A 71124-nucleotide genomic window follows, 5' to 3' on the forward strand; every position below is an offset into this window, starting at 1 on the left:
AAACAATTTCAGGGGTAATATATATCATCAAAATCAAGAATGAAAAGTTTGGCTTTAAGAATGAGATATTTAGGATGTGAGCCAGAAGTGATCTCTAAATGTAGATTCCAAATATAGTTTTCAAATCAAGTGTAGATGGAATCTTTTTCAAGTTATTTCAAAGAGTATCAAGAATAATATTCAAAGAAAGCACGAATGAAAATCCAACACCCTTTTTTTTTAATATATTAAGTATATAGCAACATGAGAGCAATCTAATTAATTTTCAGATTATAGTATAAGAGCAGATAAAGATCAAAACTTATATACTCGAAAAACATAAGATTATGTTGAATCCTTAATTCTTAATAACTTCAAAGTTCTTTCATGATATAAAAGTATTGGGGCATAGATACCAAAACATGAATTTATGCAATGTAGGATAAATAAAATTCAAGACTTTAAAAGTTCTTTTAGAGCTCTTTTAAAGATTTTATTTTACTCCTTTAAAGATCATAGCATCAAAATCAATTAAAATGAATTGGTTCAGGATTGAAACACTAAGGTGCAACCCAATAAGAACTCATAAGTAGATTCCAAGATAAATTTTCGATACTAAGACAGATGGAATTCTTTTTAATTAATTTTTAGAAATAAATGATTTACCGATGAATATAGATGGAAATCCAACTTTCAAAAGATATTCAATGAAGCACAAAGTTTAATACCACTTTATATTTAGTATTCTTTGTCTCATCTTTAGATGCGAATTTATATGATTAAGTTCTATATGATCTCTCCCTCTGAAATTTTCTTTCTCCCCCTTAATTAATCATTCCATTTGAGAGTTTAGAGTTTGAAGATAATTTTCAATAAAGAGATTGAGTATTTAAAGCTCCCTCTCAAAAGATGCATTTTCTTTCAAACTCTTTTTTTTTTGTTCTTCTATAATATCAAGAATGTAGAGTGATCCAGAATTTTTCAAAATTTATAGCAATCACTCTTTTTAATCTTTCAAGAATAAATTATATTTTCTCTTATTTTTTTTGAATATGTATGGAAATATTAATCAGAAAATAATTCTTTTGAAGCTTAAATTTCTTTCAAAAGTAATTACATTTTCTTTCCTATAAGAATTATTGAAGTGAGTTGAAATATTTTAAGCTTTAGGATCATTAACTCTCTTCTTAAAAATAGCTTTTATTTTTAATGATAGAAGCATTTAATTATGCAGGAGTGTATATTCAAAATATTAATTTCTTAGTCATAGTTTTTCAGCAATGTATATATGAAGCACCATAAATCTTTTTAATATCAAAATAACATCATATGTTTAGAACCATTTGTTTGCAATCAAGATCATTGAAAAACACATCACTTAGACCAATTTCAGTACACTTATAAGATAAAAAATGATATGTTTCAGATGCGTATCGGAGCAAACAACCAAGGTATCAAAATTAATTCTATTTTTTTTAAGCTGTAGTTTTTATCTAAGAATCATAGTAAATTATTCTCCAGCATGATGCAATCTTTGAAGCATATAATAAAAATTACAAAAATGTAAAGATATAAGCATTTTATATGGAGTTTAAACTTTTTCACTAGGCCATATTATGAATTTCATAAGAGTTTTCAAGGAGGCTTTCAAAATTTATAATTTGAGATATGTATCTTCTATATTGTAGCTCATCTTAAGTTATTAAGATTGAAAATATATATTTCAAGCGCATCAGAGCACATTCAGAATCTTTGTAGTTAATATTGAATTTTGGTACAAATTGGAGCAATTTATTATGTACCAATGTTAGGCAAGATAAAGGATAACTCAGAAATAATTCATCCTACCTAATTTGCAAATTTAGATTATTATTTTCTTTTATTTTTCAGAATATATTCACTAAAACAAAATGATTTTATTGTTGATAACAACATATTTCAATCAAATTATCTAGGCATGAAGCATTACAAATTATATTTAGAAAAGATCTTTGTTATTTGAATATTGAAAACACATAATTCAAAACATCATGTCACATGCAAAACATAATATGCATTAAGTCATAATATCATATATTAAAACATTAAGAGCAAGCATGTCAAGGATTAAAATCAATTCTTTTCAATATAAAGTTCCTCCTATTTAAATACAATTTAGCACTAATTTTATCTTTTCCAAAAGAATACTCACACAAGTCTCACAAATATGCCGAATATATTATCTTTGTTTTGCCTTTCCTTAAAATTAGAGTATTTGCTTTTACTTAGCTTATACTTTTCTTAAATAATGTTCATTTTTTTTCTTTATCTCTCTTTCTTTTTATTATTTCAAGTAATTTATATGAAAGAGTAGAATAAGAAAAATAATCTAACTATGCTCAAGCATTCATTGCTTCTCACAAGTTATTTTAAGTCAAAATTTTAAGCATAAACTTGTGTATTTCATGGTTATGATATAGGCAAAGATATATTTTAGTTTGGACAGATCATGAAACAATTTCTAAAAGCATAAGTCAATCAATACATATATAGACATGATATCAAAAAATTAATAATTAAATACTTTAATCATGCCACAATAAGATTTAAGTTATTGACTTTGCTCAGCTAATTTATGATAGAGGTATTTAAAATTATCGATCATTCTGCATTCTTCAAGTCAAATACCTACTAGATTTCTTATGTGTAAACTTTTGGCTGAAAAATGTCCCCTTTTTTGTTTGCATGTGAATGTTTATTGTATCTTACATGAAGGTGTGCTTCAAGTTGACATCTCTCATTTTCTTGCTCAAGGATCCTGCATTATTAACAAAATCCTTTTCTTTCTTGAAGGAAAATCATTAGTTTCTTCAAGATACAAAACATTCATACAATATATTTCTTAACTAGATGACTCAATATAAGATATGACAATAATTGAATATTGAGCCACTTTACTCAAGAGATTGCCTAAATATAAGTAAGCACATATCACTTGAACTAAAGAGATAGTTTCATGAACCAAAATGGTTCAAGGACAAGCATGTGAGGCAATAGGAAGATTCATCAAGATCAAATCAATTTTTTTGTTTTCAGAATCAATTTAGCTTAGATTCTATTTGCTTAAGATAATTATCAATGAGACATGCTAGCTAAGTTTTAATCAAATTATCTTAAACAATTGTTTCTATCAAAATTCAGATTGTTACATAGAATCAAAATGATAAACTATACTCTCAATAAAAGATCTAGTTTTAATAAGAATAATATAAATTGATATTTCTACAACTAGTATCTTTTCATTGAATATTCTATATGCATTGCTTAAAGAGTAATATCCAAAGAAACACTTGTTTTATCAGATTTGGCATATATTTCATTCTTGAGAACATAATATGTATAACTGAAAAACATGAAGGTATGCACCATTTGATTTTTAGTTTTTCATGAGTTCACATGGGGTTTTCTTTAAAAATAGATTTAATAGAAACCTTATAATATGACAAGCTGTGATGATAGTATTAATCAACTGCTATCACAAAGCATTGTCCTTACACAACAAAGGTTCTATTTTTATATTTTTATAACCCCTATATGCAATAGTGTTCTTGGTGCAAAAATAATTGTATTCAATATCATTTTTCTGTGCAAACCTTATTGACAAATTGGTTTTCAAAACTGTGCCGTAATACTTTCACAGTTTGCAAACCTTTTTTTTTTCATTTGAAACCTTTTGTAAGTTTGTGCTAATGCAGAAAATATTTCAATTTAAGTGCCAAGAACCAAACCAATGTTAGCTTCGAGAAATTATCCATAATTACAATATCAAAAAGCTTATCTCCTAAGTTCATAATCCTAGAGATCCAAATAAGTTCTTATGAAGAATTTTCAAAGGCTAAAAGGTGAAAACAATATTTTCAGATTTAGAAATGATTCTAGTTTGTTTTTCTAGATGACATACATAGCAAACTTTAACCTTGCAAAAAATAATCTAAGTGAACTAATGACAAGGTCTTTTAAGATTAAGTCCATACTAGTATGAGTTGATTTTATATGCCAGAACTAGTCTCTTTAATCTTGGTATTCTTAATGCATATATTTAAAAATATACCAAGTAGACATTCTTATGTTTATAATTAATAGAAGATAATGCCATGGATAAAAACTCTCAATCAAGCATATAGAGAATTCATAGAGTTATTCTTAATAAATTGATTAATCATTTAGCAACTTATCCAACAGTAAGTAAAGCATACTATAAAATGAAGTGATTTGATTATATTTTTAAAAATATTACCTATATCACAAAATTGATTAATACCTGCAATTCATATTTTAATCAGATACTAAGGCAAAGAGAATGATGAGATGCAAGGATTACTAATTTCATTATTCTTTTCATTTTAATTACTTTTCTTAAGTATATTTTAAGTTTCATTCTTTAATATATATCTAGAGCACCCAATGTCTAAATTAACATCTTTTGTTGGAGCCTTGAGTGCTAGACACACTTGCAGAAAATATTCAGATTTTCAACTTAGGAACCCAAGCTCTTTTGGGTCCTTGTAGGTTAGCTATTATTGTTCCTTTTGGAACCCATATTTTCTTAATAGCTATTTTGTCCATAGGCTTGCAGATTTTAGGATTACAAGGAGTGAATTTCTGCATCATCTTGTTAAATTTAACAAACATAGATTTAACATGAGTAGTAGATAAACTTACAATTTTCTGTTTTTGCCTATTAGGTTCATCAGATAAATTAGAATCTGTTTTAGGATAGATAGTGGAGGATTTAACACACATATCATTAAGAAATTTTTGTGTGTACCAAGATTGATATCCTAATCCATCCTTTTCAAATTCAGCTCTTTGATTATTTATCATTAAGTTCAGCTTTTCAGAGCTGATAGTAAATTTTTCAACTATAGGCTTAAATTTGTTAACTTCTTTAGTTAACCTTTCATTGTCTTCTGAAAGCAATTTATTATTTTTCTGAATTATATCATAGCTTTCAGCAAGAGATAGATTTTTCTGATTTAGCTTTTTATTCTTTAAACTAAGCTTCTTATATTCTAAGTATAGATCAGAAAAAGCATCATGAAGTTCATCAAATGTAAAATCAGATTGAGTTTCAGCATGTACTTTATCTTGGAATGAGAAATCACTTTGTGTTCCAATACATACCTTATCTTTATGTGCCATAAAGCAAGGATTTTTAATTTCAGTTTGCTGCTCTTCTTCTTCAGAGCTAGTTTCAGATTCACTAAAAATGTTAGTGCATTCATATTTACCTTCAAGCATATTCCAGATTTCTTTAGCAGTTATGCAAAAAGATATGCTATTAAGTTCACTATTATCTAATGCACAATATAGAATATTCATGGCTTTTGCATTTTGCTGAGCCATTTTCTTATCATGATTAGTGTTTGTGTGTAGCCCGTTGACTATGATACTCCATAAATCATAGTCATGTGCTTGAATGAAAATGCGCATGCGTGCTTTCCAATGTGTGTAGTTTATGCCATTAAATAGTGGAGGTCGATCAATTAACTGTCCCTCTCCTAGAAAACTATCTATTTGAGTTGTCATGATCTTTGGCTCTTTGACGGTTAGGTCAAAATCAAAAAGGCAAAGAATTATAGAGCACCTGCTCTGATATCACTTGTTGCCCAAGGTGACAAGCTAAGAGGGGGGGTGAATTGGTTTTTCTAACTTTTTGATTCCTTAATCGAGTTAATTGATGAGTAAGTAATTGTAGTAAAGTAAGACAAAACACAATGCAAACACACAAGAAATATAGTGGTTCGGTGCTTTCCTAAGCACCTACGTCCACTCCCCAAGCGACCCCTTGGGCATTCACTATAATCCCACGGATTACAGTTGGATTATTTTTCGGGCTCACAATCCAAAAACCTTTACACTTTGGTTTTTCGGGATCACCAAAAACCTATGTTGGTTTTACGGGCTCACCAACGAACCTTCACAATTGGTTTTACGGGTTTACCAACAACCTACGTTGGTTTTACGGGCTTACCAACAACCTACGTTGGTTTTACGAGCTTACCAACAACCTACAATGTTGGTTTTACGGGCTTACCAACAAACCTTACAACAAGAATAAAGAACAAGGAACTAAAGCTCCTAAATGAGCAAATAAAATAATTATGAGCTACAAAGAAGAGTTTAGAATATGGTTATCGCTTTAATAAGGCTCTTCTCTTCTTTGTCAAGATTGCTTCACTCTTCAAGGGTTGGTGGAGCTCTTAATGTCTCTTGGAATCTGCTCAACCACTTCCTTTTGGCTCTTTGAATGAAGCAATTGAATGAAGCTTGCCTTGCTAGGGTTCTCTCTTGAATGCACTTGATGTCTTTTCCAAAGCTTGCTTTCTCTGATGAATACTCCCTCTTAAATACTTCTCCAACCTCCAAATAATCCTTCCTGACCGTTGGATTGAAGAAACTAGCCGTTTATAGCCGTTGGAAGTCCAAAAACCACTTCTGCACAACTAGCCGTTATGCTTCTGCCCATGCTTGGGTCGACCCAAACTTTTCTTGGGTCGACCCAAACCACTGTTCATCAAACTTGGGTCAGCTCAAGCTTTTCTTGGGTCGGCCCTCTCAGAAAATACAGAACCTTGTATTTCAGCCTTCCTTCACTTGGGTCGACTCAACTCTTTTTGGATCGACTCAAGGTTGGGTCGACTCAAGGTTGGGTCGACTCAAGGTTGGGTCTACTCAAGTTCAGTTAGGGTCGACCCTCTCAGGGATTCCAGAGACTTGTTTTCTTGAGGCTTGAGAATGGGGTCGACTCAACTTTCACTTGGGTCGACCCAAGTACTGTTCATCCGTGCCATAAGTGCTAGAATGTGCCAGAATGTTTTTTGATGTGCCGGGATCGACTCCATCTCTTCTAGGGTCGACTCCTACTTTGTGCCAAGTGTTCCAAAGGCGTGCCAAACGTATCGGGGTCGACTCCAAACTAATTGGGGTCGACTCTAACCATGTTTTTCTGCACTTTAAAGGTTAGTTATGCACATTGAAACAACAATATGATATTCCAAGCAAATTATGATGCATGGCACAATAAAGTTTCATACCCTTAATAGTAGAAATTACCGAATTGCCCTTTGAAGTATTTTTAACGTGAAACTTTGTCAAAATGAATTCTTGAGCTTTCTACCATTCTCTATTACAAATTTTATGTCGTTTATCAATCTTGAGAGTGGTTTTGACCATATAATCCTAATGTATCATGAGTGTATCGAGGGTGTGCCATTTATCAATGATGTATCAAGTTAATTTGCATTTCTAATTTGATATGGCCTCAATGGTTGTGTTAATCATCAAAATAACATTATCATCCTCAAAATTTATAATATCTCTTTCTAGCCAAATTCGTGTAGCATCATGTATGTTCCAGAAAACATGGCATCCCTCGCAAGTAGAACATAACTCAATCAACAACATTGAGCATTACTTAACAGTGCAAGCTCCAGTGGTCAAGATGCATAATCCAAGAGATGATCTCCATGAGAAAGGTTACTTAAATTAAGATATAGGATAGTATGACCAACTTTATGTCCATGAGTAATGTATTGTAAATCTTCTTAGTGAGAGAGGTTGTGATCCAAGGGATGTTTTTCATAGAGAAATTATATAGTATCATTAAAGTGGCACCTCTCCCAAGCAATATGAAACTTGACCATAAACAATGAGTATTGGTTACCTATGCAAGCTCCCACAATCAAAATGCATCCATTGTCATCTTAGATTAGAAACTTCCCTCACACTCTAGTAGAGCCATCCGCATTAAACATAATTTAATAACCTTCTTAGTTAGGGGGTTGCCAACAAGCATTGTAAAATCCTAGGAAAATAGGCTCAAAGAATCAAGGCATCCCGAGAGCACGTATATTGGTGACAATATAGCAAGGTAGAAGCTTTGAATGTGAATATTAAGCAAATTGTCTTGGAGGTACCTAGATTTAATCTAAAATTTTGCTGCCCCCTGCATTCTAAAGATCTCAATGTTGCTAATGTTGATTAGGCACTTGATTATTAGCAATCACTTTTAGGTTCAACAAAATGATGAAACCTCATTTCAAAATGACTATATACCTTGATAATCTTCAACATTTGTTGTAAATAATTAATTGGCTTGTTGCAAATGAGTGAATCAATTTGCATATGGACATTCATTGGTTCCATTTTTTTTCCCTTTCTAGTGGAGTAAGGGGGAAAGGTCTAGGACCTCGTCTCCCAAGAATTACAATCTTCTAAAAATACAATATTTTTTTTGAACGAGATAAAAGAGACCCGAGAGATAGTTCTGCAAGATCAAGATAGTACCTAGATGTTGCCACTCAACAGTGGAAACTTAAAGTTAAGCCCAGTAGGATAATGGAGAAGAATGCCAGGGGGTGAAAACACAAATGAGAGATAATTAGGTGGTACATGAAGGCCATTACCTACCCATTGATGCTCGAGGTTGAAGAATGGGCACTGAAAATAGAGTAGTAGAAGGAACTTTTCATATTCATGAATGAGACTCTTCATTCTTTAGGAAAAGCCCTATCCACTTGATTGAGCACCCTTATTTCAATAGATCGCTTATATAAGAAGAGTAGCTGATTAACATATGTCATCATGATTAATCTAGTCTTGAAGTATGGATATTTAGTTATTTTCTTGTAAATTACTATAGAATAAAATATGGTTTGTTTTCAATTTTATTTATAAAGATTTCTCAATTTTTAATTGAAGATGCATTTATTCATTGCCTCTTTCTAAACAAAAAGGCATAGTTGTTACTTTTAGAAGGCATACATTCACTTCTTTCTCTCACTTATAGTAAGAACTGAATTGATGGAGTATAGTTTTAGAAATAGTTTGGCTCGTCATGAATAATAAGAAGAACCATGCATAGAAGGTCAAGCAAGGCCCGCACACATGATACCATTCATCGCATTCATCCATACATAGACACTACGGGCCTGTATCACACAGAGGGCACAACATCTCCATCATAGTGCTCGCCATTGGTGGCAAGCTAAACACATATGTATATTTTTTTTGGCTATAGAGTAGTTATTGTAGTGTCACATGTAGAGTAAAAAATGTAGAGCCATAATAAGGAATTGAAATAGATGAACATGAAAAGTTTTATGGCCATATATGTAAGTAAACCTCACACCCTTCATACATTCACACAGTAGTGTACGATTGGGCACATGAGAATGAAGAATGTTTGCGTTGATAATTATATAGTACCATACTATATGAATGATATGCAAAAGAGCCACTCATAAAGATATCAATGGGTTGGGTCTAGTAGCCTAACCATATTTCTCTCAATATAAATTTTAGGAACACAAATTAACCGATTGATATCTCCAGTTATGTGCATAACAGAGGCTTTCCCAAGCTTTCTGTTAATTGTTGTTCAGCCTATTTGGTCTTTTTCAAAAAAATTTCTCATCCAATTCTCAGTTTTGCAACCACCTCACTTATTGTTTACGTATTTTATCTCTTTCTATCCTTGCCACAAAGGAGAGAAAAATGTCAATCCTTATTACTAGGAAGAGATTAAAAATCAAACACTATAGCTCTTCATGGAAGGATCATGCCTAATAAGGAAAGAAGAACTTCCACCTAACCCTTTCTCCTTTCTACCCTTTGTATGCTTCTCTTAAGATTACTATATTTCTTGACATTTTTAGGATATTTCCCTTTTCTTGATTCACCTACCACTTTGATGTTAGAGATGCTAGGGTTATCAAAGGCTGATGATTCAAAAGAGATAGTGTTAACTATTGTACTTCGGAAAAGAAATATTTTCTCAAAAAGGGTAACATCTACACTTCTTTGATAGCATTTACAAAAATCTCATTAACATCTAAGTTGATTACTTAGAACTCGTTGATTACTAACTAGTTGATGTTGCAAGTAAAGCCTTCCCTACAACTATAGCATATGCATTCTAAGGTCCTAATTTTCTTTTCTTGAGTTCAAGGATTTCTACCTTAGCTGGAAACTTTCATACTTTGAAGCAATCTAGTCTAGATAAATGTACCTTTTTTTTGTATATTTAAAGGATATTGTATGACAACGTAAAGTAAGTCTCGTACATCTCAAGAGAATCAATTAGATTTTGAAGAATCAACTAGATTAGAGAAGAAATTACAATTAAATATTAAATATATTAGGAAAGAAAGCAAAAACCATGACATATTAGGAAAGAAGATTTAATTAATTATCTCAGCACAATAGGAAAGGCGATGTAATTAAATATGAAAAATGAACATCTAGTATTTTTTAGTATCATTTTATGATTGCAAAATTAGGATTTTAGAGTAAGTGCCCCTCCACAATTAGTTTTGTTTTTGTACTAAAGTTAAGCTTGTTCTATACATGATTTCTAGATACTTCCACACAAGCTAAGAGTTAATATTAAATGGACATCAAAACCTAGGACCATGTATAAAATTCTTAGTTAGTAGGGATTAAACATGAAATGGATGTTCGTCTAGAGGAGGGACCTCAATTCCCTAATGTCACAATAGGGAAGAAGATGTAATTAGACATTATAGTATATTACGAAAAAAGATGTAAACAAATATCACAATCAATTTCTTATTAGTATCCTAATATTTGATTTTTTGGTGGTGTAAGAAACACCTATAATTATCTTTATTGACATTTATACAAAACCTATCAAGATATAGATATAACGACTTTCAATATAGGGACAATTTCAAAGCATCGCCTAAAACCAAATTGTTATAACATTTAGGAAAAAAACTTAGAACATTAGTATTTTAATGACATCTAATAAACTGACATTTATCCAATGTTATCTTAAACAAATTTTTTACTCCCTCCCATTTTTTTTCCAATTCTTTTTTAGCTTCGATTAAAAAATAAAAAAAGAAATAGCTTGCCCTAAAAAGAAGGATATAGGATATCTGACCATGTATACCCTCCTCTTCTCGTTCTCTACCTCCTTTTCTTCTCTCCACCTTTGCCACCGTAAATCTCGACACTCTTTTTCCAACAGTTGATCTCTTGTCTGACACCATTACCCTATTACTACGAATCGTTGGAGCTACACCACTACTAGGGCTCTCATTTTGGAGGAGGAATCTGCATCATCAGAGCTTTCTTCACCACTCCAGTGATGTCATTTCTAGTGGTATCACCATCTCTCTAGTTTTTCTCTATGCTACAAGTATCCATGACCAGGAACAATAACATCTGGTTCTTTCTTTTGTTGGAGTTTCAACCTATTTTTGTTGTTGAAAGGTGTTTAAAGAGCTTGAGATTTGGTTGAGATTGAGGTCTAAAGAGAGAGCAAAGCTGGAGGTGATCAGCTAAGAAAGTTTGCATTTTTATTGAATTTTACTTTTCAAAGACCATGGTCATTCTAAATAAATTGGGTCACCAAAGATAGATGAGTGTTCTTTACAAACTTGGCTAGAAGTAAAGTTAGTTAGACCTAGCTGCAGCCAAATAGTTAATAATTATCTTCTCTTTTCTATATATTCAGCTTGATTTGCATTCAGATGGGCTTGCCTATTTAAAGGATAGGGTTGGTTGGTTACTATTGGCATGTAGTCCTTATGAACACAATAGAAAACCCCAACAATATCATATTTGTTTTGAACTCTTATCTTGTTTATTTTGGATAGTACTAAACCTTTTTTACAAAAAAAATTTGTAGATTATCGATGCTCTGCGTAGGCTTGAGGATTTATCTCTACACTATGTGCATTGTATCTCTTCGAATGATATGCCTCCATGTATATATCATAAGTTAAATTTATTTATGTTAATCTCCTTTAATATATAGTGTCAACAAATAGAAAGTAGCAGTCAAAAGTTATTTCGATCTCGCTCAAATTGCTATATTATTTTCAGTTATGTATTATTTGATTCATAGTAGATTTATGTTTCACAAGAAAAGGTGACTTTGATTAAACTTGGCATCTATTGATTTAACATTTATAATTTGGAATATACAAACATTTAGAGTTGGCCATTGCTTTTGGTGTTGTTTCGATGGATGTTGCCTATAAACTATGTAGATAGTTTAAAAGTTGGCATATTGTATATATAACTTCCATATTTTAATCAGTTAATTTTGATATTATTACATTATATACATACAGATTTGTATGGTGGCGTCTATAAACATAGGCAAAGAAATTCAAGTACAAATGATAAGAATCATTTCACCCACTTGACCCCACCTGCGGTGCTATTAATCACATGCACATGTCCATCGTTGCCAAATTACCATCAAAGAATCTTCACATATTTACATTATATCAAATTTAAAACGACAACTAAAATCGGAGTATATTCATATTCATATATGTTTTATTTGTCGAATATTGATACAGATATGGATATTAGTCGGATGCAAAAATTCACATCCATATTTATTTTAAATAGATACAGATACAAATCAAATATTGAATGTATAAAAATAAATACAAATATAAGTTTGATAATTAAACTTGATGACCATAAAATCAAAGATATTACTAAGTCGATGGTACATGAAGTTAATAGTTTTGTTATATATATTTTTAAAAAATATAAATACTACATAAAATTAAATAGAGTTATAAATAAATATAGATATTTAGATACTAATTGAATAATTATCTCTCTATATCCATATCCATTTTTTTTACAAATATAGCGGATGTTCAAATTTCTATCCATATTCGGATAGATTTGGATATAAAAATAGATCAAGATATTAAATGGTTTATCTTCATCCCTACCAAAAACTCATTTAAGATTTCCAGATTCATGCATGGTCCAAGAAAACACCATTTGGGGGCAGCTAAGAGAGTTCTCAGATTTATTCAGGAAACTACGGATTACGGCATCAGGTATACTAATGGAAACCCAAATAATCTTATTGGTTATACTGACAATGATTGGGCTGGATATGCAGATGATAGCAGGAGTACAACAGGTTATGCCTTTAGTCTTGGTTCTGGTGTCATCTCTTAGTCATCAAAGAAACAAGACCGTGTGACCTTGTCGAGCACTGAAGCCGAGTATATTGCAGCGACAAGCACTACATGTCATGCTGTGTGGCTGAGAAGAATTTTAAAAGATTTGAGGCAAAAGCAAGATGGACCAACAGTGATATTCTGCGATAATAAGTCAGCAATCGCATTGTCTAAGAATCTAATTCATCAAGGGAGAACCAAGCATAGTAATACAAATTACCATTATATTCGAGACTTAGTTGCTAAAGATAAAGTGGAGGCACAACATTGTAGTACTGAAGACCAACTTGCAGATATTCTCACAAAGGCACTAACTGAGAAGAAGTACAAGAAGCTTCAAAGCATGCTTGGAGTACAACCCCTCGCTTGAATTAAGCGGGAGAATGTTAGATAATTCAGCGTGGGTTTTTTGGGTGCTAAAAAAAATAAAACGTGAACTAAAGGCTTAGTCTCCTAGTAGTTTATTAGTTCCTAATTTTTAGTCACTTAATATTGAGTTGTTATTTGTTACAAGTAGTTGGAACTATCTAGGAGTTTGTTTAGCAAATTTAGGGATTTGTTTAACGTTCTTGTAACAGCCAGCTTGCAGCAGCCTATATAAACCGTGCTGTGTAAGCCGAAAAAGTTGAGCTTCATTATCTATCAAAATTTTTTATCCAACAAATATTTCTTTAAGGCTCCGTTTGAAAACTTGGAATTGAGGGGAAAGGAATGGAATGGAAGGGAAAGTTAAAAATTTTGATGTTTGTGAGTTTTTTAGTGGAGAAAAAAGAAAAGAAAAGGAGAAAATAGGAGGGAATAGGAGGAAAAATTTTAGGCTCCAATTCTCTTATTTCTTTCCTCCCATAAGTGGGAGGATTTGGAAAGAAAGGAATTAGAACTTAATAAATTTTTTATAATACCTATTTTACCCTCAAATTAAAGAAGTACCAAATTAAAAGTATAAATATATCCTAGGGCATCTTTTGTTTTAACCTTTCATGTGTCATCTCCATCTCCATATACCCATAGGCGGCCGAAATTTGTGGGTGTTGCTGGGATGGGTGCCTCAGCTGGTCGCCTCGCCTGATGTGTTGCCATGTAGCATCGTCTGGCTACCATCTGGTCCCCACGAACTTCGCCAACTCCTTGGCTGGTGGGGAATCGCACGAGCAAGTGGCGAGTCGAAACCACTGCTCGGAGGGCATTGAGACCTGGTCTTCCGAGGATGGCATTGTAGGCTGAAGGCAGGCGTATCACAAGAAAGGTCATCCTCACGGTACTTTCACGAGGTGCGAGCCCGACCGAGACCAGAAGGTCGACCTCGCTCTCTACTGGGACTGAGTCCCCAGTAAATCCGACTAGCGGAGCATTCATTCTCCGTAGTTGCTCTGTTGTCATCCCCATTTTACAGTAGGCATCAAAATACAACACATTCGCCGAGCTTCCATTATCGATCAAGATGCGTTTTACATCAAATCTGTTTATAATCATAGAGATGACAACGACATCATCGTGGGGAGTTTCGACTCCCGCCAGATCATCATCCGAGAAGGAGATGGCTTCCGAGGTTCGTAGGCGTTTCGAGGAGGTTCCTTCCCCTGAAGCTTCTCCAACAGGGGCCCCGCCTTGGATGGTGTTGATGATGCCGGCGATGGGCCTGTTGGCATTTGAACTTTCAGGCTGGGCGGCTTCTTCGGCTCTCTTCTTTTCTTCACGCCGGCCCCGCACAAATCGATCGAGCATCCCTCGGCGAATGAGTGCTTCGATCTCGTTCCGGAGCTGGTAGCAGTCCTCAGTATCATGACCGTGATCTCGATGAAAACGGCAATATTTTCGAGGATCGCGCCGAGCTCTGAAATCTCGTTTCGGAGGTGGGAGTCGGATACAATCTTGACCCTCAATCTCCATGAGAATTTCGGCTCGAGGAGCGGTGAGGGGAGTATAGTTCTCGTACCTCCCTTCGAGTGCATGGGCCCGTGGTGAGAACCTCGGGCGGGGTGATAGCCTCTGCTGAGGCGGTCCCCATAGTCGGGGTGGACTCTTTGGGCGGGGCAAATTCTTGGCTCGGCGCGGGGACGGACTTCTGGGCTGGCTGCGCTCCTCGCGGCGCCTTTTCTGTCTCTTGGAGGCCTGTTCGGCCCCGCTCCGCCTGGTAGCCACGGCTTCCTCAGCCTTAGCATACTTCCGCGCCCGAACAAGCATTTCGGTGAGGTTCGCAGGGAAGTTCTTCTCAATAGAGAAGAGGAACCTGTAAGACCGGGCTCTAGTCTTTAGTGCTGACATGGCAATCGACTGGTCGAGCTCCCGGACTTCCCATGTTGCGGCAGTAAACCGATCCAAGTACTCTCTGAAGGATTCTCCCTCCTTTTGTTTGATATCGAAGAGGGAGTCTGATGTCCGCCGCTGAGGCTGGCTAGCGGCAAAATTGCTGGCGAACTGCCGGCCGAGCTGCTCAAAAGAGGAGACAGTACTCGGCTTTAGCCCGGTAAACCAAAGCCGGGCCGGTCCTCGGAGTGTCGTGGGGAAAGCTTTGCACATCATGGCCTCCGAGGCCCCCTGTAGGGCCATTAAGACCCGATAATTTTCCAAGTGGTCTAGGGGATCAGCCCTGCCGTTGTAAGGCTCCACCTGGGGCATCTTGAACCGGGAGGGGACCGGCTCGTCTTCAATCTCCGGGGAGAAAGGGGACTTCGTAGTGAACTCGAAGTCACCATCACGTCCTGATTTCTTCCCGTGGAGCGCCTGAATTTGGCGCTCCAGCTCCTCGACCTTCTTGTCGAGCTCATGCCTCCGGGGGATCGCTGCAGCGGTCCATTCCGGTGCGAGTTGCCCCGGAACTGACTCGACCTCCGAGGGTTGTGGCCAGCCACCAGGGCCTCTGGCTGGATGTTCTCTCCAGAGGGAGGCCTGGACTTGAGAGTCCTGACCTTGAAGGGGAAGTCCGCTTGTGGGGGGCTCCGGTTGAACTGGGGCCGGAGGGGGTGGTACCGTCGAGACACCCCTGGGTTGCAAGCTTTGGACAGCAGTAGCCAAGGCCTGCACCTGCTGTACCAGGGCATCAAACTGCTCCGGCCGAACTTGAGGAGTTGACTCGGCCTGGGGTGGTGAGTTCTGGACAGAGTGCCCAGGACTAGGTGGAGGACGTCGGGAGGCATTGGATGCCCCTTTACTTCTTAGTTTCATGGCAGCAACTCGGGCCCTTCCTCTAGCGCCATCTGTTGCTGGAAATTGGACCCGGGGGCTGCCGCAAACCGAGAAGGGAGGAGCTCCGCTGCCTGGGGCGGTGGATGGCGGTGCGTCGACAGGCGGCGTCCTCCTGGAAGATCCTGCAAAAAAGCCGGTGGCCGGATTTTCCGGCGCCGGCCCTCCGAAGCTTAAGTCAGAGGGGGCTAATTTGTGGGTGGAGTGGTGGAAGAGAGCCTTTTTTTTTCCTGTGTTTGTGTGTATCTATCCCTCCCCCTTTTTGTGTTTGAATGTCCTCCTTTTATAGAGGGATATGTGTTACCTGGGAGGTGACAGGGGAGTTTGTCTCCTTTTGCAATAATTGGGCACGATCGCGCTCATTAATGGCGTTGGGGAGAATAAGGCCGGATCAGGCCGGAGTCAGGGAGCTGTCACGGTCGGTCAGGCCCGTTGAGGTGGTTGAATCGCCGGTCGTGGTAGGCCTGGGGTCCGTAGATGGTAAGTGCATTAATTGTTGAATGAACTGGTGGTCTGGATGAGCCATACGCTTTGATGGTTCAGTGATCCGGAGATCGTCTTGGGCCGTGTTCATTTAATGACTGAGTGCATCGGAGGCCCGAGGGGGTCTTATGCATTAATGACAGGTCATGCCGAGTTCCTGTGGAGATCCCGTGCCTTGATGACTTAAGGATGGCGGCAGATTGTAGTGGAGTCACGTACTTGGTTGTCAGACCTGTTGGAGGATTAAGCGGAGATTGGATATTCGGCTAAGGCATGGGCTCAGCAGAGGTGCCGAGCCAATAGGTCGCCTAGCGGAGTGTCCTGTGGCGGGGTTGCTCCTGGTCGGTGCTTTCTAATCGAGCGCCTCCCTGGTCGGCGCCCTTCGGTCGAGCGCCTCTCTGGTCGGCGCCCTTCGGTCGAGCGCCTCTCTGGCCAGCGCCCTTCGGTCGAGCGCCTCTCTGGCCGGCGCCCTTCGGTCGAGCGCCTCTGAGGTGTCATGACTTGGGTAATCTCCCAACACTACCCCCCGACTTCCTAGTTCTAGCTGGCTATCAGCTTGAGCGCGGGAAGTAGTTTTGGTTGGGTTATTATGGATTTAGAAATTTTAAAGTTATTGCGCGTTTTTGAATTACCGGGCGCTTCGAGATGCCTTTAATAGGCGGCGTTTCTCCTTTCCTGAAAAGGCCTCATTATTGGGACGCCTTCTCCGAAGCGTCCTCGCGTCGTGGGCTCATGATGGGGCCGTATGATTCGATAAGGCGCTTCTGTGTTCGAAGCGTTAGCCCGGAATAAATGTGACGCTTTATCTTTTGGGTTGAGACGCGTCGTAATCCGAATAGGGAGCAGCATTTTTTCTCGCTGATCTGGGCCGTTGGGGGGATTTATATAAACCCTCACCTGGCTTTCTCCTCCTCTCTTATCGTCTTCTTCCTTCAGCTTTTCTCAGTCCGAAGTTTTTTATTCCCGGTGTTTCACAGGTCCCTTCCCCCCTTCTTCTTTTCCTTCCAGAATCCCTTTTCCTTCTTCCTAATGGGTTCTGGTCCAAATGAAGTCGAGTCCACCATGAGCGTACTGGAGGTGGAAATGACCGAGGAGTGGTTTTTTCCTCTCCAAGGGTTCTGGTTGGAACCCACCAGGCAGGGGGATCGGGTGACCGACCCTCCGGTAGGCCGGGTTGGAGTGTATTTAGAATCACTCTGGGCCGGCCTACATTTTCCTCTTCACGGCTTCGTGAATGAGTTGCTGACGAAATACCAGTTGGTTCCGGCGCAACTTGCTCCGAACGCCTGGAGAACAGTGATCGGTTTTCTGTCGCTGTGCTTACTGCACGGGATTCCGACCTCTGTTAACGTCTTCCGGCGACTTTTTGTGCTAAAGTCGAATCCGGGAGACGGAGAGTGGCTTTATATCGCCCTTCGGGCGGGTCGGCCACTCTTCCATGGTGCCCCCTCGTCCATCCACGACTGGAAGAAGAAGTTCTTCTTCCTGGGGTCTGAGCGGTCGTGGGGGTTTGACCCTAGGTGGGGGCCAACCCATCTCAAATCTATCAACAAAGTCCCCAGGCTTTCTTCGCGCGAGCAGGGGGTCCTCGACGCCATCCGTAGCCTCGGGGGCGGCATCTTACTGAACGGCCTCATCAGTGAGGACGCTCTAGTAAATGTTGGGCTGAGCTCGGCGCGTCCCCATGGTAAGAGTAGCCTTAAGGTGTTTTTTTTATTTTATTACAGTTTCTAAGTTTTAATCCTGTTCGTCCTCGCAAATATCGCAAAGATGGTGACCAAGAGCGAGGTCCTATACGTCCGGTTCCAAAAGAGAGTGGCCGAGCTCTCGGGAGAACCGACCGAGCCGAGGAAGAAAGCGAAGACCTCGGTGAAGACCTCGGCGACCACCTCAGTTGAGGCGCGCGCTCCTCGCCCCGCGCGCTCTGAGGCTAGTCGGGGAGAGGGCGCAGGCTCTGGCGGAGCCACGATGGCACTTCCATGCCCGGTGCCCATTTCGCAAGTCCCTGGTCGGCAGGAAGATCCAAATTCCGACCAGGGAGGGAGGACTTCGACAGATTTGGCGCTCGCGCGCCCCTCTTCTACCATGCGGCGGTCAGGTCGGCCGCCAAACCGACCCCAACTCTCCAGTTCCGAGCCGGGGAATAGCCAGGAAGCGACGGGGTCGGCTGCACCCAGGCCGGACGAGGCCGGCCTAGCGGGGTCATCGGGCCCCCAGGAGCGGGTGCCATACGCTCCTGGATGGGCCGTCTTCGAGGGCGACTCGGCCCTCGACAGCGTACAAGTGGCGCGCGAAGTTCTCCGGGTCGCGCTGCTCCCGGCCGACCAGGTCAAGATCCGGTCCATGAACTATGGCGAGTTCATGGATTCCACTATTTGCTCCTCCATTCGAGTAAGTTAGCTTTTATTTCTGTGCAAATTTGTGTTTCGGCTTAAAACTATTTCTTATGTGTCCCTCTTGCAGCGCCTCCATGAGACCGAAACGATGATTCACATCATCCAAGACTATCGGGACCGGGCCCGAAGGCATCAAAGGGGCGTGAGGAGGCCGAAGCGAAGTTCCTCGCGTCCGAGGCCGAGCAGAAAGTGCTTCAAGCGAAGCTAGGGGCGGCCGAGGACGAGGTTCGGGCTCTGGTCACCGAACTTAAAGAGGAGAAGGGCGCGCACACTTTGACCAAGTCTGAAGTGCGCGCCGTGGAGGCCCGCCGGACGGAGGCCGAATCGTCGCTCGCTATACGCGAGCAGGAGGTGGGGGAGGCTCGAATAAAGGTCCAAGATCTCGAGATCCGTCTAATTGACGTGCAATCTCTGCTCGCGGACCGCGAAAGAGAAATAAAGACTTTGGAGCGGAAGGCCGCCTACCATGAGGCTCGGGAGAAGGAGGCCCGGGAGCAGGCCCAGGACGCCGTCAAGCTCTTCCGTGAATCGGAAGAGTTTCGCGACTTGATGGAAGAGGAAGGCATCAACGGGCTCATCCAGGGCTTCAAGGACTTCCGCAACCAGTTGCGGCGACTTCTCCCAGACTTCGACCTCAGCCTGCTCCAACCAGGCGCTGGGGTCGAAGATCCAGAAGCGGAGGCGGAGGCAGAGGTTCCAACCTCTGGCGAGGCCAACCAGGAGGGTCAAGCTGAAGAAGGCGAGATCGCTCCCGAGGTCATCGAGGCGGCTCCCGAAGCTACCGTGGAGGCCTCGACCGCAGAGGAGCCAACCGCTCCTGAAGTCGCCGGGCCTGAGCCCTTGGTGTAGTCTTCCCCTTTTTTCTCTCTTTTTTTTTTTTTTGTAAGCCGGAGCGGCCTCTATACTTGTTAAGGCCGAGTCCGAGCTCTTGTACTTAGCCTCCGGGCTTTTTGAAATGAATATACATTTGTTATGACTTGTGACTTGTGCTTTGGTTTCATTTTTGGCTGGCTAAAGATCTTTCGTTCGAATCCGCTTTTATATCAAGGAATTAGGCTCTACGGCTCCAACTTCGTCCGCCATATAACCGGACTTGCGTTAAGACTCGGCACAGCCGAGCCTAGGTCCTAAGACCAGCACTATAACGATAATTATGTCTAGGATACGCTCGGGCTCGGAGGGATCTTTTCGAGCTTAGCTCAGAATTCGACCGAGCCCTAGGACTTGCTAACCAAAGATTCTTCAGCGAACTTTGAGCCCGAGCGTCAGGTCGCCGAGGCGGGTGATTAAATTAATTAACCAAAAACGGAGATTAATGAGAACGAAAATGAATCAAGTAATGTAGAGATATTAATTGAACGGGTACCTGGTACCATGAGCGCTCTTATGCCGAGGCTATGAACTCCGCCTGGCTACTGAAGACGCTCTTCTGCTCGGGGTCCGTTCTTTTGGGGATGCCGATAGAAAAATTCGATTGTCAGTCACGGACTTTTCGCTGATCACGAATAGGAAGTTGAATCAGGTTCCGTGATCGATGGAGAACGAGCCGAGCTCATTGGCCGATGGAGAACGCATCACGATCTCACGGACATCATCCCGAAATATCGGGGCATCCCGACCGTGGTCGGGGTAGGAGAACGAGCCGAGCTCGTTGAATACATCCCGTTGTATGGGGGCATCCTGACCATGGTCGGGGTAGGAGAATGAGCCGAGCTCGTTGGTCGGTGGTGGATGCATTCCGTTGTATGGGGGCATCCCGACCGTGGTCAGGGTAGGAGAACGAGCCGAGCTCGTTGGCCGATGGAGAACGCGTCACGATCTCACGGACATCATCCCGAAATATCGGGGCATCCCGACCGTGGTTGGGGTAGGAGAACGAGCCAAGCTCGTTGAATACATCCCGTTGTATGGGGGCATCCTGACCATGGTCGGGGTAGGAGAACGAGCCGAGCTCGTTGGTCGGTGGTGGACGCATCCCGTTGTATGGGGGCATCCCGACCGTGGTCAGGGTAGGAGAATGAGCCGAGCTCGTTGGCCGATGGAGAACGCGTCATGATCTCACGGACATCATCCCGAAATATCGGGGCATCTCGACCGTGGTCGGAATAGGAGAACGAGCCGAGCTCGTTGAATACATCCCGTTGTATGGGGGTACCCTGACCACGGTCGGGATGCCCCCATACAACGGGATGCGTCCACCACCGACCAACGAGCTCGGCTCGTTCTCCTACCCCGACCACGGTCGGGATGCCCCGATATTTCGGGATGATGTCCGTGAGATCGTGACGCGTTCTCCATCGGCCAACGAGCTCGGCTCGTTCTCCTACCCTGACCACGGTCGGGATGCCCCCATACAACGGGATGCGCGGAGGCCATGATGTGCAAAGCTTTCCCCGCAACACTCCGAGGACCGGCCCGGCTTTGGTTTACCGGGCTAAAGCCGAGTACTGTCTCCTCTTTTGAGCAGCTCGGCCGGCAGTTCGCCAGCAATTTTGCCGCTAGCCAGCCTCAGCGGCGGACATTAGACTCCCTCCTCGATATCAAACAAAAGGAGGGAGAATCCTTCAGGGAGTACTTGGATCGGTTTACTGCCGCAACATGGGAAGTCCGGGAGCTCGACCAGTCGATTGCCATGTTAGCACTAAAGACTGGAGCCCGGTCTTACAGGTTCCTCTTCTCTATTGAGAAGAACTTCCCTGCGAACCTCACCGAAATGCTTGTTCGGGCGCGGAAGTATGCCAAGGCTGAGGAAGCCGTGGCTACCAGGCGGAGCGGGGCCGAACAGGCCTCCAAGAGACAGAAAAGGCGCCGCGAGGAGCGCAGCCAGCCCAGAAGTCCGTCCCCGCGCCGAGCCAAGAATTTGCCCCGCCCAAAGAGTCCACCCCGACTATGGGGACCGCCTCAGCAGAGGCTATCACCCCGCCCGAGGTTCCCACCACGAGCCCATGCACTCGAAGGGAGGTACGAGAACTATACTCCCCTCACCGCTCCTCGAGCCGAAATCCTCATGGAGATTGAGGGTCAAGATTGTATCCGACTCCCACCTCCGAAACGAGATTTCAGAGCTCGGCGCGATCCTCGGAAATATTGCCGTTTTCATCGAGATCACGGTCATGATACCGAGGACTGCTACCAGCTCCGGAACGAGATCGAAGCACTCATTTGCCGAGGGATGCTCGATCGATTTGTGCGGGGCCGGCGTGAAGAAAAGAAGAGAGCCGAAGAAGCCGCCCAGCCTGAAAGTTCAAATGCCAACAGGTCCATCGCCGGCATCATCAACACCATCCAAGGCGGGGCCCCTGTTGGAGAAGCTTCAGGGGAAGGAACCTCCTCGAAACGCCTACGAACCTCGGAAGCCATCTCCTTCTCGGATGATGATCTGGCGGGAGTCGAAACTCCCCACGATGATGCCGTTGTCATCTCTATGATTATAAACAGATTTGATGTAAAACGCATCTTGATCGATAATGGAAGCTCGGCGAATGTGTTGTATTTTGATGCCTACTGTAAAATGGGGATGACAACAGAGCAACTACGGAGAATGAATGCTCCGCTAGTCGGATTTACTGGGGACTCAGTCCCAGTAGAAAGCGAGGTCGACCTCCTGGTCTCGGTCGGGCTCGCACCCCGTGAAAGTACCGTGAGGATGACCTTCCTTGTGATACGCCTGCCTTCAGCCTACAATGCCATCCTCGGAAGACCAGGTCTCAATGCCCTCCGAGCAGTGGTTTCGACTCGCCACTTGCTCGTGCGATTCCCCACCAGCCAAGGAGTTGGCGAAGTTCGTGGGGACTAGATGGTAGCCAGACGATGCTACATGGCAACACATCAGGCGAGGCGACCAGTTGAGGCACCCATCCCAGCAACAGATGGCGCTAGAGGAAGGGGCGCCTCCTCCCTCCATTGACTACCCTTCAGGACTGTGGGGGCCCGGTGGGCAAAAACCTGCCCGGAACCTTCCCGTTGGAGGGGCTATGTTGTGGGGAGGGGAGGGGGCCTTGAATTTAGTCCCACATCGGCTAGTAGCAGAAAGGTTCCGTGTCTTAAATGGGGGGGTGGAAACCCTTTCCTCTCGAGGCGACTTTTGTGGGACAAAACCGTGAGGAGGGCTCCGGGTACGCTCGACCCCCAAAACGGACAATATCTCGGGAGGAACGCGGTCCTCTTTCTCTGCTAGCTTAATGTGGGCTATGCTGTTGCGCGAGGCTCCGGCCGAAGGTCGTCCCCGCAACAGTGGGAATAGCTACTGGTGCTTACCATAGTCTCGCCTTGGAAGGTTTGATCTCTTCTCCCTTTCTTTTTGCGATTCCATTGAATTGATTCTGTAAATATCTTGATCTTTCTTTTGGATTTTTCATCAAATAGGATACGGGGCTTTTGTTTTTAGTTAAAGATCTAAACTTTGAAGGGAAAATCTGAAGAAGTAGTTGTTATTATTCATAGGGAATAAAGGGGGATCATGAGCTGTTATTATCTTTAAAATGATATCTGACTCCACTCTCCCATGAACCAAATAGTTGTTAAACTATTCCATTTCTGAGCTGTCAATTTAGCTCTAACAAGGCGGTTAAGCAAGTTCAACTTTCCACCAATTCAAATAAAGTATTGTAATCTAGAGTTTTTCTTCTTTTTTTTTTCGAAAAAAATGCTTGGCTGAGAGGTGAGACTGAAGTAATACACTTTGTGCATGCCTTTTCTTGCTGTGCCTGTAAAATTCTTTTGTCCCCCTGTCAGAGTAGTTCTGGATTTTTGCTTAAAATTCTTCAAGGTTTCATTTCTCCATTCTTTCCATCTCATATGAAGAGCCATCAAACATAACATTGACTTATTGTTGAATTTTGATCTCACTCATGTAGCAAACAGATTTCGTATTTTTTCCCCATTTATTTCTGGTTCTTCACCCTGCAAGAAACCGACTGTTAGGATCTTCAGATGGAAAATTGCGTAGAGGAGATCCTTGGTGTTCATCTTTGCTATTCTTTCAATATGCTGAAATAAAAGTCTACCATGTTCCAATTGTATAGGCAATTTGCTTCGTCATGTTGATACCACAAATTTTCATAGCAGTTGTCTTTGGCTTCTATTGATGTCCCCAGGAACTATTTGATGCAACATTAGCTTAAGAGATCCTTTAGCATTATTTATTTGATGAAATTCCCATGCCAAGGCAGCCTTGTTTCTTTGGTTCAGAGAACCAAATTTTAGTCATCTCATACCTCCAATATCAACCAGGTTAATTCTTCCATTGAGTTTTCTGAAGCATTGATGATTGATTCAGGAGACCTTTTTTTCTCATGTAAAAAGAGTAGTTTTAAAAAACCGCTTATCCATACAGCAGCAGTTAAGAGGGAAGAAGCAAATGTTACCTTATGCTATTGATAAAAAGTTCTGGAAATGCAGCTTATCTGAGCTGATGGACTGCATACAGGAACATACGATCATTGGCAGATCTCTCTCTCTTTTTTAGGAAAATATTGAATGAATGTGCCTTGTATTTACCATCAATGCAAGTCTTCTAGATAATATCGTTCAATTTCGAATATGATTTGGAAGATGTGTTGCACATTATTAGACATCATGGATGTTCCCATTTGGACTATCTTGGAAGTAATAAAGAGGGTTTTCTATTCTCCATTTTCTGTTCGCTTATCCATTTGCATTTCTACTCATAAGCATGCCTTTTTATAATAAAGATATTTTAGTAAAAATATTAAAAAAGTATGCCTTTTTTTTTTTTTTTTTCTTTCCAAACTTTCAAACCAGAGGAAGAATAGAGAACTTGGGATTTCTATCCATATAATTTTTTTTTTTCTTCAAATTAACTTTTAGGATGTAATAATTATGATTAATTTTGAATTTTAGAATGTTTTCGGGAGAACATACTATTTCCAATCTCCCGAGGTGTACAGTTTTACCTCACCCATTTTCTTCCCCCCTCCACCCCTCCTTCCCCTCTCTCTCTTTCTCTGCCATCGTCCTTCTCTCTCTTCCTGATGATTGCCGGTCCTGACATTCGTCTCCTGCGCTCTCACCGTCGCTCGATCCCCTTCTCCGATCTCTCGCCGTCTCTCCTCTCCGCCGCTCGATCCTCCTCTCGCCGTCGCCAGCGATCTCCCGTCTCGACGCGCCTTTTGAGGTTTGATCTCTTTCCCTGCTATTCCTCTGTCCTCTCAGGTCTTGTCCCAACCCTCGACTGGAACCCTAATCCTACCCTATGCCAACGCGCCCCCTAAGTTACCTCTCTTTCTATCTCGTTCTGATGCCCAGTTCCGTCCTTCTCAGCCTTAAGTTCTTGGCTTCCTCCCTTCCCCCCGCCTGGGATCATCTTGGACTTCTCTTCTGCTGAGTTCTTCCAAGTCTTCTCATCCGTTGCCATTTCTAGGGTTTCCTTGCATCCCATTAAATCATGCTGTGATCTCTCGGATTTTATCCTATCTATTCCTTGAATGCATTTGTTTTTTGCTTGCAGCAAATTCGATCGTAATATATCTTGCTTGTATTAGATTAAGTGAAATAGCTGGAGTTCCATGCGGTTCTTGATGCCTTATTTTAGTTTTTTTTCTTTTTCTTTTTCCCATTACTGCTTATGATTATTGGGTTCTTAACTTGTGTTTATTTTGATTCTTTGGTTAATATTTGATGTTAATAGTGCCCTGCTTATAGTTTTTGCGAGGTTTCAATATCTAGTCTCGAATTTAATCATTTTTTTTTCTGTTTATTGTATGGTGATGAATTAGGAACGGGAATCTATCTTGGGATGTATCAATTGAGTTGTTTGCTGCATTCTTGATGCTGATAAATGAACTGATCCTACAATTGGGTAACAAGTGGTTAAGACATGCATGACCTTCAAAGTAGTGGAATTTGATAACTAACATTGTGTGAGAGCAATAGAGACCATTGCTTCATTACATTTTTTACCCTTGCATGTCTAGGTTACTTGTTTTCTTTCTAAACACCAAAAGTTTGCAAAGTTTAAAAGGGGCTTTTGCAGAAGAAAAAGCGCCACTTTATTTTATATTTGCAAAAAGGGGCCATATTTATTTATCTATTTATTTATTTTCTTTCTTGGTGGAACAGTCCATTTTGGCTTTACTGCACCATTTGCATCCACTCTTGAATGATTGCACTTGTGCATTCTGGTAGATGCACACATTTTGCCTATGGATGCACTCATAATACAACTCAATTCACACATCCATAATGGATATACACATAATACAAGCCAATTCACATATAAAAATGTGCTTATAAGAAATAAAAAATGAAGGGATATGATGGCTCGTTAAAGTTTTTTTTTTAAAAAAGAATGTTTTCACAAATATGAAACTAAACTGATATGCCCTTGCAAAATTCCCTAAATGGGGATTTTGCAATAGGAAAAAAAAACTGCTTTCATGTATCATTGCCAGTGTACTGGTGTATTAATCATTTGAAATCAGCTGCTTTCCTATATCATTGACAATATACTGTAAAAAAGGATTAAAAAGTCCTCTACAACATTTACAGGCAGCCATGAAAGGATTACGGATGCTTTAGAATTCATAATTTCATAGATGAATTTACTTTATTAATATATGATTCATAAACTTTATTTGGTGTTTTGGGCATGTGAATGTTAATGTATGCACTTAATGTTAACATAAACAACAATTGAACCTTGATGAGACAGCGTATCTTGGCTTTGCTTATGAATTTATTGCCCTTAATACCCTATTATGATTTCCATATTAGAATTCTTTATTCGAATTGTGCTCTTCTCTTGTATTTCCAACACAATCAATCATTTTCATGGATTTTGTTTTCATCCCTTTATGCACCTAATAATAGAGCAATGCACCAATTATGTTTTTTTTGCTTAGTTTGGATGTTGTGTATAGAAAGGTTTTGCACTATATTCGATGTCTCGATAGCAGACCTCGTAATGGTATCATTCTATTATAGTGTTTGTACGTCCGATACAGTATTCGGTTTGGCATACCGAGTGTCGGTACGTGCCCCAAACCGTATACCAGCTTGGTACCTGTACGATGTGGTATGGTTGGTATGCACCGATACCGATGGGTATGTTAAACCTTTTGCATATTTTTCCAATTTTGCCACTCCAAATTCTTGCAAACACTATGTCTAAATTTCTTATTTTTGCAGGTGCTTCCACTGTTACTGAATAATTCAATGAGGTGGTTAGAGAAATGGTTAGGCTTTCCCAAAGCTATGAAGATTACTAGGGTGACCTCTAAGTTTGGTTCCTTGTTAAATCAGAGTGCAGATAAGTATCAAGTAGGTATTTATAATGACAAAAAGGCTATGAGCAACATTTATTTTGATGAACTCAATCAAAAGGGGCGGCTCTATTGCTCCCTTTCACAACAGTATGGCTTAGGAAATGCAAATATACATCTTCCCACTAACCTGATTTCTTTTGACAACTTGTCTAAGCTACAATATGATATGGGAAACCACCACAACATGCTACAAATTCCATTGTCTCGTAGATTTGGAAACTCTGTTGGGAAAGAATATTCTATGAGTAGAGAATGGCTAACACAGCTTTGGCTGGAAGAAAAAAGAAAAAGGATCGCCGTAAGAAGTAGAAGAAAACAAGGTATCACTCCACATGACCAAAATGGGAATTTCTTGTTTGATACTCTTATCTTCTTTTTCAACTGCCATCCATGAATTCGGTCTTTTGCGAACCAGTTCCAGCTGAGCAAGAAATCCAATTTAAAATTATGGAGCAACCACCAATTAGTCAATATGATGAAGGTCTTTACCCAAGTTCTCCTGAGGAGGCAAGTAGTAGTTTATTATTCTTTCATCCATTTTGTCTTGCTGAGTTATGCATTTAGTTGGGAAATTGTAGCATCATTGGAGCTGGTAGTTTATTTTATGTTTCATTAAACACTTATATTTTTTCTATAGATGCATGCTTGTGTGTTTGTGTATCTCTAAGAATAATTGTGGGAGCTCCATCAGTTAGAATTACTTAAGTCAAACACTTGCGTCCGGAGGTTCTAACTTAAATGTACACCCAGATGGAGGAGTGCCACCATTGAGTTAGCCCAGTATGCACAACATTGGTTATCTTAATATTTATTGAATGTTATTGGAAAATGATTTCCTTATTTGCACGCATGTAATAATGAACAATATCCTTTAGAAAAGTAAAATTCAATAATGATATCCATGAACTTGTCTCAAAAACGGAATTTATCTAGAGTGACATTATCTTTCACAAATTTTTATGAGAATCCAATAGGGAGCCTCCATTTGCCTCTGTAGCACTTGGGAGTAGAGGGGGATAGGCTACAGTTCTTATAAATGCCACATGAGCTGCACTCTACAGATAGCCAGATGAATTAGACACATTTAAGACTAGTGAGTAGAAGGTAAAATTCAATTAGTTTATTGTGACTTGATTTTTATTTAAATTCTAGTAAATATAGGTAAGTCTAACCAGTAAGTCATGTCCCAAGTATTTTGCTTGGCTTTATGAATCTTCCTTTGCAACTATTTCTATTTTGGACAGCTTTTGGTTATTAGAAAAACATTATACAGAAAATAGAAGATGAAAATTTTGGATAAAACTTTATGAATTTGACACCCTGGATTCATTAAAAAGTAAAAGGTGTAACCCTTTGGATCTAACACAGACCAAAGCATTCAATCCAATGCTCCATCCATGAAGATTACATCTGTGTTAAACCCATTAGAGCCCCTCCAAGCCCTGCTTGAAATTCACTTGGCCCTTGATTTTCAGGCCCAAGCCTGACCAGAACATTCTTGGTGCGGGCCCAAAGCCTGACCCCATGTGACCCGGGCTTACGGGCCTCGTGCTGGCTCGGGCCCATTTCCAGCCCTACATAGATCACACTGATTAAAGCTAAGTTGACTAGGATTATCACAAATCACATGTAGGTCTGTCAATTTGCATGTTGATCACTGTGTTTAAAAGCATCGGCCTGCACTCATCTCTTTGTAAACATGTGAGTTGACTGCAGATTAGAGGGGGGCGAGTTCCTATACTTGCATAGAAGAGATGCAGGTTTGAAAGGGGATGTGAGGCATGCGAGGCTGCACAAACAGCAGATAGCAGGCTTGATGCACTCACGCGCCCCCCCACCACCCCCAATGCTGATAAAATACACATAGGTATATATTGAATTCTGCAAATCCTTTCTATTGAATTTAATGATTGGAGAATAGTTTTGCTGATTTTGACTGTTTTTAAGCTCCTTGAGTGGCCGTATTGATCTGATGTGGTGTATATTTGGTTTTAATTGAAAGGATTAAGGTGGTCATGCAAAGTTGTAACACCAAATAGAAGACACCCATGTGGTCTAGAAACTGTATTTTTTGATTATGCTATTCTGAAACTCATATGCACTCAACATTATACTTATTGAGGCAATAAATTTAAAGTAGTGGAGGTGGAACTCAAACCTAGGTTATTAATAGCCAAACTCTAGTGATTTTACCAATTGAACTAATTGGCACCTGCGAGTTAACACTAAATTTGATATATGACAATTTATGGTTTGCTGCAAGAAAGAAGAGGTCATTGAGAGCTCCCTTATTGGTGAGGCTGTCCAAAATTTCATGCATCCAAATATTGATGACTTAAAATCTCATAGATTTGATGAAGAGGGAGGAACGTTTTTTTTGTCATAATGATTAAAGGGAAGAAGGCAAAATTTAATAAGCACAATGTGCAAATGTGGAGACAATGGAATACTCTAGAATATGAATGTAGAGGCATGTGTTTTTTTGTTGGGAGTTTGCAAAGTTGATGGGTATTGTATAACTATTAGTAGAAAGTGTAAGGATATGTATCTTATCGTCATTTTGAAAAGTTCTAAACTGCTGGCTTGTAAGTTATAACTTGGATGGTTTCTCAGGATATTTGCAATTTTTAGGTTGTGTGGTTGAGTGTAGTTTGTCCATAAAGAAAGAATAACTATTGTCAGAAGTACTTCTATTTAGAGAAACAAAAAAAATGCTTTACTAGAGTCAACATTTTTGTAGCTTACAGAGACGAAATTGGCCCTTCTGTCAAGTGGCTGATTATTGATAGCGTTGATGAGTTTCTATTCGACATAATAGATTTTATTTCATTCTTGCTAAAGCTAAACACTATACAATTGGTCCAAAAAATAAAGATAAAATTTATCTGAGCATCCTATCTTCCAGATTGATTCACAAGAAGTATTGGATGTTACCTTTTAGATAAATCCTGAAACCATGAATAATATGAGGCTGCTAACTAATTTATTCTAATTCTCTTGCATGACATTACTGTTATCTGGAAATGGATAGTCTTGAAGAACTGCTATGCCAAGGCCTGCCCTCAAGGCACCTGGAGTTGTATGAATATGAAATATTTGGAGAGCATTGTCATGGATTTATAGAATTTACCCTATCCAAAGCCTGTGCGGTGCTCAGACTACCTTCACGTAGCCGCGTAAGCCCTTTAGCCCCCTTTGGCAGAGCTTTCAAATGAAGCTGCAAGAGAGTGGAAGAGAAAGTGGGTGAAGAGTAGAAGAAAACTTCTGCTACGAATAAGAAGAATACAAGGTAATTGAGGAGTAGTTTCCTCTCTTAGGGGAGCTCTCTTCTCTTAGGAGTTGGGTTGCAAATAAGGACTCCTCCCCTTTATATAGACCTAAGCTAGGATCCAGGGTGGCTAGGATTCTGCCACTTGTACTACATTTATTAAGTTAGAACCTTCTAGATACAAGATATTTACAAGCCACCAAAATATTTGGGGAAACATCTAGAATATAAGTGAAACATCTCTAGAGTCCTAGAACTCTAGAAGCTTCTGTAGTCCACTAGGGTTTTTAGTGAAATCTTGGTCTCCTTTGCTGAGGTCATGACAGTGTGCTGTGTTATTTTGGTCATGTTTGACAAAGGCTAGAGATTCTGTGGGTAGGAGAACACAGAAAATTAATAAAACTGACTTCTAAATTGACTGGACAACTGTTGTAGACTATGACTTGAACTAATAAATGTGGTTATGTATCTCTTATTATTTAAAATTATTTATTTATTTTTGTGAGACTTTTTTCCACTCATTCCTTTAGACGCTTAATGATTCAGTAGAATGGGACAATGGCTTGTTTTCTTGGTTTGTTAAATTTTCTCCTGTAAATATTTTTTTAATAAGAAGTATGATAGTGATGATAATATTTATCTTTTTCTATGGAATCTTTAAAGCATCAAACATGGTCCATATATTCCCTTGTGCTATATATAAACCTATAACTCAACCAGGTTCTATAGGTAGTCAGATGTATGCATGTATATATAGTAGTCTCAAGATGTATTGGCATAGCCTTGACTGCTGAAGAAATTTATTGCACATGTTTTTCCATGTGTGACAGGTCAGATTGGCACCTCTTCTTGCCAGAGCCAACTTGCTTATCACGAGAGACATAGAATGGGCAAATATTATGTTTGCCTTTGAACAGGTGATATAGTTGAAAATTTACATTAGGTAAACTGTGTGAGCAACTTCTAGTTAGAAAACATCAATATAATGTTTGGATGTGATTGTAACTCAGTTTATAACTTATTTATATTTGTTGAAGTTGCGTACTTTATCTGTCTTTCTGTTTGTCGTTCTGTCTATTCTCAATGAATCGTATCTGCACCAGTTGGGTTTTTTTATGCCTTTTACATTGTCTTTTGCTATACCTATTTATTGCAACTGGCGACTCGTTGAACCTACATTCATGTCTTTCTTTATAGTTAATTTTATTTTGAAAGCTGAAGTTAACTTCTAGTGGAAGCAATCTAGTGATGATGGTTTGTTTGTGGTTCTATTTTGAGCTCATACACTAACTAGAAACTGATTTTTATCAGTGGCAAGCTGGCAGCAGTCATTTGAACCACAGTGATCATTTTGTCAATGAAAATCTCTGTAAAAGAGGAAAATAGAAGTTTAGAAGAGATAAAACAGAGATACATTAGCAGAAAATAGAGCTGATAGAAGAGAATAATAAAGGAATTAGATAGAAAAGGGACACATGAGAAGAAGGGATAAGATGGGTGAAATTGGCTGATGGAATCTTGTAGTTTTTCACCAAAATAATCACCCATAGCATATTTCTGGTCAAACATCTATAAGATAGCTCCTACATGTGGCCTCTATGACATCCTTGGATAGGTCCTTCTAGGAGTCTACAGCTGCATGTGTTTCAGAGTTAGAGCAAGGTTAAGTGAACTAAATGTCCGTTAATCCATTTATTCCACTTTTACCCCCCAAGCTCTAGGAAAGTGACCATTTTATTCTGATGGCAAGGTGGACATTTTAAAAGGTTGGTGAAGCTACTTTTTTGACCTGAACTGGGGTAAGCTATTCCACCCCACAGGGTGGAGTTAGCCCATTTACTCCAGGTTAACTTATTCCACAACCAAACACGGTCTACATTCAGCAACTAAATCCAGGTTATTTTCCAACAATTGGCTAACACATTTTGCCCATAGAGTATTAACAGGGCTCTTAACTAGGAGACTGAATCCTTTCACTGTTCAAGGTACTCTTTATTGAACAGTGTTGTGAACATGGCCACTTCCATAGAAAGGCATCTAAACATTCTAATATCTCCCTAAAGTTCAGGTCTCAAACTTGACTATAAAAAAGCTTTTTCTGATAAATAAATTTTGATCCTTGGTGTTTTTAATTTTCTGATTTGCTCCTGTGACACTCTATATAGCTTGTTGTGGATTGGGATCTTCATGAAATCTTGTGTGTTGCACAATTCCATTCATTTATTGCATCACTTTGTGCTCGCTTTTCTTGTTCAAATTGTTGAACGAGAAGCGTACATGCCATATGTGCAAAATAGACAATTTCTAGGAACGGATAGACTAAAAAACCTAGAAGCCATTATTTTAGCATCTAAGAAAGGTCCAACATCACATAGTTGGCCATTAACATTAATCATGAAGGGTGCGGTCACAATACTAGTTAGTCAAGCAAGCACAAGAAACAATAGTGCCATGTGCTCCTTATTGACATGTAACATACCAAGTAGGAACTAATTGGAACCTTGCCGGAGAAGCATGGTCCCATTGGGCCTTAGCCAACAAGAATTCTATAAGGCTTAAAAAAATGGCTAAAATGGAGTGAAGGCAGGGTTGGCAAAAGCGTGTCAAACCGGACCCGTTGGTTACCGGCACAATTTGAGGGCTCGATTTGAGACATCCACAAATCCCCCCAAATCTGACATGACGATGCGAGAGAGAAATAAAATGAAGCGTCAATAGCTTCTCTTCAGCCCTCAAAGGGGAAATAAGAAGATAAGGTCTCGGAATCGGCTCCAATAGTTTCACTTTGGTGGAAGACGATGACAAAATTGGCTTCGGCTTCTCTCTCTCTCGTCCTCTGTATGCGGCCTTTCTCCCTCATCGTGAAGCCATCTAAGGCCATCCAAACTCGCCAAAGCCTATCAGTCCTCTCTATCTCTCTCCCTCTTTCTCACTCTCCCTCCCTTCCTCTCCCCCCTCTCCTCCCTTTCCCTCTCCCTCTTTCTCACTCTCCCTCCCTTCCTCTCCCCCCTCTCCTCCCTCTCCCTCTCCCTCTCTTCCTTATGGTTGTGGTACATTGCAGTTTGGCATGATACAGACGGGTACCGTACTGTATTAGTCATTGGCCGGCGTGCTTATTGGTACTGATTCTGCAATCCTTGAGTGAAGGTGCTTCAAACCAGAGATACTGGATTGATTGTTCATGGAGTGAATCTGGCTGGTACCTTGTCCATAATCATGGTTTACTATATCACATAGAAGTGAATGTTGATCATATCAACATGGTAAGTATTTGACTATTATCATGTGCTGACATATCAAACCACATAGATCTGCGAAATTTAAGGTTCTAAAATTGGCATGTTTGCTAAGAGCATGTTTGCTATTGCTTAAAAAAAGTCCTTTTATCACTTCTAAAAGAAAAGCCCTTCCTTAAAAAAAAAGTGTTTAGTAACATTATCTAAAAAGTGCTTTTGCAATAAGAAAAAATCAAAATAAATGCTCTTAGGAGAAGCTACAAAACCGAGCTTCTAGCTCTTATCCTTTTCTTATAAAGCACAAGCAACACCAATTGTGCCCCGAGTTGGAATGTGAAGAACTTCTTAATGTATTTGCTAACAATTTACATCTTTGTTTACTTTTTTTTCAACCATAGTTTTAAATAATGCCAACAAAATGCCATAATGCCTATTAGATATCCTTTTCACTTTGTACATAATAGCAAGACATGTACAATGAGTTTTATGCATGCATCATGAATCATTTCTTTTAACTCTAGGAATCTCTACTCTGGTTGTTATTCATCTACTTGGACTAGTTAATTTACATACAATACAAATTAGCTATCATAAAATAAATTAACTAAGTTGTAAATAATAAAAAGAAGCTTTTTATTGGCGAAAATTGAACATAGATAAACAAAATATATGATAAAAAGATTAACTTGTAATGAGATCACACTTGTTGACCCAAAAGATTTATATTATGTATTCTGAAAACTTGATTCAGTTGACTACTACATATTTTGTTTCATAACAATAACCATTTCCTCCTTTATTGGATAATATTTTCAATATGGAAATAAAATTGTTCCACCATGTTTTGCATATTTAGTGGCTTAGATGCTTGCACGAATGTGTTGACACTTGCTAATCCAGTATCCTACACACGATCCATGCAATGTACTATGGTCTATGACATTAGTAATTCAACAACCTAGGATCTCAACCACAAAGTGCTAGCCAAAAGTTTACTAATTGGGTTCCTTGGTCCTAACTAAGTGCCCAAAATTTCAAGAACGCACAACCGCTGTGGATTAAATACAAGCTCTCATGAATCCTCACTCACTCTTCCTATTTAAGCCTTGTGTCCTTACTCTATGAGTGGTCCAATTACAAACACCTTGACAAGCTCGTGGTCATTCCCTAATGGGCCTGTTTTGTAGTGTCCACTGGCCACATAGGCCATGAACTACGTTAGCTTTGATGCCATTTATAATAACCCAAGAACTAACCCAAAAAGGGATTGGGTGGCCTCATATGTGGCCAATCACTCTGGGGGTGCACTGTGAATTGGGGAGAGGGAGCTGCCTAGAGTGCTCTGTGATTTGTTGTTTTTTGACTTTCTTGGATGTGTTCGTACTAGAACTGTATGAATCATTTGTTTTAGCAAAAAAGAAAGAGCTAGTCAATTATAAACGAGTCCCTCCTAGTGGAGGAGGGTATCGATGAAAGAAGCAATACTTATTATATTCCATTTTATTAATGGGTCCTTGGCCTTGCTTAAATACCTAGGACCTCTCCAGTGCACACTTAATGTGGGACTAAGCACATGCCCATGTGGATTCTTAGGCTTAAATGGGGGAGTATGTAAGGATCCATGCAGGTATGTTTAGTCCCACATTGACTGTGGGTTGGAGAGCTCTTGGGTACTTCGATAAGGCTGACCCAAATAATAACCTCCTGACTAGTGCTTTTTGGGTAAGGTCTTGGGTCATTACATATGACAGTACGACCTTGTGGTGATGACTTAGCTATACTTTTAGGGCTAGGAGCTTTTAGTTAATTATTATGGTGGAGTGAACCATATAATTTTGTTATTGCTTTAAAAATTTTAGACTATGCTTTTCTTATTGGTAGCCGATCATCTATGGCTTTTTGTCGCATCATGTTGGAATGTCATGCTTTTTCATTTGTGTCACATATATGCTAACACAAAAAGTTGTTAATCAACGAGTTTTTTTCTTGCCGTGCTGACTAGCAACATTTCTAACTAGCAAGGCCACAGGTATTGCCCAATGATAAAATGTTTGGAAGCAAGCCCCTTATACTATCCTGTAGAGTCACCACTAAAAGTGAAGAAAGTAGGGCGCACCAACAACGTCATCGAATGGTCCAATCCAAACTGAACTCCACATCGAGCCTGTTGTTTTCCTTGCACCTTCTTGGCCTTTTCCAGCACTTATCTGAGTTTCTGCTGGAAAACATTAACTATGATTTTTTATGGGTTTTTAGACTTCCCAAAAAAAGAACAAAATTTAGACATCTTTAGTTACAGATTTTGTGAATTCATTTAAATGGGGTTTTTGATGGATTTTGGAGGCTTTCCAAGAAAGAATGAAATTTAGATATTTTTCTTAGCACATGATGCTTTTGAGAATAACTTTAAGTTATCATCGGACACAAGCTGTGGCAAGCTGGGGCAGTAATGGAATGGGGATTCTAGCGTTGGGTCCATTTGGGTGCATGGTTGGTGCAACAAGTAAAGAAACTACATTTCCTTTGGAATTATCATTTGCTTAATAGGGAAACTCTTAATCCCTCTTAGATGGGAGGAATGGTCATTCCCATTCCCACGAGAATAGGTGAATGATATTTTTGGTATGAAATAGTTACTACTGTTTATTCTATAAAATGGGTTTGAATTATATTTTTGCTTTCAGTTGGCAGCATTTATGGTATAAATGGGAACATCTAATTGATTAAGATTTGCATTAAAAAAACATTGAACTTTGGTTCTATTCATTAGTTATGGGGATCTTTTAAAAAATTAATATTAAATTCATTCCAAATGTTAGAAACAAATTACCTTTCATTTCTTGTGCATTCCTTCATTTTGTGCCCCAGACAATGGTACGAATGTTGATTCTCATTCAATATTTTCCATTCCGTTTGAATATCTTATGATTCCTGTGTACTAAAATACATAATCTGTGAGTAGAATGGAGATGAGTTTGCAGCAACTGTATTGACTCATCATGCTCCAGTAATCCAAACTACAATGAACAATATGGATCAATCTGGAAGAAAAAACTCTAAGATACAAAACTATAAGACAAATGGTATAACAAGCTGAGATGAGAGCTGCACCTACTAAAAGCTTGGATTCAATAAACTGAGAATTGGTGCCCCAATCCCTTCACCTTGGACTCGATGAACCAAGAACAAGATGACTAGTACATGCCAGTCCTGAAGTTTTCTAGGCTCCCCTTCCTGCTTGTATTCAATAAGCTGATCTGATGGTGATCTTAAGAGGGGAGAGGTGCAAACCATAGAAGTAAAAATTTGAGTGCTGGTATGTTTCTCAAAGATTGTCCTTAGAGTGGGTGTAGACTCAGTTTTTGGTGTGATGACAAGGATCATTGAACCGATACTAGGGGCCGTACTAGTTAGTAACATATATGATATAGTACCGGTACGTAGTGTACCAACACGCAGTTCGTGTTGGTTTAGGCCGGTTCGAGGTTTGTACCGACTTGACTGCTCAAGTCAATCCGCTAGTCAATTGATAGAGGTCATTACTCCCCCAAAGGGGTTGTTTGGATTGGTTCAACCAACCTCGTGCGACACACTAGGGGTTCAGGTGTTAAATCGGGGGCACATATTTTTCTCTGGTTCCGAAAGGACTATCGTTCCTGGCATTGTTGCAGACCTTTTTGAGGAGAGACAACATTTCCAAAATTCATTTTTTTAATAAACGGCATGAAAAAAGGAAGATACATGATGTTTGAAAGTGATTTTTAACTGGCCAAAAGATTGGAAAAGAATGTAATTAGGATTTTGAAAAAAAAAAACAATTTAAGGGTTTCATATGTAATGTGATTATTTACATATTTGATTATTTGACTATTACAGGCACATTATGGGCTGCAAATCACTCCTGGATATGCATTGTATTTTTTGATAAGCATTGAAAATTCTTTTAATATTCGGTATTACTAAACTCCAAACCACTAAAATCAATAATGTAAGAAAACTGGGTCTACCACTCCTCAAAACCAATTAAAAGAGAAGTTTTCAATCTTTTCAATCTGTATCAATTAATACAGTACATAATACTTGTCCATTATCATCATATTATAGCATAAATGGGATATGGTATCTACGAACCAAATAAGTACTAATGAACATGACAAAATGACATGTTTCTTCTGATGGTAGACAAATTATATGTGACTTTACATAAACTTTATGAATGTATGTCATATGTGATATTGTTTGTGATAAGGCTATAGTCTGTTGTAAGTGTGCATGTTCTAGCCTATGTCTTCCCAATACTCATTCATTTATTATCTGTAAGCAATTCAATTTACAATACAAATAAGATTTGCTTTCTGCTATTATGATGCTTTGCAAATTCTTTCTGGCCATTAAATTTAAAGTATTACCAAGCCTTGCTTTAACTTCTATGTGCTTATTACTGCATTGTTATTACAGGAGAGCCGATATGTCATAATGGATGCTAGCTATCCGCAATCTGTGTGTAACTGATCTTCTTTGTTAGGCTTCATGAAGTTTTAGTATTTTTAATGGTCCTTCAATTATTTTTGACCATGGGGAGCTTGGAATATTAATTTCTGCTATTTCTTTCCAGCCTGTGGGTTTTATTCGTGAGCAAAGTAATATCATCTTTAGGCAGGTATGCTACTCGTTGACTAGTTTTTGCTCCTCACTACTTGGATGCTTAAATAACAATGTGGCTTTCATCTGTTTCACTAACGTTTCACAATAATCCTACTGATTACTGGGATAACACAAGTCACCTTTTAGGATTGCACCGCTTCTTAAACCTTGTGATTACAATATCTATTAGTTTCCCTTCTCTTCCTAACTTTTCCTCCTTGCCTCCTCACCTCAGCTGACTCCCTATATTGTGGTAGATATCTTGTGTATCTGGTAACTGGACATTAATACAATTCCATCATGAATAAATAGTATAACAGATAATGGGAAGAAAACGAAAGATGATAAACTATTCCTTTTATACTTAATGCATTGATACAATACCTGCGTCATGCATATGATCTGTCTTTTTTTATCATTAATTGAAAACATCCCCTTCATAGTCCGTGGATTTGGATAATGGGTAACATATCCTTAGTTGAGTTTTCTGAAGAGTCAAATGCAACTTACAGAGTATTTTTGGTGAACATTTTGATATTTTCTCATATTATTTTTTCTGCCAAAAATGAGGAAATATGGGCTAATACTATTTGCGCTATATATTGATATTTCATTATCTTTTTGTTAATTTCTGATATCTTAATACCTGTGAAGCAGTAGATAAATGGATTGTTAAATTTTTTTTCCCCATTTCTTTGGAATGTAATGAGTTTCTTTAGATGTCATATGTGTTGTACTTGAGACTATTGGCACCTGCTTAAAATTACTTGCACACATGCGTAGTTTCTGCAACGTGTGCATCCTGTGCTAGTTAAACACTGATTTAATGTGTTTCCTATTATCATTTTGCAATTGTTGCTGAACCATGAGGATGCTGTTTTTGAATCTTATAGGTACTTCGTTCAAGACGCCCATTCATTGCTTACATATTGGATGGCATGGGTAACGAAATATTTAGGGTAAAAACCTGTATCTGATGCTTGGAGAAATTGTTTACTATCTTTTGGCTTTAAATACTTGCTTTGCAGCTTCGTGCTATATTTACTTTTAGGTTTAGGTTCGCAGGCCTTTTTGGTTGATAAACAGCACAATTTATGCAGAAGTAGATGGTAAGGTATGCAATATTTTTCAATCTTTATGTGGCTTTTGTTTAATCATCAGCATGACATAGAGGTATAATTACAGTTTCATTAAAATGATTTCTTAAAACTATTATGTGTTCTTTAGGAAATCGGCGTGGTTAACAGGCGTTGGCATCTTTGGCGACGAATTTATGATTTGTATTTGGGGTAATAAGTTGCCTTCATTTCTTTTTATTTTTTTATTAATAAAATAGATTATTGCAGGCATTTTTTTCCCAAGTGCGAATTCAAATATTAAATGCTTATCTGAGTAATGCACGGTGGGCTGTGATCTTCTATAATAACTTGTAGGTAATGGACGAATTTCAAAAATAATGACCAAGAAATATTGTTAGATATAGGAAGAGTTGTGTAGTTCCTGAAACTTCAGCGGCAATTGTTGGAGTCCTAGTAATATTTCATTAGTTACATGAGGCAAATCCATATGGTTGCTCACACCCAATGAGCAAGGCAACAAGTGGGAATGCATCATGCATGTATTTACAGAGTCAATGTATAGAAATACATTTATGGTCTCATGTAAAGAGATAAAATACATACATAAAAGATGTTTAACGTGTTTATGATGCGTTATGTAGTATAATAATTTTTTTTTACAATAATAACTTGGTCTAACTTACACTTCTCTCTGAAACCCATAATGGATTCTACACCGAGTTCACCACTAGACATATGGACTAGCCGTTTGTGATAAATGGTAGTTCTGATTGGATTGGAAAGCAAAGATGATATGGTAGAGGAGATCAAGGGGAACTGGATGTGGACAGGTAAAATTGCCAGGCCGGTAAGTTCATGGTGGCATATGGATGAAGTAATTCCCTGATAAGTCAAAGCAATAAATGTGTATAGTTGGGAATATGCAATGTTTCAAGATAGCTATGATGAAACAAAAAGAAAGATCAGCAAACCAATTTTGTTAATGATGACAGTGTGAACAACAATGAAGATGATTGGATAGAATTGATACACCAGAAACAAGTCTGATCCAATGTTTGCAGGAAGGTGTTAACAGTTGAGAGATTTGTGCAGTTGTAATCTTGATTTATGAGAAGTACAACCTGATGAAGGTAATTGTGCAGGCAAGCATGGGGCTAAATTAGTGGATGTAGCCAATTGAAGCAAAGCAAATTTCAAGGATTCAAGTGCTGTCATGCCACATGCCTTGCCAAACCAAAAAAAAACAGATTTTTTAGGTTGGTTTTGAGAGTTTTGGTACTGGTTGGCTGGGGTCCGTATCCTGTGTTATGTAGGATAGACATTATGGCAGACATGCTTGCCTAATGCTAGCACTTGCCCGGCACAACATGGCATGGTTGGCACGAACTCGCATGGAGTGAGACTTGAATCCTTATCAAGTTTTCTGGCATAGTCAACTTATTGTAATATAAACTGGTATGAAGAAGCATCACCACAAGTTTTGCTGGCAAATGGAAGTGATATATAGGTAAATTGTGCTAAGATAAACTAGCATTGGATTTTATGCATGCATAAATAACAAAAGAATCTTCTGCAGTGTCCCAAGGCCAAGGAGATATGGGGAGGTCACTAGTCCCTCTTCTCCAGTCGGTGGTGTCGGTACAGGATCTGCTACAGCTGCTGAGAGACTCCTTTTGGAGCCCTAGATCTGTTGAGGCAGGGGTACTTAGAGCATATCTGGCCTACCACATTTGGTTGGACAAGAATGCGGGCTTGTTTGAAGGCAGGAGGTCTTCTCCGAGGTTGGTGGTGGTTAGAGCAGTGCTTTAGGCCGGGGAGATGACTTCATGCGCTGCTATGTGTTCTCTTGGGATGTCCAGGGACATCTGGGGTACTCGCTTTGCTATTTCAGCGCCCAGGTTCGCTCTCGTTTTTTGGGTACTCCCACCTTCTGGTTTTTTCAAAGTGAACTTTGACGGTAGTGTGGCGGTTGATGGAAGGTTCAGAGGTGTTGGATTTGTGATCAGAGACCATCGTGGCAGTCTGGTCGCAGTAGGAGATCGTCGCACGCCAGGCCTTACCGTAGTTGGGGTTGAGCTTCGAGCAACCTGGGAGGGAACATTATATACGAGACGGGTGCTCGGTGCCAAGCGGGTGTACATCGAGGGGGATTCGTCTATGGTGACCTAGTGGATCCGGGGTGCGGATAGGTATGGAGATGGTCATCCACTGATTCGTAAGACATGCATGCTGGCTGTAAAGATGGATGAGCACTAGGTAGCACATGTTTTTCGGGAGGTCCTATGTTGCACGTCATTCCGGAGAGTTCTTATGGACGCCCACCGTAGAGCTCTCACCTCCAATGTACTTTTTACTTTCTTATGACTTGGCAGGATGTACTCACGTTAGAGCTACATGGAATTGTCGTTTTACCAACAAAAAAAAAACAGAAGAATCTGAAGGCATGCTTGCTAAAGGAAGTCGAGCCACTAATAATCATCAAAGATGACAACGAAGGACTCTCCTGGTTGAGTCTCATCATAAATATCTCACCATCCTGAAGCAACATAGCCATGGATTGTTGTGTGTGCGTCCATTTGGTGGACCTAGCCTGTCTTGATGTTTTGGGTATGCTAAGGCCAGGAATGAGACTGAGCTAATTGCTATAGATGGTCATTATGTTGTTGGGAGCAAACTGAACTAGTGGATGAATGGCAGTATTGAAGATTAAAGCTCAAGTTCTAATGATGACGTTAAAACCTGGTCTGTGGAAATATCAGAAATCACATGTTAATGCAAAATCAATATGGTATGGCAATGCTAAGATTATCCAACAAATCCCATAGGCTAGCAACAAAGAGTTTAGGAAAGGGTCCAGGATATGAAATAGATACTTATATTTACGTGTACAGTGAACTACTGCAGAGGATTGTGAACTAAGGCAGAGATTTGGGTTTGCTGTCCATTAACAAAAACTAGAGGCGTTTAAGTTGATTGCTTTAAAAATTAATGGCGAATGGAGCAACAACATTATGCACATGAGTGATTGGACGTAAAAAAAGAATAACCTAAGCAATGCCCTAATTCTAGGCCCCTAACTAGTGCACAATGGATCTCAGTCTCGCAGATATGTCCAAGAAGACATTACACAGATTAGAAGGATTTGTAAACTTAGAAGGTTTCGTGTTTAGTTTGGAAGAAATGGTGATGGCCTTAGCACTAGAAATAAGTGGGACTTCTTAGTAAACAAATTTGGGCCCCGCAAAATCCATAGAACTATCCAAAATCAAGCAAAAAGCAGCCGCTGCAACAAGCAAACTGTGTTACGAGCGATAAATTTCAGAATAAACAATGTAGTTGGTTCACTTGTGTCTCGTATTCAAACTAACTAATTATGATATAAATTAGCAAAATTGGCAACAAAGGCATGTGGCAATTTTTAGAATATTCGCTTGCCCAAGTTCTAGGTGTGGTGCCAATTGAACTCGTGGTTTTAATGTCATTTAGATCTCCAGATTTTGGTTAAGTTTGTGTAATGGAGGATATTTCAAATGTAACAGATGGTTCAGATTTGAATAGGGTGTAAGTGGGTTGAGTTGGGCGTTGGTCTAGCTTGATCCACATCTAACCCAACTCAGCTACATGTCTAACATTGGACTTTCATTCAACTAATTCCTTGGATGAGACTTGTGGGTTTGGTTTTTGGTGGGGTTTAGAGTGGGTCTGAGTTGCACTGTCCAGATCTGATTTTTTTTTCTATATTTTTTTTTGGGTAAACTTAGTCAAGTTGTGCTTGTATTAAGTCTAATTGGTGCAGATCCAATCTTGACTGCCCATTAGCTTCATGATTGAAGGTTTAGCTCTTGGTTTATAACTGGTGTTCTGACCCATAGTTCTAGAGGCACAAATTGGGTATGGATTGGATCCTGTTTTCCTCAACCCATGTGCACCCAAAGATGCTAATGAGAATGATGCCAGGTCTGTTGCTTATTGTGCATTTTCGTGGATAAATCAATATTGGGCTTTGGTGAGGTATTCGGACCTCAAAATGGCTAGGTGTATGCTGAGGTGTAAGGCATGAATATCATGGATTTATCTATCTATTAAAGGTCTACTACGCAAAATAATTTAATACCAAAGAAACAAGGTGAAGGTTGTAAGCTTTATGCTTGGGCTTTGGTTAGGGTATTGAACTTCTGTAACTACCTTAGTAAGTAACACCTCATGCTCCTAACTTGCGGAATCATTGAAGTTAATATGTCAAACAGTATCTTGATTTAGTTCAGCATCATTATGTTTCAATATTTGCACATGACTTAAACAATACTGTAACATATCCTGACATACCTAAATTTGGTGTTTGTCCACATGGAACATGAAACATAGACAAAAATTCATGCCTTTGTTGTGGAAACATTTAAAGCCTAATGTGGGTGTATTTCAGTAGGTCACAAGATGTGTTTGTGTGATGAGCTTCTTCATGTGTTTTATCTCTTAATACACCTTCACGAGATCCAAAGATATATTATTCAAATCCTCTCCTTGAGCTGCAAGGTGTGCGGGACCCTTGTTAAAGAGTAAGTAAAATGTCTCAGTTGTATCATAATAGAAACCCTAGCTGCAAAACAGGTACGCCTGAACAATGGGATCCTTGCTATTATCTTATGGATAGATAAAGCTGCAAATACTGAATGTTACATCAGAATAAGAAAACAGGCTGAATAGCTAGTAGTTTGGTGACATCTTGTGTCTTCTTTATTCTATTTGCTCTGCAGTCTGTTCCAGTAATTGGTAATGCTGAAGCTAATAGTCTAAACTAAATATGCATGCTAGAGGAAGTACACTTTTCATTCACTTTGGCATCTTTGTTTGTTTCCATATCACAATCAAGTCCTGAACAAAAATATTGGAGACATAGTGTAGCTTCTGAATGCAAAGTTATTTCTATATATATGTGTTGTGTCGATAGTGAGCAGAACTTTTATTTTTGTTATTATCGAAATTACAGGAATAAGCAGTTTGCTGTGGTAGAAAACCCCGGCTTTTGGGATTGGACATTCACTCTGAAAGATGAAAATGACAATGTGTTGGCACAGATCAACCGTGATTGGCGGGGTCTTGGTTTGGAGGTTCTCTCATTTCTTTTACTAGATACCATTATCATACGAAGGAAAGCTTATTTTGTTGAAACTTTTAAGTTTAAAAGTTCTTGTGGAATCTCCTTGTTCTAGGGTGCGTGTGGAGGGAGGGATGAAGGATTTTAGTAAAGGTGATCTAGGATTATGGCTACATACTAATAGGATGAACATGATTTTAGACAAGAAACATAGAAACAATCTCTCCGTGTGGAGGTAAGGCTGCATACATCTGACCCTCCCCTGACCTCACAATGGCAGGAGTCTCGTGCACTAGAAAACCCATTTGAAATTATTCTCATCTTGTATAATGTGTCAAGGATAGGTTGTTTTATTCACATTTTAATAGAGATATATTTTACAAATACATGATCCACCATTATTAGTAGACTACAAGTGGTAGTTGATACTCGCTAGCTTTAACATTGATTGCAGTAATAATTTTTAAAAAAACTATAGCTAGAGAACACTGTTGAGTTTCTGACAGGATGGGATCCATAAAAAGGGAAGTTGCTGCTCTTTGTCTGGAAATTTTAAGCACGTAACCTTAGTTTAGTGCAGAAATACTGGTGTATTGAATAAACACTTGCAAGTTGCAACCCTCCCTTTTTGTGTGTAGACTAAATGATATCCTCTTCTTGCTACATATGGCTGTGTTAACAGATATCAATTTTTAAAATGTATAAATTTGCATCCTTCTGTTTTATCAATTTTTACAGCTGAACCTTCAAATTCATTTTGACAAACTTTTTTCTGGACCTGTGGACATGCAAACTCTTGTTACTTATGCATTTTAGGGAAATCTGCCACACATTTTAGAACCTTTACGATAAGTCTGGTGGTAGCAAGTTGCAAGATTTATGGTCAAATTCCAGCATGCATAGGCTACAATCTTGGAAGCATGGATAAGGGATATGGATGTAACAAGATAAGGATATGCCAATACGGAAAATGTTACCAAAACATGATTTGATAGGGCTAGGATACAACAACAAATAAATATATTTTTTTAATTCTATATGCTAAAACAACCAAAAAGTATGATTTGTTTATCGTGAAACACCGTGATCAACATTCAATATAACAGATGCTAAGATAGTTCGCGAAATGAAAATAAATAATTAGCAGCTTAATAAAGATAAATATAGCAAACATACGTAAATTGGTAGATGTAAATGCTGCAAATATTCTAAATTCTAGAAGTATAAATGCAGCAACGAAGCAATATAATTAAAATAAATATAGCAGACATGAAATGAATGCAGCAACATAAAGAAAATGCAGTTTCATGAACAAACAATATGCAGAAGATTTTACATAATCTCCAGAAAGAATGGTATCATGACACAATTCATCATGTGATATGCATGATGAAAAATCCTCACATCCTAAGCAAAAGAAAAGGGTCTCTAGTCCTGCTAGAGACAAATGAAATGAAATAAGAAAAACTAAAAAGAAAAAAGGTTTGAAGGAAGAATAAAGAAGGGAAAAGGAGGAAAGAAGAAGTTAAAAAGGAAATAACCTATTGGTGTTGGATGTCATTGCTGTCTTGTGTGTGGTCCTCTACCGGGACAGGTAGTGGAACACTGGTAGCGGCGCTAAAAAACTGGGATGGCCTGTTCCTATGGTATTTAAAACCTTGTATTTAATCAATATAAAGTATGTAATTACTATTATTACTTTTTTTGTTGTGTCATGATTGGTTTCGACTAACTAAAATCTGAATCTGTTGTGATTTTTCAATTGGTTTATCACATTGGATCATAATCAGGTTATCTGGTCAAAAAATCTTCATATTGAAATTAGGTCAGAACCCATTCCATTGACAGGCTTAACTATGTCAAGAACGATCAAAACTGCCAAAGAATTCCAGTCATTAGTTTGTGCAAATAAGTATTGAAATTTTGCTACATCAGGTTTGTTGAATGACAGAATGTTCCATAAAAGATCAAGTAAACCAGCCAGGTGAATAAACATATTTACAACATTTAATAATACAACTATTTTTTAAGAGACAAGCACATATCTTCTTTCTTAAGTAGCATACTTATTTTATAAGTTTCTTCCATTATGAGAGTTCTTTTAAGCCATTACACTGATATCAAGAATAAACTTGATTGACTCAAGCAACTCTACATGCAAATTTATATGGCACCAACTGATCAAGATAATCATCTATACCTTCCCCATTCTTGAACTCACCCCAGTCCAATATATCTCTCATGTCGACGACTTCCATCATGTTGTCTGAGTTTGTTTATGCAAAACAGTTGTTGCCCATAGTAACTTACATAGTTGCCTTAGAAATTGCCAACTTCATCTTCTAGGGATATTTATGCTAGAATTTTCTACTATTGTTTTGTTCACCTATTTAAGTGTATATTTGCAAGGGCTTCTCGCCCAAAATAACAAATGCACATGATTTATTGTTGTGCATATGCATGAGCCATATGAAGTGGCTGAACTTTTCAATCCACTAGAATCTTTCTTGTGTGCAAAAAGTTGGGCCAAGATTTGAGCTGCTGGTTCTGCAAAGAGCTGTTGAACAGGCTAGAGTAACAATGATTTTAGATTGAAGACTAGGTGTCCTCACCCAAGTATGAACATGTAAATTTTGGGAGTGCAGTTGTAGAGCCACTGAATTCTGAGCATTTCAGAACTTCTTTAGTCAGAACTTCTTTAGTTTCATGCCAATTATGGTTAGTATTAGATGAGGAATAATATGTAATTTTCACAAATGCTGTTAGCATTTGCTATTCATACTTATTGCATGTCCGTGCTATCAATCTGGATGATAATGCTTTACGTATTACAATTTGCATCATTGTTCTCCGCAAAACAATACCATATATATTCTACAGGTACACGAGAAAGAATGTGAATCACAAGCCCATTGAACTCATGCAAACATGCATGGGTCCCCAAATAATAAATTAAATGAGACAAAAAGGGAAAAAAAACTGAGTCTATTTTATTTACTCTGCAGCTCTTCACTGATGCTGGTCAGTATGTGATTCGATTTGGAAATGCTGATTCAAGTTCTGGCCTGGCTTCAGTGGTAGGTGCCACTAATTATTGTCAAGCTATATAATTTTGATGAAATTTGGTTGACATATGTTGTTTTAATCTATGCTTTTTTACTTTTTTAGATCCCAGAATTAAAAGTTGCTCGTCCACTCTCTCTCTCTGAAAGAGCTGTAGCTGTTGCTCTTGCTGTTTCTCTGGACAGTGACTATTTCTCCAGGCGTGGTGGCTGGTAAAATTACTATTATTGAACCTTCCTTTTGATTTCTGAACTTTCTGTGGTGAGGGAACATTGATTACTGAACGTGTTTCAAATCTTGCTTTAAAACTCATTTTCGTTGACCTAAAATTTTTCCTTATACTTCTTGCTCTTCTAATTTAGACTAGGTGTACTAAAAATATGAGATAAGTTTACATCATTTTCCACTTCAATCTTGTAACAGAACAGTCTATTTAACATGCACACAGAGAAATGAAAGATGTTAAGAGAATGTATTGGAAAATTTAGTAAGAGAGAACAAAGATTATGTAAATGGATAAGAGGCAGCACCTAGTAGATTGGTTTGGATCCATAATGTGCAAGTAACTGCTAGATTAGGGCTTAGTGGGATCATTTCTTAGATTTTTCTGTACAGGGTGGAAGGGGAATAAATAAATCTGAGTAGAAGTTGCAAAGAGCCTGTTCTGATCAGGGATTTGACTCCTTGCAGATTGCACTGCTAAGCATGGATAAAACACATACAAAATAGTTGGAATAATATCTTACTGGTTTTAGACAAGGTTCACAAACTTGATACCATGTAGCATATAGGTCTGGTACCGGGTTTGGTATGGTATGATATGGTACCATATGGTTACCAACACTTATTAGTATGCAGAAGTGTGTCAGCACAGCACCAATTTGCTTTTTTATTTTTTATTTTTTTTGTTGTATGGTTATTATAAAGTTTAGGGATCTTGAAAATGAGATTTTAAGGTTGTTTTAATGTTAATTTATTTCATATTGGTCTCGGAGACCATATGATTGTTTGATAGATGCAATTATAATAATAAAAATAACAAATGCATAGTTTTTTGCTTGAAAATATAAATATTAAATAGTTTTGAATTACAAAATAGATAGAGATGTCTAGTCCTTATGAAATACTTTTGCCGCTTGTAGATGTTGGGATCTCGTCAAGGTTTTGAAAAAGTGTAGGCGAGAGACGAGCCGCAAGGGAACTACCTAATGCTTAGGTGTGAGATGGGCGCTTAGAGTTCAAGGCGATTGCATGAATTAAAAATTACAAAAATATGAGTAGATTCAATGGAAATTTAGAAGATATTTTCATACATCAGTAACCAAATTTAAAAGTAGAAAATATCCAAAACAATTAACATTATGATGAACTACTATATGATATGATATCATGAAAACTTAAAAAAATTGATACAGTAATGCAGAAAGCATTAAAAGCATGAAGACAACAGCATGTTAGGCTAATAGATAAACTAATCAGATTATAAACTATAGCGATTTGTTTCCAATCTTTCTTCTTTTCGTTTTTTTTTTCTTTTTTTTCTTTTTGGTGCATTAGATGTTAAATTTCGAAGAAGAAGAAGAAAAGGAACGAGAGAAAGTTGAGATGGTTTAGATATTTATATGAGCTAATGGGTCAAAGTGCAGGTCAAGAACTAATACCCAACCAAAGCTATTCAATCTACTAGAAACCCGACAGGCGCTCGGCAACAAGGACAACAACAAGAAGACATATTTCCCGACTTCTAGCGAAGTCCTAGAATGCCAGCCACCACTATTCATCTTTCATCTTCCCATCTTCCCATCCAGGAATTCATTCACTGCTATTCATCTTTATCCTTCCGATCTTGGAATGTTGGTCACCACTTCCGGTAGTATCTCTATTTGAAAGGGAAAGTTGGGATGGCCTCTGATATTTAGATAAGCTAATGGGTCGGATAGCAGGTCAAGAATTAATACCCAACCAAAGCTACTTAACCTGCTAAAAACCCTCCTAAGAAGAGTTCATATTATAAAATAGTGGATCTCATTCATATTTAGGGCTAAAATGCAACATATCATGAAATTACATCAAAAATAAAATTTTGGTATGATTTCCCCTTATTTTACCATTTCTCGATCTATTTTAGGCATGAAAAGGGGGAAAAAAAAGGAGAAGAATGAAGAGGAGAGAGGGGATTATACCTTATCTTGACTTGGATTGGGATTTAAAATGACAAATCCCTTGATTTTCTTCATCGTCCCGTCCTTCCTTAACATTCTTAGCAGAAAATAGAATACCTTCTCTGCCCTTTTTACACTAGAATTGACACGAACTGAGTCGTACCACCCAGTTCTGCTTTGTTTGGACTGGTTCAAATCGATTTGAGCTAAGTCCCAAATCTAACAGAGTAAAGCGGTTTTGCACTAGTTTGATTTGGTACTTCTCGAACCCGGTGGCTCGGGTTGGTTTTGCAAACCTTTGTTTTCCTCACCGTCCTGTCCTCCACATTCTTAGCAAAAAATAGAGGAGAAAGACGTCGAGATACCTTCTCTGCCTTTTTTACAGTAGAACTGGCACGAACCGAGTCATACCACCCTGTTATGCTTAGTTTGGACTGGTTCAAACCGATTTGAGCTAAGTCCCAAATCTAACAAAGTAAACCCATTCGGTTCTGCACTAGTTTGATTTGGTACTTTGATGAAGACATGAAGAAAGCTATGAGAAATGCAGCAAGGAAAGCAAGAAGAACCAAAACAAAGAATGCCAAGCAAATGTATTACTTGGATGGCGACTTGCAAGGACCCAACATAATTGGGTTTGAGCCCACTTTGAAAGGAGGCGTACAAGGCACAAAGGACTAGCAAGGAGGCGTAGCACATGGGGAGGAGCATGGTATGTGGCTTCCTAAATCTTAGGAGCAATCAACCATTTGAATTTAAATTCAAAGGCATGTGGATGAGCTGGATTTGACTTGGTCATCCCTTGAAAGAAGGCGTGCACAAGAGGGGGAGTATGGCGTGTGACATCTCAAACTCTAGGGAGAGCATTCAGCAAATGGAATTCTGAATAAGGCATGCGCGTGAGCTTGGGATTTGACTTGGTCATCCCCTGAAATTAGGAGCATCTTTAGGCTTAGATTTGATTGTTTGAATTTTAAATTTAAAGCTTGATTTATCTTATGTTTGAAGAGGTGGTTGAGGTCCTTAGGGAGTCCTATAAATAAGCTTCTCATGTAATTTAAAAGAATCTTTTTTGAATGAATGGAAAATTCTGGGCATTAGCTCTAAACCGACCCATGGAAATAGGCACTAGCTTGAGCTAGTCCTATCTTCAAATCCCACCGCCATTCTTTGATTTTTGGTGCTGCCCCGAGGTGGTCCATTAATCCCATCCATCTGTCACGCCCTCAAGCCCCAACTAGCCATCCTACCGTGGACATTCGTCTGACACTTTGGTAAATTCTAGCCACCCAACACGCCATCAACACATCACCCAACATCCATTGTTTGAGGGCTTCCATCATATTTCCCGAACCTGGTGGTTCGGGTTGGTTTTGCAAACCTTCGTTTTAGGTTAGTGATTAGTGAGCAACAGTCTTTTTAATGTAGATCAAGCATTGCTAACAAGTAGGGCTTCTATAGTTTTTATCATGATCAATTCTATTTTTATCTTGTGAATGGTGTTTTTTTATATTTATTTATTAAAATATCATTTTCCTTTGGATCATTAAATATCCTTGTGAAGTTGCTTGCTGTTGCATCTTTCTGTACCCAAACAACATGCAGACATAAAGATTGATATTGCCGCAATAGTCTAATTTTATCAGTCCACTTAAAAAGATAAAAATGGATAAAGATAATAGCATATCCAAGGTTGCATTGTAGCAACTCATCAAATCATCCACATAAAATGTATGTTTGACTGATACTCTTATTATTTCCTCTTTCAGGGGGCTCCCTGTCATAATTGCTGGCGAGTAAAACATCCAAAGACCAGCTGCCACTGCTCTTTTCTGAAGAATTATGTCACGAAGTATCATTTGGTTTCACCTCTGCTTTGGCCCTTTATTGAAAAGCTGTAGCATCTCGCATGTTTGCATCAATCAACCTTCAGTTAAATAAATTTTCTTATCTCACCATTTTGGTGGTTTAATGTGCTCCAAAAAGTGGAGAATTCCTGTATAGCAATTAACTTTGACAAATTACAGATAAAATGGATTGAGAAGATGGTACTAAAAGAGAGGTTAAAAATATAAATGCATTTCTTGTTCTTCTCGGCATTATTTTGTGTGCCATCTTTTTGATTTAAAATGTCCACTCGGTTACCACAACAGCGATGTTGCAATGAAAGGAGGCAGCTTACTCTGCTGATGGCTGGGTTAGGGTCCTAGCTTAATTCAAGGTAACTACTTAAGCCAGTCAAGGAGATGCTTTACTTGATCTTGCATTGCTCTAAAGGCCCGTCGAGGTATGACAGACAGTGATGCAGTGAAAAAAGATAAGGAGAGAGAAGGATGTTGTTGATAAAAAGAGAGAACATAGGATAGTATGGTAAGTTGTTCTCATCAAATTTCATGGTCAGCTTCTATGAACTTGTGTAGTGTCTCCTATTCTATATAGACTATGGATTGAATTCGCTTTGATACCATTTGTAATAATTCAGGATCTTATCAAAAAATATTCTGTATAAATACTCTAGGTCTCTTCGGCGAATAATTGATGTGGGACTAAATACACAGCCATACGGATCCTCGTAAGATTATCTTATTCTAATTATTATACTAGGACTAGGTTTTATAACATTTTTGACCTAAAGTGCATTATATAAAGCTTTATCCCTTTCTATCTATCAGTTGCCACGTTCCTGTCTTTCTATCACCATCGATTCTCTCACCTAAAACCTCAACTCCTCTTGCCTCAGGCCCTGTCAAGATTCCTCTAACCCTTGACTCTCCTCAACCCTCAACACCCTCACTTCTCCATTACCCCAGCATCCTCACCTCCTGTAACCCCATTCTCTCTCTATTTCCTCTTCCTTCTTATCTTAAACCTTTTCACCGATGAATTCTGTGCTCCATCACATGTATTGCATAAAGAAAGTCCATCACATTTTCTTATTCATGATAAATGGGAGTGGCAATTCTTGTTGTTTTGTGTTTTTGTTTCTCTACAAATTGGTGAATTAACACATGAAGTTAGATGTTGAAGATAGCATCCGCCCAAAAACAGTTGATATTCCTTGCTTTTATTCACTCTTTTTTCTTGAAAATAATAAATCTTTGCTTTCTAAACTCTAGGTTTTATGAACAATTGCAAGGAATATGACGGTCTAATTATACAGGTTGTTCAGGCTTGTTTATTTTGCTTCCTGGTATTTTGGTACCAGAAAAAAGAAAAGGAATGTCAAACAGGTCCAAATTGTTTTCTTTTCATCCTTGTAGATATGCCAATTAAGATAACCTTTAAATTTTGTACAAAATACTTAATGGAATAGTATATACTGCTCTGCGCTCATGTTTGCTTTTCCTCTAATTAGTTATAAAATAGAAGCTGCAGAAATAAAATTGAGGAGCTTATTGGAACTTTAAAATAAGAAAAGGGTTAGCGGTTGATGCTGGCAGAGACATGCAAGAGCACATCAAGTTAAAGTAATATTGAGAACACAAATCAGCTATTTCAATATTTTTTTTAATATAGAATGCCCGATCCAATTGCGAACCTGATCCTACCCAATCCAGTCCCAATCTGAGCCTGAACATTTCAAAGTACGGTCCAAGCCAAACTTGTCCCAGACCCGCTCCCCATGACACGTTGGATCTAAAATCCTTTTTTGTGGACCCAACACATGGATCCAAAATTTGTTTTGTGGACCCAACACATCAGCCAGTTGATCTAGGTCCAAAATCAAGACCCAAATATGATACTGGATCAGGACGGGGTAAGCATGCCCCAGTCCAACCCAACCTATTTAAAACTCTTCAAAACCCTGTAACCATGACGGTCATAGATCAGTTAGGCAGTGTTTTTACATTGACTCGATACCAAATTCAAACATTTTCATTTTGAAGACATTTACAATCCTTCAAAGAAAACATGAAGAGCTCGCAAAGAATGCATTCCGGGACACAGCTATGAACAGAAGACTGCAACTCAAAACTGCTTGAAATGAAAAACTGTAGGCACTAGGCAGCAATAATCCAAAAACGACAGCACTTACCTGCTCGTGTAAATTCTAGTGTCATAAACGCACTTTGGGCAACCCCCATGTTACACAGTTTGCACACCAATGTTGATACAACAGTGCAGTTTTCAACTATATTATATACAGAAGGGAAGAATCTCTGGTTCTTTTTTGCTCATCTCATTTTTATCACAGAGTAGAGACTTTGATAGGAGTGTTCCATCGCATACGCCCATTCCATAACTGTCAGAACTTCCAATATGTCCAAAGCTAAAACCCTGAGAAGCTGTAGGGAAAATATCACCTACCTGCAGCTTGATTCTTGAATGATGAAAATATAAGGCATTTGATGCAACATGAAAAGCTTTAATATCCTAACAAATAAATTCCCAACTTGTACTCACCCTACAAGAATACATGAATGGTATAATGTACTCCTTATGCTATAGCTGCACTTGTAGCAGCTTTTGCAGTCAAAATAACCCGGAAAAAAATTAAAATAAAACTATGCAGTCAAGAGGCACGTCAAGCATGGCATAATGGAGAATATACCCTTGCCTGCCTTCTGATTTTTAAAATCCTAATCAATAAATATAGTTGGTCCTCATGGAGCTTGCCACGAGAAGCATCTTCTTATATAATGTACATAAAAGCACAGTAAATAACCATCTAATGCCAAAGCTAAATCTTCCCCCTCCCCTTCTGTCCGATAAGGTTGACCCCACGCATACATGCAATAAAAATGTGATATAAGAAAAGTATATGATTGTGACATAAAGAATGTAATCCCTTCAAAGAAAAAGAGTAATTCCATAATAAGCTATACATGATGACTTGAGGTTTCAAGTAAGGCACCTGGAGGACAGTTGGAAAAGGCATTTTTTCAGACAGAACAACTCCATGAACAAAGCTAAAATTGACTGAAAGAATAACTTAGATAATTCTATAATATTATCTATTGTACACCCCTCCCCCCCCCCTTCCCTTCCAGGAGCCGGCTACATTAAATGTCAAAATGGGTGTACGGCAGTCTCTCAGTAGCTAGCATACAGAATCATAGAATCAAATTTAACTTTCAAGGTTGGGATGAATAAAATACACATCTCCTAGCAGAAGTAGTTATGCCAAGTATTCATTTTGGGTTAAATAATCTGCTCCATGGAAGAGGGAACATCATTTCTTAATCAATACTAGAGCATCAAACAGATGAAGAAGTAATATTGTTGCCTATATAGGGGTGAAAGTGGATCGAACAATATCCGTCCGGATATGTTTTCGTATCCAAAACTATCAGGATATAGATAGAAATTTGAGCATCCGACTAATATTCGTATCCATATCCATATCTGTTAAAGAAAAATGGAAATGGAAATGGATATGGATAGACAACTATCCAATCCATATCCGAATATCCGATTCCATTTGTAACCCTATTTAATTTTATATAGCACTCATGAACTTTTAAGAAAAATAAATGACCACATTAATATGCTATTAACTTGATTTATCATCCATTTAATAATATCTTTTTGTGGTCATAAAGTTTAATTATCCGATTTATATCCTTATTATATTCATACTTTCGGTATCTGATTTGAATTTGTATCCATTTAAAACAAATATGGATATAACTTTTTTGCATTCGACTAATATCTGTATCTGTATCTGTATACGCCAAATAAAACAAATATAGATATGAATATACTGATATCCGATCCATATCCGGTCCGATTTCAGCCCTATGCCTGTATGACAAAATAAATTCTATATAGCTAAAGAGAGGAAAGATAGATTACATCAAAAGCGCCTCTTCTGCCGAGGATACCCTGTATTTTGCAATCCCATTCCTGGATCTTTCCTTCTTAACTGTTTAAGAAGGCAAATCCACAAATTAGAACCATATATGCATCGAAAAGAGAAACTAATTGGGCTTCCAACACTACCTGCTGTTGTTGAGCCTGAGCTGCCGCACCCCTTTGCATAGGAATATTACCGGGATTTACACCACCCATGCCAGCTTGGGATGCAATATTAAAAGCTGCCATAGCTGCACCTGGCATCCTTTGCATTCCAACCATAGGCATTGGTCGAGGAACTTGCCTAGGAGCCACCACAGATGCAGCTGCTACACTCCTAGGAACAGCATTTCCCGATGACACCTGAAACCAGGAAATGTATGGCCTCAAATTTTATAGCTTGCAAGAGTGCTTGGTGAGAGACAGGTGCATTAAATTAAAGTGCTTCCAGTTATTTAACTGAAAAGTAAAAAAAAAAAAACAAAATTACAAATCAAGCAATGAAATGCAAAATTGTCTGCAGCTGGTAGAAGTGTCCACATCAATACAGGAATAAACGTGGTGTTCAGATAATTATACAACTCTTGCAAAATCAGTTGCTAGGACACAACATCCATGCTTACTATTTATGCGCTATTGCCAATTACCTGTTTAGTCTGTTGAGTAACATCAAGAACAATAAAGATTCAATAAAATCAACTGCACAAATAGGTCAGAGCAACCAAAAACTAACACCAGAATATGCTACTATTAAAGAGATTTTTTACACAAAAGAAGTTCAATTCCTAGAGAACCATCCTAAATTCATGAACCAGTCAAGTAAACAGCTGACACTTTAAGCATGCATACAAGTTCAATGTATGTAGCACATCCTGCTGAATAAGCTATTAGTACAAAGATGGAGAATTGTAGAAACATCTCTAGCCATAACAAATATAAACTCTCCTCTTTTGGTATTTCTCTGGCAGAATTTTTTTTCTTAGATTGGTTAGGAAAAGCACATAGAAAAGGAGAGGCACTTTCTTGATTTCAGCCATGACTAGAGTTTGAATATACCATTCAATATCAGAAGATACACACTAGTTTTTGGACTTAAAACTTATGAAACACTCATCTTGGGAGGTCAAACACATCAATATCTATGAAGTCAGAACCTTTTAGTGTAGATCCACCTGTTAGCCTAGTGATGTTATTAGGATATTCATTAAGAATACAAGACCAAGTGCCAAACTTCTTGAAGATGTATCCTACTATCGTTTTTCTGTATCATCTGCATCCTTAACAAAGTAACATTAACATTCCTTTGCAATTTGGTATTGAGTTTGGTATTGCTTAAGATGACATGGTACTTGTGTTCCAATGATGTTTATCAGCATCCACAAGGCACATTTGTAAGGATGTAGCATATTATATGCTAATATGAGTCAGGTATTATGTTGATGATGAAATGAAGACATTTTCAAGCCACTGTCTAAGATTCAGTAAACATTTTAGAACTTTGACTTATTTTTTTTATGATGTCTTTTAATACATGCATTTTTCGACTATTTCCTGCAGGGTAACATAGTACAGCACATTTATGGGATGAACCATACAATTGTAATATATTTTAAACCTTATTTTGAACATAGTTACAACTTAAAATAAGAATTTCTGACATGGTTTGAGATTCAAGTTCTCCCATAATACCGGTTGAGAAGGTTGCATGCTGGTTGTTCTTGCAAAATCTGTAGTGGTGTCAACTGGACGTGCAGGGTAATTCACAGCTTTCTCTCCTGGATGGGATGGCACCAGTGCACTGAGTATCAATGCCATATATACATGGTTAAATACTTAAATTATAATTATATGGAAGAATGCATGTCTTATTTATCCTCATAATCCATTAAACAACACTATGTTATCATGTATTGACAGCATAGCTACACTAGTTGAAATAGTCCGATACTAGCTGAAAGCTAGTTTATGTGGATATGAATTAAAAATAACTTACTTGCGTCCTGGCAGAGGATCCATCCGAAAGAACCTGGAAAAAAGGAAAATATTAAGCCAATACCATTCAGAAGTAGGCATGAAATAAATACCTTTGCTCATTCAACAAAGAACCAAACAAAACCATTGTCTCAAATATATCGGACAAGAAATTCCAAACATCTCTTACATAATACACAAACCATGATTTACAAAGATTAAAGTATCTTTATAATAACTCAAACTCAAATGTAGAAATTCTACCTACTCACTGAAGCAAAATATTAGAATTATTTCTATCAATCTTCCAGCCGCCCCAAGGCTGCAGAACTCAGATTAAGGTAAGTTCCAGTGTGTGTTCTTTTAACATTTCTCCATACCTCTTCCACATGACATTCCATATGGTTTATCAGAGCTGGGCTATTGGATCTACATCTTTTAGCAAAATATACAAGTTCATGACATTCTGTTTCCTTTCAGAACGCGGGCAAAATAATTGATCGATATAAGAAGCTCAGTATAGATAGTATTAACATCTTTTCAAGACAAAAGGATATAAAGTGATATGAAAATGATTTGCTTTACAAGCATATTATGACAATTGCATGACCTAACACATGGTAATGAGCATCTGCATTCTGCTTGTAACTGGTTTGACTCTACTTGGTGATCAATTTGAAGACACCAATCTGTTGTGTTTGTTGCTTAAGTGTTTATTAGGCCAAGAGTTCAAGACATGGTGCAGCAGATAGACACCAATTTCAAAGAAAAGACTTGGACACAGAGAAAAATAAAAAGGCAGGATCCACATAGGCAATCAAATTGTTTAATAAGACCTACTGAAGGTTAATATGTCATAATCAGTTTTGAGATTTATCCTTGGTGACTGAAGATAGCTTATAAAACTCCCCAACGGCGTAGGCATAATCTTCAGCATTGACAACCTCCAATATTAGCTTTGGGCTAGTCAAATATTAAAAAAAAGGCACATGCCAAAAATAATTAATAGAATTTTCCACGAACCAGTCAGCCCAAATGTGGTAATCAAGTTCACATGGAAAAAGAAATTCAGACCTAGAAAGACCATGCTTGTGTGTTCATTAAACAAGCTACAATGAAGCACCTAGAATGAAGAGTGAAGACTATTGCAGAATGTAATGTCAACAAGAGTGAAATTAAAAACATACCTCTAAGCACACTAGGAAGTTACAACAGATTCCTTAAGGAATTACCAACGGATTTAAGAGTTCATGGTGTTTCCTAAACCTCTGTATGATAGACCATCAATTATTTGAGTATTTTTGCTCCTTCAATCAGTCAATGTGTATATCTGAAAATTCTTCACAGCTTTTGTCCAGTTGCCATGGAAATAATTCTACCACATTATCACAATTAATATTGTAAATTTCCTTCTAACATAAGAAAATCGATGCCTCCCCAATTGAGTACCAGTAGGTTTGCTGCAGTCAAGATTCCCAGGTTCTTAAAATACAACATACTTTCATCTTTGTGCAAAGAAAGATGAGGTTGTGAGGTAAATTCCAGGATACAGGCCTTGAAAAAGTACTCCCAACAACTCATTGATAATAATCAGAGAGAGACTGCTTAAAACTTCTACTGGTCCATGTGCAAGTTTTCACCTTTCACACTGTCTCAACAAGGCCCTCAAAACCACAAATTTCACCCTTTTGTCCTCGCCAAGTAGTCTTCTCAATGCTACCTGCACTAAATTAAGGATTGTTATGGAACTCCTCTTACCTAGGCTCTCTATCATAATCTAAAACAAACAATTAGCAATAAAGGAAGCAAAAGAGAGACTTTGCCCACAGTATAACACTTTTCCTATCATTAACCTAAAGCTAGAATTTACATTAGACCTTAGATGAAAACCTTAACAATATACAAGCTGCACAAACTAAGAATTTGTCTTAGCCTTATAAATGAAAACTTGAAATGAGATTTATTCCCTTTCAGTAAAATGATCCTCTAATAAACCAGCCTCCATTCCGTGTTGCTAAAATTTTAAAATTGACTGGGTAACTAGTTCAAGGACTAGTGAGATAAGGTTTAAGTTCTCATAGCAAGATATATTAATTGCTATTTACAATAAACAGTACAGAAAGTTCCAAGTTGGCTGATCATGAGAACTCAGCATCTAGCAGTTTACTAGGATATATAAGTTTAAGGTTTCCGAGTAGCAAGTTAAAAACAATTATGCATTTAAAAAACAAGATGGAAGGTGTAGCATGTAACAAACATGAAGGCTGCCTTTCTAGAGCTGATGTAACTGTTAGTAACTGAATCTGATATAATATTAGGACTTCATGCTGGAATCTTAATATATTCATCACTTCAAAGTTCAAATAATACAAGAAAAATAGGTCAAACATTTTATGCCTCCTTGCAGAAAATGTTCCTTAATATGTCCAGAATGCAGATTCACACTCCTCAAATCCTGATAATATTCAAACATATTTATGTTGCTACGAGAACAGCAGGCTGATGAAGTTAAATGATATAAAATCATAGTAAACATAATTCCCACTATGTGGATTTTGTTTAATCAAGTATTGACACCTACATTCCTATCCCCCTTCATGGCTAGCTTCTGCACCTAAGGAGTCAACCATGGCAGACGAACAAAAAAAGGGAATCAATAAAATAGTCATTGACTACTACAATAAAAGCAGATAAGAAATTTAATATAAGAAGTATAGAAGTTTGATCATTACTCATGCTCCAAAGCTTGTGCTGCAGTTATTACGCTTTCGAGGATCATATCTACCAAGGAAGAATGCGAAAGTTGATAAATGATGGAAACATGTACTTGCTCTATCAGTATCATTTATAAATTGGAACAGGATGCATAAAGCAATCTAACATTAATGTGAAAAGTTGGAAACTAGGAATGTTGTATCACCCCGACTTGCCTAGTTCAAGGGTGTACCGAGCTGTAGTAGGGTTAGACTAGTATGGTTCAATCTCTTGGTTCGAGAAATCTAGCGAAACAAGGGAGAGGGAGGAGAGAAAAAAAGAGAGGGAGGGAGGGAGAGGGAGAGGGAGAGGGAGAGGGAGGGAGGGAGAGGGAGAGATGCCGGGAGAGGGGGCTTGAAAGCCCTCCTCTCCTCCTCAGGTTCTCCACAGGGGCTGCATGGGGCACCCCTGTTTTGAAACGAAAGAGGGGCTCTACCCTTTTTTTTGTATTTTTTTAGTTTTTAGTGCTTCACTTAAAAATCACAAAAAAATTCGGGCAAAGCCCCTGTTTCTTTTCAAAACAGAGGCGCACCATGGGGAGAATTTGAGGAGATGAAGGCTTTCGAGCCCCCTCTCCCTCCCTCTCCCAACATCCCTCCCTCCCTCCCTCCCTCTCTTTTTTCTTCTCTATCCTTCTCCCTCTCCCCCTCCCTCACCAGATTTCCATTGTCAGTACTCACCGGAATGATACAGCATGGGTACCGTACCCTACCGTCAGCCAACCGGTACGGGTGCTGATACCAATACCGCATACCTTGGTTGAACACCTAGTATTATATTATACCAGCAAAAATACATAGTATTACCTTGGAGTTTTATGGTTGTTCAAGTAGTAAATGAATGAAGCACATAAATAAAGAAACAATGTTAAAGAAAAGATTCATTCTCCAAACAACCAATAAGTCGCATAAAATCTTCTTCTAACAACTACTTTTTATTTTAATTCACTTAAAGATTCTCTAGAAAGACCACATACAATAAAAAGAAGGAAAGATAAGATGATTCAAAATCAAGAAAATAATAACAAATGTCCAGATACATAATAATATGAAACTACATTATAAATTTCTTACCAATATTTGATTAAGCAACTAAAGACAAAAAAGGGTAGGAGATTTTGTAAAACAAATTGATATATTTGGTATCTAATAAAACAAAAGATACCAAGAAACATAACAATACTAAGATTTACAGTCATAGTAATGGGGAAGCTGTTCCACTAAATTCATTATACAAGATGAAAAATATGCTATGGATGACCTTCAACTTGAATTGAATCATATATCAGGATGAAGCAAGATCACCTTAAATAAATGAAGAACAAAAGCCCAATTTATAGAAAGTGGACCTTTAAACCCAGTGCATGTGGCACAAAGAAGTTATTGTAAGAAAAGTACACTATTGCAGACTAAGATGTATTGAGAATTCAGCTTTTTGATCAAAAGAATGATATGGTTCAAGAGATAACCGAATCCATCAAGTAATTAACTAATGATGAACCATGTGAAAACCAAGGATTTATGCATGGGTCCACATCATACAGTTCCACACATAAACTGAAACATGCTGTGACACGTGGTTTCTAACACAAGAGAAAGGGGTGTATCAAAACTGACCCATATCAGGACGTACCAGCTCGTTTCTATCTTAGAGTATCGCAGTGACACTATACTATGTTTGGATAAAAGTGGAGAGACTACAAAAAGGCACAATCGGATATCCTATACTTGGTCATTTCATTTTTAACATGCTAGCTCATGTTAAAGTGTGTGTTATTATCTATGAATATATACATACATTCATATTCACATGCATGCATGTGCATAGATATGCATGTATGTATGAATGTATGGATATATTCATAGATATCTAACACACACTTTAACATGAGCTAGCATGACTACAGGAAATTAACAAAGAAAAGAAAATGAGCATGTTAAAAATGAAATGACCAAGTACAGCATATCTGATTGTGCCTGTTTGTAGTCTGTCTCTCAACTTTTATCCAAACATAGCATAGTGCCACTGCGATACACTATGACAGAAACAAGCTGGTACATCCTGATATGTATGCATGCATGCATTTACATATTAGAAAGGATAGATTAAGAAATGAATATATTAGAGGAGTTGTAGGAATTGGATAGATTAAGGACAAAGTAATGGAAAATTGATTAAGATGTATAGGCAAGCAAAAAAAGAACCTAAGAAGGCCCCAATAAGAAGAGGTAGTTTAGTTTATGTTGAAGACGGTTAGAAAAAGAAAGGAAAACCTAAGGTAACATGGATGGAGGCTGGGTTGTGAGGAAAAATATGGTGAAACTTGGAATAATATCAGTGGTGGCCATAAATAAGAATTCTTGGCGAATGAGGATCCATGAAGCCGACCATAAATAGTTGGGAAAAAAGAGAGGATGGTTATGGTTATGGTATACAGACACACACACATATATATATAATACAAAAACTATATATTTTAGGAATTAGCATGTGTCTTTGATATAGCCTAGGGTGTTTGACCTATTTTCACTAGGCTTCGTTTTCCTTTTAGGTTTTGTCAGTAAAGCGGAATCAGATGATTCAAGTGGAGTTTTTTGTAACGTATCAATAAGATAGACCCATGCTGCGAGTTGTTTCATGCCATAAATAAACACGGACACTCAAAAAATCTGTTGGGCAGGCGGATTCACATCTCTAACAACCTACAAATAAAGAGAGTGACTAGCTACTACCCAAATAACGTAAATTAAACCGCTAATGTATTCTAGCATGTCAACACATATCTTTTCAAGCTGACAGTGCCTCTTTTATGTTTATCCATGCAACTTACATAACATGGCGGTGCATAAATAGCTGATAAAAACGTATCATATGCTATTCTTGGCAGAAACAACTCATGCACCCGGAAAGGAAAAAATAAGTACATTCTTATGCGAAACACTTTCCAATTGTTGAATGCATTTAATTACAATACTTGAGATCATCAAAATAAGAAAAAAAATTAGATGCAAAATAAGAACTAACTGATTTAAGTTTTCCTTTAAAGGTTAGATCATCTATCTTGACGCCATAATAAGTAAATAAAGAAGCCCCCCAGCTTAAGAAGATACGATAGCATAAAGTTATAGAAAAAAGGACAGACCCATAAAAAAAGGAACCAGCCCATGTGCTGTTGGACTCCCTGTCTTTACAACTTTGCTTTTCATATTTCAAGAAGAATGACTCCATTTTTCTTTCTCTGTTCTTTCTTTTCTTGTCTCTTTATCTTACTACAATGATTACCATCTTAGATAAACATACAGCACTTTGTTTTATTCCACCTTAGAGACACAAGCGCGCGCGCGCGCACACACACAGAGAGAGAGAGAGAGATGAAACTCCAAAAATTGCAAGTACATTTATTAGATTACAAACAGATCAGAGCTCCAACTCTTTTATACAAACTCATTCCAACACCTTACTTTCCAGCTCCCCACTTTCTTATGTGTTTCCTAACCACTGACAAATGCATCACACATGCAAGAATCTAACACCATATTATAATGGAAATGCTTGGACTTGGGCCATGCAAGGTTCACTCCAATACCTAAAGGCACTGGGACACCCTTTTGTACCTATATATTTCTCTTGGGGCTAGGGACTCTACCATAGGCCTCAGCCTCACGCAAATTTCTTTTCTTTTCTTTTTCCTACCTCTTATTTTGTTTTAAGTTTGGAAACCTTTATATATTCTTCTTCCAAAGCATGATGCTCCCCAAGTCTAGAGTCTCTGAGACTATTATTTCCACGCCCAAAATTTTAGTTTGTTTCCAACAAGTAACCTCTTGCATGCGTTACACATGTAGAGTTCTAGTACAGATTAATTACAAGGCAAGAAAATCCCATCTCAAACCCCAAACCCCAGAATTTAGCTTGAGAAAGAAAAACAAGTAATAAACATATGCCGTTAAGGTCAAGAAAATGTAAAAGGTGAATTTTAAGTGCATTTGAGAAATTTTTGCATGAACAATGCAGTGTTAAAGTCAGAAACTTGCAGCTTAAGATAAAATATAAATAAATTGTTAGCTTCTTGTTTTTCTGCATGACCCCTTTATGGAAAGACAACTGGTAAGGAACAACCAAAAAGATCCACCAGTTTGATAAATATTTTATGAAAAGATAAAGAGGAAAAATCTTCTTATCGATATCTTGAATGAAAGGAAAAGCAGTAAATTTTTTCTTCTTCTATGGTTTTGGAACAATAAATAAATCCTGTGCCTGAAATTTCTAGGTGGAGTAATTCATTAATTACTTTGGCATATGTAATTAATTAAAAAACATTATCACAAAAAAAATTTACTTAAAAAAAGAGCTTGAATCAGATGTAGATGTTAATAGAACAATGAAGGATTGAAAGAAATTACAATAACAGCTGTTGGAAACAGTGTTTAAACCATTAACGTTAATTGAAAATTTTGGTTATTAGAAATTTTATACTGAGTAATAGAACCATAAGCAACACAAGCACCAACTCCTACCAGCCATAACTCAAAGACTCGAAGACCTATAATTTTTCCTAACTCTGGCCCACAAGATCATGGACCAGAACAATGTTATTATGGAGAGATGGCACTGATTTCTTGACTTAGGATACCTAATTTATATAATTCTATGCATCAATGGCATTTGTAGAATATTATTAAATTAAAACTACTTGTGTTCTGTCTTAGCTCTAAATGGCTGCTACTTTAAGAGCTTATACCAGTCTCTAATTTAGGTTTTTATGAGAATCATACAAACAGTTAATTTCATATGTAGAATATGTGAATAAACCTTCCAACGTGCACATCCAGATATCTCCAGTTTTCATTAAATACTTTATGTACCAATATCCGACATTAACACCCTTAATATTGTCCATGCAAAATATGTGAATATGAAAGAGATAACAGCATATTAACTTTACAGAAATATCCCTTCTAATACAAACTCTGTATTGTTAAGTAGGCAACATGAGTTCACTGACTCTCCTATCCAAGAGAAATCTCAGCAATAACTAATACAAACCATAACAAACCAAAGTCTATGACTGATAAGTATCTCAAATGTCAGCAATTTGATAGAATAGTTAAACAATGTGAATAAAGAGGGCCGACCCAATTTTGAGTAAGGACACACTAAAAGTTATAGATAGGTGAAAAGAATAAATGGTTTTCATTTTTAAGAACTATGAACTTCTATTGTTCCATGAATTCTTGGTCATATCGGCAGCTTCTCCATTTTCTCAATGTCCGGTAACCTTATAAAAGGACAGCATGTTGGGGGATAAAAGCTTTTGTTGTAGTTGAGAAGAGAGGTGATGATGGAAAAAATGGAGAGACCAGAAGAAGCTGGAAATCCCTTCAAAACTAGGTTACTGAATAACTTTCTGTGGATTACCACATAACGAGAGAAGCATTATTGACAGAAGTAACTCTATTTGTGCAAGACAAGGCTTAAAGTAACGAGATACCAGGTAAATATGGGAACCATGTTTCTCAAGATTCGTTCTGAATCTTGATCAATTACGCTCTTAGACTAATGAGCAACCGCCATTTATGTGGCTGAAAATCAACAATCCTTTAATAAAAAAATATATTAAAATAATAATGAGGATACAGTATGAATGTTATATAAGAAAATTTCATATATAGATGAAATTTTGATCCAGGGTTTGGTATAAACCCTATAGCTCATAGGACTTAAGAGTTTCAAACCTTAAAACACTTCTTCACAAGGTTTAAAGCTGAAACCTAGTGGGTAGACTCTTGATCAGAACCTTATGGAATAAGCAAATTAGGGCTTTAGTTAAACCTATCAGAGTTAGGATTCAAAAGGAAGGAGTAACTGCTGCTGGCATTCAACTCAGCCTTAATATGAAAGGTTGTAGTGTCAAATTCTAAGCAACCATCAGATCGCTGTAGGATTTGGATCTGAGGAAGGCTGTTAAGTGTATTTTTGACAAGTTCTTAATGAATCACAATCAGATACTCGCAGATGATCTGAGAAGTAGATATGTAACCAGATGACAATACGTCCGCTGAGGTTCCAAGCAAGCTAACCTGGAATTCAAAAGATGCTGGATCAAAATCCACTATTGGATCGAGCTGAAAATTGGAAGCCATGAAGTGCCACAAGCCTTCTTTCAAGATCTATAATGGAATCTTTGTTTTCATGAGCTGCTACAGTGCCTACAATCAACAGGTTGCTGCAAACAGCCTCAAATACAGTTTCAAATTTCAATGAACTAGAATCTCGAAGCTATAACTCCCAAATCTGCCGTTAGATTAGGCTGAAATATAAATGGAAGCATGGACTCAAGTCCTCATGTGACGTCCCATGGGACATCAGGTTAGAGTACCATCCTGAGCGGTGGGACAGTCCTCTATCACAACATCCCAATCGGCAAGTCTCGGGATATCCCCTGTCTCAAGTGTTAGGATGGGGCGGGGCGGCGGCGTGTCCCATTCCATTGGAAAACTGGAACAGCTCCATCCCACGGGATTTAAAACCTTCAAAGAAGTATGGTATGTTTTACTCCAATGGTTCTAGCAGACGTCTGATCAGATTGATAAACAGTATACTCCAACTCTCAGAAACTTTTGGTCTCCTACAGGCATGCAAAGCATCCAATTTCAAGATCTAGATTGCAAAGGCCAGAAATCACAGATCTTCCATTAGATCTGGAAAAATTGGAGGCAAAGATGTTTCCTAGGTCTTCTTACGAAGTCTTTGAGTAGATGTCCTATCGGACCTGCAAAAACAAAATTATATATACGGGAATTGGTTGTCGTTGCTGAATAAGCAGTAAACATAGTTTCTCGACCCAACATGCAAACACATCAGGATTATGATCTTCAGCCTGCAATCAACTAGAAAACAAAAATTGCCACTACAACAGGGGTTATGAAAATCAAATTGATGGTTTAGCATAACAGCCTTCATGAGCAATCATAATGACGTGAGCTATCATGTAACTCAGGCTCAGCACACGCCCAGCCTTAGCTTGCATGGGAAAAGGAGAAGCAGCTAGTTTGAACTTTTAGGTCACAAGTGATGATGAAGTTGGCACACGATCTTGATATTGATAACAAGAAGGATAACGAACTCACATGAATGTTATGAGGGCTCGACCCAATCAGCAACCTCATCTTGGTTTGTGTTTGATTAGATGGGGACATGCATGGGTTACATAATCCATGACCTTCATCTCTCCTTCGCTGTTCCTTTTTCTTATGATGTAAATAATAAAGATAGGTTGCTGCATCAACCATTCCTAGGTCTTGCATGAAGGTGACGACCAATGGCTAGCATGGCAAGACATCATGTCATGGTCATCCCCAGTCATTATGCATGGGATGGGAGGGGCACCACGAGCTTCATATATACATGGCTAAAACGATCCTTTTACATCATGTTTTATGCATCGACTCCTGGATGCATGGATTAGTTGTTACATGGTAAAAACCCATATCTAATGTCACGGGACAGGAAAGAGAAGAGAGGGGGGGGGGGGGGGGACAGAGAGAGATATGTGGAGAGAGAGTTGCTGTTTAAGATACTCAAGCCCCAACCATTAAATGGGACATCCATGGAGGGGAGAAGAGAGAGAGAGAGAAAGGCTTACCTCCTCCTGTGCTCTATAGATGGTGAGTCTCAAAATCCTTCAGCAGCAGCGACCCATCTTCCTCTTCTTCTCAACACTAGCAGCCTTAAGCCTTAAGCAAAGAGACAATGTTGAGGGTTCAACACCTTGTCGCATGCCTTTCTTCAGTGCTTGTTGATATGGCAGCGAGGTATAGAACTTGCTAAATAAGTTCACTTCTGTGGGGCTGCCTCGTATCTCTATTTATAGTAAGAGAGAGGCCAAGCTAGCGAGGAGAACAAAGATAAGCGTTGAGAAAGAGCCATGGTGAGAAAGTCTTAGGCAGAGTTTTAACAAGGGCTTAGAAACTCGGAATCTCCTTCCTAGAAGAGAATCCATATGAAGGCTTGGGTTTTAATATTAGAAAAACGAAATTCCGCTACTTATTATCAAGCCTTGGTATTCTAATCGACTCTCTAATCCCTTCTAGACTCATCTTGAGATAGAGATGGAGTATATTAAACCTGGGGAAATCCTTAGTGGAAAAGAAGTCCTTGCAAATGATGTGGACCTCCTTTGAGGCATGCATGTACGTCAACTTCCTAGAGACCAAAAACTGATAGAACACTTGGTACTTGAAGTAGGCTCTGGTGTGGTTGGGTTGCATGTACCTAAGAACTATAGAAATCCAGGTAGGTAATAATTAGATGTCCTGACCCTACATCTAGTGCAATTGTGACCCCCTTGATCTCATGCATGAATTTTTGAACTCTATTATAATTGGTTCATGAAATCGTGAACCTAATTAAAGTCAAGTGTAGAGCTTATGCCCAACACTTTTGAATTGCTTCCACAATCCCATATAATAATAAGCCTGGAGGATATCACTCTGGTGAGAATAATACCACCCATCCGGCAAATGAGTTTATAATTTGTGATCTCATGCACATGCTATCCACATACAGCATAAGGAAGCATCAAAACACTCCCTCTGAAAAATCACCTCCTCAGATGCAAGCTTTATCTAATAACCATCAAAATCTTCTCAATCAAGTTTATTTCAGTCTTTCCCTACACTCTCACATCTCTCTTAAACAAATCTAGACCTTTTTCTTATCTGGGCTTCCATTCTTCACATAAATGAATTTATCAATTATTCATTATCACTTCATCTTTCATTTTGCAAAACCGATGGTTCCTCTTATGCATTCATTTTTAATTCTATTCTTCCTAATTATATAACTCGTTTATTAAATATAACCTTATGGGTCCACCTCTAGCCTTGCTTATCCTCTACCAATGAGTGCTCTATGATCTACCAATCATTCTAACTTTTAAGTTTCAGGCAAAACTGATCTGTTCAGGCCAAAATAAATCACTTTCAATGGAAATCCAAGCTGAAACTAAACCTTTATCTTAGGTTCTGCCAGTTTTAGGCAGTTTCGGCCAGAACTGACCAATGGAGATGCCATGGATTTATTTACATAGAAATATATACATATAGAGAGAAAGAGAGAGTCATTTCTTTATTTCTTTAAGTCTATGCAACATCAGTGCCAGGTCATTTCCAAAGCTCAAAGAAGGGAACTTGACTCACAAAATAATGTTCCTTGTCTACATGTATTACTCCTAGCAATTGTAGTCTTCCTTTCTAATTTATAAATTTTTCTAAAGTGAATTTCTTCAGTAATAAGAAGTTTTCATGAAATTGTCTTCCCAGTTTCCACTTAAATGAATTCATGCTCCTCAAATACTCAATGAATGTATCAGCCGTGAGAGCTTCTTTATCAAGTCTATTTAATACAGGCTACTTTAGGTTGGAGAAAAAGCTGCAAAGCCTTCACTCTCTAGAAAAAACAAATGAAAAAGTCAATTTCCTTGCTCCTCAATCTAGGATACCATCCAGCAAATTTAGCATGAAAAATCTGAAAAATTTGATTGTCATGGAGGAATAAGACATCAAGTGTTTTGAAGGATCTTACAATTCCAAAGAACACAAAATAACCCAAAAATTTGTGTTATGTCTTTCCTTGGCATGCTTTACTTTTTAATTTCTATTTTTTCCCTTTCATTTGACTGAAACTTTGAAATTCAGACTTTAACTGCTGAAATACTGAAACTAATAATTGACAGGTTTGACCGAAACCAAAAAGGAAACTGAGTTTCCAAACTTTGCTACTTAGTGTTATCCCACAATCACAAGCCATCCCAATACGCTTCTCATTTTAAATGCTCATTTATATTTTCATACTCTCTTTATTGCTAAACATTCTAATCCTTTCAACATCAATAGCCCCCTTATTATACATAAAAAAATTCCCTAAATCTCTCCTACATGCGGCAATTATACAATATAATGATAAATATCTTTGTTCTGTCTATCTAATTTTTATAATTTATCTTTCAGTCAATTCTAATGTACATTGACTCCGAAATAATAGAACTATATATTTTTCAAATTCCATTGAAATTTTTTCTAGCTTCTCAACTTCGAATTGTTTTCCCGCTATCTACAGTCCATTTACTCCTTTGGTTTGACTAATTATTACAATTCTCCAAAGATGTCATTTTAAATAGCAGTTGACACGTTGTCATTTAATTGCACCAAGATGCATAAAAACAATAGAAAATATAACAACCAAATAATAAAAGAAAAAGATTCTAATGGGATCTACCATCATGCACCAAGAATCAAAGAACCTAACATCAACTCCTAGAACCCATGTATGTCCTTAAAGTCAAAAAATCAAAAAGAAAAGAAACCTTTTGCAATATAGGTCACATGAGATATGTATTTATCAAAAAAGGCGGAAGGTTAAATTTGTTCATGTGTAAACTCCATTGGGCCTTTTACAAGGTCCCCATCTCTACTAGCCAACAGAATGTTTTGTTCACTTTCTCTTTCTCACTAACCAACAGTTGCATTAAGTTTAGGCGATAGTAAGTTTTAAAAAAGAAACAAAATAATATTGATAAAAACAAACTCAGGACATTAAATTACCGGTTTATGCACCATAGAAACTTCAACAATTGATATTATCTCATTAGCGAGGCCAACTAGCTCATATAATATATACATCTACAAAAAAGATCGAACTTGCAAACAAAAATGACAAGACA

At 38.3% G+C, this 71124-nt stretch overlaps 2 protein-coding genes across 14 annotated transcripts; one reads left to right on the forward strand and one right to left on the reverse strand.

Moving 5' to 3' along the window:
• Window positions 1-24886: 24886 nt before the first annotated feature.
• On the forward strand, window positions 24887-51982 carry LOC103703816 (altered inheritance rate of mitochondria protein 25). Of its 5 annotated transcripts, none has more exons than XM_026803313.2 (14): window positions 24918-25184; window positions 27197-27328; window positions 27488-27653; window positions 27749-27840; window positions 31432-31518; window positions 38296-38337; window positions 38453-38497; window positions 39375-39440; window positions 39539-39595; window positions 39709-39770; window positions 44548-44668; window positions 47661-47732; window positions 47824-47930; window positions 51650-51982. In XM_026803313.2, exons 2-14 carry the CDS (start codon window positions 27224-27226, stop codon window positions 51678-51680), a joined length of 1053 nt encoding a protein of 350 aa, XP_026659114.1. In that variant the 5' UTR covers window positions 24918-25184; window positions 27197-27223; the 3' UTR covers window positions 51681-51982. The 5 variants fall into 5 exon arrangements, with proteins under 5 accessions (XP_008785041.2, XP_026659114.1, XP_038982778.1 ...); XM_039126851.1 differs by lacking the exon at window positions 24918-25184 and adding an exon at window positions 26357-27112; XM_008786819.4 differs by having other exon boundaries at window positions 24887-25184; window positions 27197-27653.
• A 1849-nt stretch (window positions 51983-53831) lies between these two features.
• On the reverse strand, window positions 53832-60707 carry LOC120110898 (cyclin-dependent kinase E-1-like). 9 transcript variants are annotated; one of them, XM_039126858.1, is made up of 7 exons: window positions 60380-60680; window positions 59288-59367; window positions 57670-57702; window positions 57366-57474; window positions 55824-56039; window positions 55677-55746; window positions 53834-54166 (listed from the first exon to the last, which is right to left on the reverse strand). In XM_039126858.1, the coding sequence occupies exons 3-6, from the start codon at window positions 57690-57692 to the stop codon at window positions 55678-55680; spliced, it is 417 nt and encodes a 138-aa protein (XP_038982786.1). In that variant the 5' UTR covers window positions 57693-57702; window positions 59288-59367; window positions 60380-60680; the 3' UTR covers window positions 53834-54166; window position 55677. The 9 variants fall into 9 exon arrangements, 7 of the variants coding, with proteins under 7 accessions (XP_038982781.1, XP_038982786.1, XP_038982787.1 ...); XM_039126853.1 differs by lacking the exon at window positions 60380-60680 and having other exon boundaries at window positions 53832-54158; window positions 59288-60206; XR_005512017.1 differs by lacking the exon at window positions 59288-59367 and having other exon boundaries at window positions 55824-56135; window positions 60380-60707.
• Window positions 60708-71124: the final 10417 nt, after the last annotated feature.

Source organism: Phoenix dactylifera, chromosome 5 (genome assembly GCF_009389715.1).
Source record: "Phoenix dactylifera cultivar Barhee BC4 chromosome 5, palm_55x_up_171113_PBpolish2nd_filt_p, whole genome shotgun sequence".
NCBI lineage: Eukaryota > Viridiplantae > Streptophyta > Magnoliopsida > Arecales > Arecaceae > Phoenix > Phoenix dactylifera.

What these genes read in the sequence shown, in the direction of transcription:
- LOC103703816 (XM_039126849.1), top strand. Translation starts at nt 27,086, where the DNA reads ATGGTTGGTATGCACCGATACCGATGG. An exon ending in ATGCTAGCTATCCGCAATCT is followed by an intron (nt 38,338 to 38,452) that starts GTGTGTAACTGA and finishes ATTTCTTTCCAG; the next exon opens with CCTGTGGGTTTTATTCGTGA. An exon ending in ATGCAGAAGTAGATGGTAAG is followed by an intron (nt 39,596 to 39,708) that starts GTATGCAATATT and finishes TGTGTTCTTTAG; the next exon opens with GAAATCGGCGTGGTTAACAG.
- LOC120110898 (XM_039126853.1), bottom strand. Translation starts at nt 59,421, where the DNA reads ATGATAGAGAGCCTAGGTAAGAGGAGTTCCATAACAATCCTTAATTTA. An exon ending in TTGTTGAGACAGTGTGAAAG is followed by an intron (nt 57,703 to 59,287) that starts GTGAAAACTTGC and finishes CCTTTTTTCCAG; the next exon opens with GTTCTTTCGGATGGATCCTC. An exon ending in CTCAGGCTCAACAACAGCAG is followed by an intron (nt 55,747 to 55,823) that starts GTAGTGTTGGAA and finishes CTTCTTAAACAG; the next exon opens with TTAAGAAGGAAAGATCCAGG.